The sequence below is a fragment of the Haemorhous mexicanus genome, chromosome 1 (genome assembly GCF_027477595.1).
Source record: "Haemorhous mexicanus isolate bHaeMex1 chromosome 1, bHaeMex1.pri, whole genome shotgun sequence".
In the NCBI taxonomy this organism is placed as follows: domain Eukaryota; kingdom Metazoa; phylum Chordata; class Aves; order Passeriformes; family Fringillidae; genus Haemorhous; species Haemorhous mexicanus.
In genome coordinates, this window is record NC_082341.1 from 109,282,384 (window position 1) to 109,353,784 (window position 71,401).

Sequence of the window (71,401 nt, forward strand, 5' to 3'; positions counted from 1 at the left end):
AGGGCCCGGCCAGCTCCAAGGCTCTCATGGCTGTGCCTCAGCAGCTCGCAGGGCCCGGCCACCTCCAAGGCTCTCATGGCTGTGCCTCAGCGGCTCGGAGGGCCCGGCCAGCTCCAAGGCTCTCATTGCCGTGCCTCAGCGGCTCGGAGGGCCCGGCCAGCTCCAAGGCTCTCATTGCCGTGCCTCAGCGGCTCGGAGGGCCCGGCCAGCTCCGGCGTTGGGAGCAGCTGCCTCCGACAGCGGCGGCGGCCCCGCATTGTTTTTGTGTCGTTTCTGCAGAGGAGCGGCAGCAGGAGCTTACATCATTTCCAGTAATGAAGTGCCTGGGGTTCTTTTATGACTTGCACACTCTGCTTCTCTGGAGCTGTACAGTATGTGCTGCGTGACTCCAGGAAACCGAGGATTTGTTTTGACTTGCTAAAAGAACGTTTTGCTATTTCTCTTTACAATTTCACCATGTGACTTGTCAGTTCTCTCCCCCTCTTAAGAATAACTTCAGATTTAATTAGCTGAGTGCAAACATCTTTCATGGCGGTGTGGATTATACTCCTCATTGAATACATTTACCAACGGAATGAAAGACAACTTAATCAGACAATTCTGTATTTGTACTGCTGTGTCCAGAGAACATGGTAGCTGTCAATAGAGAGTTGCTATTGACTTTCTTTCTAATGCGGGATGCCCAGTGATGTGGGGAACCGTCTTGTTAAGGCTTGCTTTTTGGTTTTGATGCTTTCTCTCCTACCTAAGACGCCTTTTCAAGTGTGTTTCATTATCATTTCCCTCTCTGCTATGTCAGAAGAATTATACTTATGTGCCATGCTGGGATGTACTGAAGGTGCTGGCATGTCCCCAGAAGCTCCCCAGTACCTTTCCTAGCATATTTTAAATGGTACAATTTATACTTTGCTGAATTGCAAAGTGGCATTGCTCATGAACCTTTATTAGACAAGTTTGGCTGCAGCTTCCCAAAGTGTTACCTGGATACCTGGATGTGTGTGTGTGTGTGTGTGTGTGTGTGTGTGTGTGTGTGTGTGTGTGTGTGTATGCACTTTGAATTCCTGTGTGCTGAATTTCAGATTGCATTTCCACAACTCGGAGAACATTCTCCTGACAATCACCCACAATATTTCTGGGGTATCCTGACTCAAGCAGCAACCTCCACAATTCTCCATGAGTCCTGGAGTACACGACTGTGCTGCAGCAAGAGCAGCTGGTTTACCTGCATGTGCTGCCACAACAAATGCTTTTTGACAGGACCAAAACCAGTGACAAACAACAAAACATTTATAATCCCCTTTGTAATACTGTCATCCTTTCTGTTAGTTCCAGGTATTGACCTTGTCATGACCACTTTATAAAACACATTTAACTCTATTAACTATTCACTTCTCCAGAGTAAAAATTTGACAAGTCCATTTTTAGCCATCTCTTCTCTCAGAGATTCTGTGGTTTCAGTTTGATTGTTCAGAAGTGAATCAGAGTTTCAAAACCCTCACTACCTGAAACACTTTTTTTTTTCCATTAGTATTCAACATGTTTACCATGGGTTCAGACATGTTACCAGAAACTTATACTAGAGTCCTTTAGAAAAATCCTGTGTGATTTCATGCCCTGGAAACACCTTTCACACTGTAACTATTCCTACAGCTATGGGGAGATACGCGGCATATGGATGTGAGCTAGTCAAATTAATACCATAATGGCTTCTGGCTCGACAAGCAGGTACAGTGCAAACAGAGAGCAGAACAGCTGTAGCAGAGTTGCCTTTTATGTGGGTGGCATAGACGTCTGCCAGTTAAAATGATCTGATGAATCATTTCTTGCCATATGATTACTGTTAATAAGAATTTATGTTAACAAGCTTGTGTCTGAACTTTGCACAGGTTCATGCCTGCATTTTATTTTGTAAAAAAATAGAGCATATCATGGTTGTTTTTTGTTCTTAATGGGCTTTCTTTCCTCCCTTGAAAGCATTCCAGGACTTCAGTAATGCAGAGCTGCCAACTAACCCTTAAAGGAAGATGTTTTAATCTCCATGTAGTGCTTTCTGTATGTAATTCTGTATATACAGAGCAATAGTTTAACCTGGGAACTTTGAGCTAAGCTTATAACTCCACATTGCAGCACTTGCAAAGAGAGCGTGGCCTTCAAAATATGAACTTTTATTAAAGTCTTTGTTATTGCAAACATTTATACCTACACTTTACCACTGACTGACAGGTTTTAGCCATTGACTACCTTACACTAACTCCCTGTGTGTAAAATCAAGCAATTTTTTTTTTTTCCAGAACTGATGTTATATTTATGGTGAGAAATTAGGCATGGCAAAATGTTCTTTTAAATATGTCCTCAGTAACTTGCAGAGCATTTTAAAGTATTTGAGAAGTCTGTGCAACAAGTGAGACATTTTATAGAAAGAAATACTCAAGTCCAAGCATGGTGAGTGTTAACAAACTTTGATAAAGGATAATTTGAGAATCTCTTTTTCATCAGAAAAATGTGGTTTGAAATTCTGCATATAGTAGGACAGGGTAGAGAGACAGAAAACAATTGCTTGAAATAATACTGCTTGAAATAAAGTTTAGCTGGGATAAGTGGTTGGAGACATCATCCTTGTGAATCTTGCTTGGGAGCCATAAGCAGAACAAACGTTTTGTTGGAAGGTCTTGTTCCCATGGAACTTAGAACAGTTAGTAGAAAATATATTGAGGAAAACTGTCCTAAAAAGACTAAGGAGGAACTTGGCAAATAGATACTCCCAATTTGCCCTACTAGCAATTCTGCCACTCACCTAGGAGGAATAGAAGACACTGATAAGCAAGGCATTACTATGGCACTTACATTGACTTTTGGGGGCACTTTGGCTAACAGCCTCCTCCTCACCTCTACTCTGTCCACGCTTATTGATGCTTTGAGATCACATTTGCACCCATTTTCCCGATTTTGTCAGCATCAATAAAACAAGAACTCTGCTATGTTTTTTCCAGTGTCATCCTGCATTACCACCTACAAGAAGACGCCGCCTCCAGTCCCACCGAGAACTACCACCAAACCCTTTATTTCCATCACAGCCCAGAGCAGCACAGAGTCTGCCCAAGATGCCTACATGGATGGGCATGGACAGAGGGGAGATATCATCAGCCAGTCTGGGCTTAGCAACTCCACGGAAAGCCTGGACAGTATGAAGGCACTGACAGCTGCTATTGAAGCTGCCAATGCGCAGATCCACGGCCCTGCAAGCCAACATGTAGGGAACAATACTGCCACTGTCACCACCACCACAACCATTGCCACTGTTGCAGTAGAAGATAGGAAGAAGGACCACTTCAAGAAAAACAGATGCTTATCTATTGGAATACAGGTACAGTACATGACATGCATTATATGCTTGCCATTGTTTTGGATTCCTACATCTGTTTTACTGCTCTTTATACAGTGTTTTGTGTATTTTTCTTCTTGTCCTGACAGGTAGCTATGTAGAACTTGCATCAGCATAATCATTCTGCATGGTACTAATGATGTTTTCCTAATTTATCATAAATACATCAGATGCAAGCATTTGTTTGAGTCTCTGTGCTGCTTGTTATTCAGCTCTGTTAAATTACACACATGAGCACTAATCTATGAATCATAACACAGCGGGGGTCAGAAAGGCATGAATTAAATCATTGAAAGGGAATGTGTAAAACAATGATTTACATTACACTACCACCAAAAATATATTTTCATCCAGCCTCACTGAATTAATTGTTGCTGCTTATTCATGCATTTCATAATGACTGGTAGCCACTTCAATGAGGCAGCGTTGTTCCTATCTCAGCCTCAAGAACAGAAGATAAGTTCCTTCTGATTTGCCCTTGTTAAAGAAAATTACATTTTGTTACCTCTAGTGGAATGAAAGAAGAAAACTAACCCTGCCAAAGTTCATTCATGTTTACAGAAAGGACAAGAGTAAATAAACTAGTCTCGTGTAATCTGCTTTCTTAATTTATCTTTTCCACCCCTTACTCCCCCACCAAAAAAAAAGATGTGCATAGGACTCCCAACTATCTGTTTGCAGAATTAGCTTTTGTAACAAAGTGCTTGAACTTAAAATCAACTGAGAATCAACACAAGTTTTGACAGGAGATGAATCTCAACCAAATACAATAGCAATCCACACCTTATCGGCCTTCACAGGAAGACACAGTTTTTATCTTGCAGAAGGTGCTTGTAAGTACATCACTATGTGCCTGGACAGGCTTATCTGATTAGTAAAGTCTAAGAATTTACCATGAAATCTCTTCATCACCCTGATGAGATAGATGAGAGGTGCTGTGCTACAGTAAGCCATCCCAGGGGTAGCTGCTGGAGAAGCTGTGAGTTTTCTCTCATTTCTTCCTGGAAGAGCAATAATAACTATTGCCTGTGGGTTCAGTTCACTGCCTTTGTTGTAGACTTTTACTGCTTCACAGCTGTTTGTTTTGGGTATATTCTGAAAGAAGGGCTGATGATCAGTGTTAAACACAGGAGAAAGATCCAGGTGGGACAGGGATAGAGAAAAACTCCTCTGTTAGGTATTCTCATTCCCAGCCAAGCCTAAGATGCCATTATATTGTTGTAATCCCTTATTTCACCAATCCAAGAAACCAAGACTTCTTAGCAAAGACCCTGCAAAACGATGGCTACAAGGAAATAATTTCCATGTTTGCAGAAGCCAAAATGAACCATGGTAACGTGAATCACAGTTCTTGAGAGACTATCTCCCTGCTATCTCTTCTTAAAGTGGTTACAAGTAACAAATACTGCTTTTGAAAGGTATAGATGCCTCAGTTTCCTGAGATCTGAAGAAAACAGAGCTCCATATGCTCCTCAAGCTTTTGACAATCTCCCTGTTAAACTTTGAAGTTTACAGATGACCAGTATAACCACATGAAATAATCATTCAATCTGGGGATGGTACGTGAGAGTCTGCCAAGGCAGGCTTTGTGTACAAACCAGTGAAGATGTGGTACAAACCACCTGAAGCTGGGATGACATGAAGCGAAACCCTCAGCAGTGATGCAGCCTTACAGGATTCCTGCCTGTGCGTGGTGCCACCCTCACAGCTGAGCACATCAATGAGCTTTTTAGAGTCAGACAGGCTTCACAGGTAAAAGAAACTGACTTCACTAGTCTGCTGTCTGATCCGTTTTGCAGCATCGTTGCACAAGCAGTCATGCTAGTACAGCTGAAGGGGTAGTGTGGGAGTAGAATTACCTTAAGATAAGTGTTGATGCCAGAAATTACTTCTCTTATAAACAACTGCCCTAAAGGAGGTAGGTACACTGTCAGCCCTCTGACTGGCAGTGGTCAGTCTCTCTTCACCGAGTAAAGGGAGCCTAGTTCAGGCTTAGTCTGAGCTCAGACTGAGTATACACCTTGATGATAGTTCAACCCATCTCTGTAGAGCAGGACAAGCTGCAATTACCACAGGTATATTCTTGGTTTTCTTCCTCCTCTGCCAAATAAATCTAGTGTGCACTTCTGGTGAACCTCCATGTGTGTCCTCTACACCCGTCAGTCACTCTTAGGACATTGCAAGCCTTTGCTGTAAATCTGCTGAGCAAACAAGCAAAGTCAAGCAAAGAAAAGCCCTTCCATCAAAAGGTTGCTTCACTCTGTCAGTTATGGGATTTAAGGTGTATTTATCTCCCCAGAACCCCAGTATCAAGGAAGTACTTCACCTCACAGAACAACTTCTGTAACTTCCATCCCTCACTGAGCACTTTTCCTGCACAGGTTGGTCAAGTGTCTCTCAGCAAGAAGTTGCTAGTGGAACAGCCACTACATCTGGATATTTTGCACACCCGTGGTCAGTTTGAGGCTACAGGTCACTTCACAACACTGCTATGGCCCAAAAATTCTTTCTGCTGTAAAATGTATTTCTTGTATGACTATCCATATTATGTATAGCATTGGGAATTAACAACTACACTGATTAGACCCAGAATATTGTGATTTTGTTCAAAGACACATCTGTGGTTAAATTTTAACTTTATACCATTGGCACAAATCTCCTCATGGAGCTGGAGCTGGAGATGTGGTATTAAGTTCCAGCCTGTGCTCCTGGGAACCACCTGTTTGCAAGATGAAGCAGTAAAGAAAATTAATCTGAGACTCATATCTTCTTTCTTAAAATCTTTTCTCTGCAGTACTCTGATTTGAGACACTAACATTTAAACAAAATAAACATCTGATTTTGATATGAGTTCACATATGCATGCACGTACAGATAGAAGGTAAAATCAAACTGTGAGGCACAATGCCTGGAGTTACAGCTGCTCAGAGATGTGCACTAACAAATGTGAACATCCAGCCTCCATAAAATACCAGATAAAATCCATCTGCATGTTGCAGGCTGAATATTGTCTTACCAGAAATGCTTTATAGATTAAGAATAATGAATACTCACTAATAACATCAGAAAAGAGCACATCACAGAGAAACTGACTAGATGAAGGACCTCATGGTACAAGCTCTGTGTGCAGACACTCAGTAGTTAAGGTGCATAGAAACTGCAAGTAGCCAGCTGATATCTCTGCTAAAATGCATTCTAATTACCTGTCATGTTTTGGGTTTTTGTAAGGTTGATGGTGCTGAAGAATCCACCATACCAGGTGATAATAAAGCAGCCAGTAAGTTCCAGTCCATAGGAGTTCAAGTAGAGGAGGAGAAGTGGTGAGTAAAAGTTAATACTGTTCTTCTAAAGTAAATAATTATGCCACAACTAATTTTTAAGAGCCCTAGTTCCTGCACACATGACCACATAAACCTGCTTCCTGGATGAATTGTTAGATCACCCAGCTGAAAAGCTGAGTCTTATAATTGTTGTAGCTCTTGTTTTTCAGAGAATATTTTTCAGGACCAGCGAGAAAAATGGAAGAGAAATGCCCCATATTTTGAGGTCTCATGTACTTTTAATAATCTCTTTTTCCCCAGAAAATCTACCTAAACAGTGAACAGTGTTGCAGCTGGAGTCTTAGTATTGGGATGGCTGCAGCAGCATAGAACTGATGAGGAAAAATTTACCTTGTTTTTCAGCCGAATAATTTCAGCTACCTGCAGCAGTGCAGTGGCAGAGCCAAACTGAATGGTTTTACTCAGGTATCTCACCTAGACATCTCTGCATTACAATTGCTCCCTTGCAAAAATGTTGAGATTACAAAGCAAGCCTGTAAAACTCTGTTCTCCCTACAATCTGGAGTATATCCTGAGTTAGTAAACAAATATCCTCCAAGAAAAAAAAAATTAAAATGAGAAAATAAACTAGAGCAGCTGTCTTAAAAGGTTTTGTTTCTTTTCTCATGACAAACTTGCAGGTACATTGCAGGGCAGCGTAACTGTGCATAACACTTGGGACACATAAACTTTTTGAGTGTGTGGCCACAACTGCAAATCTAATTTCCTTCCCAAAAATGGACTCAGTGGCTGAAGAAAAGCCAGACTCTCCCCTTGCCTTTGAGTGTGCAAGCCTGCCCAGTGTTGCTGTGACTCCAAGCACCCACACAAATCTTGTTTCTCTTTTCTCAGGCCACTTGGGCACAGTGTGACTTTTAAATGCTGGAGTCACATCCTTGATAACTCTCAGTACCTCCTGTGTTACAGACAAAGCCTCGTCGCAGTATGACTTGTCAGTGACGGAAGTTATCCTTGTAATTTCTCCAAAAAAAACTGGGTGCAGCAAATCTGAGCTGACAAAATTCAGGCTCTTTCCCCTTCTCTGGCCTGCTGACTGCAGGAGCCAGTGGAGACGTCCATTTTCACGCCATTTTTTTCCTGCATCTGCTAAAAATACTCAGAGATAGCAGGTGTCTCTACCATTTTCGATTCAACCAAATCTCCCTGTAAAGTAGCAGAGCATTTTCCTGTGGTTTTAAAAGACTAAAGTGATATCAGCAAAAAGAAATGTGATTTTGCAATGACCCTGCTAGGCTGTTACCAAGTTCCTCATTAACCTGCTGAAACATCTCTTGCTGGCAGACATTGCTTTATGTGTTAGACCTTAGCCCCATTTACCCTCAACTCTTCCCGCACTAGATAAATGAGCACATTAGAATGGATGCTGAAGGACCATTTCACTTCAGCCTGGGCACAAAGGAAATAACTACCCCAAAAGCCCAACCCTCCCCCTCCCCACAAAGAAAGAAAGAAAGAAAGAAAGAAAGAAATGGGTGTTTGTAAATACCTTACTTCCAAAGTCCTCTTTCTACGGCAGTTTTTATTGCTCCAGAGGAAAAGGTACTATTTGCCTGTGAGAGTCTGCCCTGAGAAAGCAGTATTTCTGCATTACTTACTGACAGCAGTGTTTGGGGGTTTCCTTGCTGATAAAGTTGAGGTTGCTGCTGTTTGGAGCAGACTGGAAAGCAGCAATCTATCATGGACTTTCAGAAGTGAACTGCCTGATAAAGGACAGCCCCTAATCCTTAGAAAATGACTGCACTCAAGACACAAAGGGCTTATCATCACAGTTGGGCACTCATGCTCCTTTTTTCTTTTTTTTCCCCATAACACAGCAGAGCACAATGTATTGATTATCTGTTAAAGGAATAGAATTGTAAATACAGTACATTCTTCACTGTCCCTGCACCATAACATCTGCAAAGCCTAAGAAAAGCCCTTTTTAGCTGGATCTTTGAGAAATTATTGTCTTTAAAAATATTCTAGAAATACTAAATAAAAGTAAAATGAGAAGAATGACACAGCAGGAAGGATAAATACAGTAAATTGATCATGTTTCCTTGACAGTCTAAGCTATTAATTACACTGTTACAAAACAATAAAGCTCTTTGCTTAATGCACCAAAAGCCTACCACAACTTTCAGTCTTCTTCTTGGCTTCCTGCTCTTTCCTTTCCCTTTCCGTCACCTCATACAATTGTGATTCTCACACCAGGGAGTCTTACCTCCTCATGTCCTTTTAAATATTCCTTCTTCTGTGTTTGGACCAGGTACGCAAAATGCTTTGCCTCCATTTCTTGGTCTAAGTAATTCAAAAACAGAGCATCTTCACAGGACAGCTCTCTCTCTTCAGTCTTCCATCTCGCCTCAGACCTTTCATTGGCCCTTCACTTTCTCATGGGCCTTCTGCCAAGACAAATGCCTCAGCCCTTCTCCTCCTCTTGTACTGCTCAAAGGATAAATGTGCTTCCTGCTACCTGACCACATTACGACTGGATCCGTTGCTGCTGTTTATCTTATCCTCAGTTTTTATGCTGCTGGTTCGCAATAATATTTTTCAGACCCATTCCCTAACTGCAGCTCTGTGATTTCTAGCATTTATAGAGTAACTCTGTCCAGTCATTCTCTTGGAGAGAAATTGGTACGCATTTCTTTCAACCTCATGATCTTACTGCTGTTAATCTTTTATATCTCACCTGACCTTCCCCATGATGCTGACAGAACCTGAACCAAAATGTTCTTCCCTTTTTCCTTCCAGGGCAGTTTTGAAAAGTGTACCTAATGAAACTCATCCATGCAATCTCAGGGCACTTCAATTTCTGTCCATTTCTGTTTGTCCTTTCTTTCTACACGTAACTTCTTCTTGACCTCAAGAGACCACCCTCCTCACTTAGAGAAGATAACTGAGTTGTTAAAAGTCAACCAGTTCTACTGAAGCAGAAAACAAAGAAATAATTTATTCTGCCAAAAACAATGAGCATGCATTCTTCTTGAACAAGGAGTTTTCAGACCCATGGCTCTGTAATCAGTTTTAGTCTCTCTTGCAATTTATCTTGCCTGCCCCAAGATCTCCTCCTATTACATTCTCACCTCCAAAATGGTCTCACTCATCCTTCTAGGTGTACCATCAGCTGGTAATTGTACCTGATTTGCCATCACAAGCATTTTTGAATACTGAAACAATGGTAGTTTCTAGAGGAAGAACACTGCCATAGGAGACGGCAGTAGACAGATGGTCATTCTCCCTCTTCTCTGGTTTCTGGGGCTCCAAGGAAGGTGCCCCCATATCTTGATGCACAAAAGTGTGTCTTACCACAAGATACACGAAGTACATCCTACCACAGCACACCTCTTGATATGGTATAAAGTGGAATAATTTGAAATAGCAATATGGTAACATAAAGCAAACAATCAAACAAAAACCCTGTCTCTTCCAGGAAAAAAAAAAACACTCAAATTTTTGGATTTTGTTACTATATAAACTCATATTTTTCTGGTTTTTTCCTGTAGGTTTTTGGGTTTGGTTACTTACTGTCCAACAAAAAATACTCAGCTTTTGGTGTTCTTCCCTAACTCTAACTCAAACTTCTCAACACTGTACTCTTTAGAACTTTCAAGTCTGTATTTTGGGTAAGCTAAGCAGGAAGTACATGATATGACATTTGGGGGATGTCCTGTGCAGGGTTAAGAGTTGAACTTGATGATCCTTTTGGGTATCTTGCAACTAAGAATATTCTGTGATTCTGTGAACTACTTGCATGGCTTTTCTCAGCAGCATTTTCTGGCTTCTGTGGTGGAAGCCATTCCAGTGACAAATTCTGAGGGTTGTAGATGTCCCATCCCTGGAAACATTCAAGGACAGGCTGAACAGGGCTTGGAGTAACCTGATCTAGTTGAAAATGTCCCTGCCCATTGCAGGGAGGTTGGGCTAGATGACCTTTAAATGTCCCTTGCAACCCACACTCTTTCCTCTGGCCAGTCCCATCCTGATCGGACTCATTCCCCACATCACCTCCCAACCTGTGCATGCTTGGAGGAGGAACTCCTGCTCTGCTCCACAAAAGGCAAAGCAGGCCCTGGCTCTGACAGGGCCAATCTCCTTATCGGGCCACAGCTGCCTGTGAGCTGAGGGAATGCTCACAGCCCTGGTGGCTCCCAGCCAGCTGGTGGGCTGCTGCAAGCCTGGCCTTGGCAGAAGTGGCCATGAATTTCTGATCACACCCTGCTGGTTGGCAATAGCCCCCCTGCACCAGACCAAGCCCTGGAGGGAGGCTGAGTGCTCCAGCCAGCATCTCTGCTCTGCAATGAGAAGGCCAAGAGTTGGGAAAAAACACCAAATAAACCAGCCAGCTTAAAACAATGTGATGAACAGATGAGCAGCTGCAAGGAATGGGGTTGGAGCAGGAATATTGTTCCTGCCATTAGAAACACGGTACCCTATCTGCTAACTCCTTCTGCAGTTTGTTTTGTTCTGCTGACAGCAGCTGCAACCTTAGTAGAGAAGCCCACCACCAAGGAGGAGGACAGTCAGTGGGTAAAGTAAGGCTGAGTTTAACCAAAATACCTGTGAGATTGACCATGCATCAGTTGGTTTGAAATTCCGATCTTTTCTGGAATTTTGGGTTTGAAGCTTTTTTAAGGAAGGAATTATCTAAATTGAATTGCACATATGTTTTGGAAAAGAAAGCCGAAGACTTAGAAGCTGAGAGTTGAATGCCAACAAGTGACCAGGTTGTTGTTCAAAATACATCATTCTGTTGTTCTCCATACTGGTTAATCCAGTCTGAGGTTTCATTGCTCTCTGCACCCTAGGCCAGATATCTGCTGCAGTTCTCTGAAGATGTAATTATTACACCTTGTGCCTGCAGGGCACAATTGAGTGCAAAAGGGCCAAGCCTGAAAGCAGAAGAAGCAAACCTCTGTTTTGAACCTTTTCCATTTGTTTTTTAGGTAAACTTGTGAATGTTTTATATGGTAGAAGTAGGAAAAACTTTATCATTAGCTTCAACAGCTCTCCTCTAGTATGGAGTTTTAACTGAGAGCAAAGCAAAAAGGCTCATTTGGGACACAAATGATACTTTGTAAGAGTAAAACATCCTGAAAGTGAGTGAGGAAGCTGTGTCAGAGACTAAAATTACCATCTATTAGGCATTTTATATAGATGAGTTGGAGGCAGGCAGATAGTAAGTGCCTTCCTACATTTCCATTTTATTCAAAATACATTTCTTTGGAAGTATTTTTTTAATTTTGAACTGATTCTATTGCCAAGTTGTTTTTCTTTTGAAGACAGATAAGTTACATAATCCAGCGCCAAGAAACTGTCATGCAAACCTGTAGCATACTATTATATAGATAAAGGCAAAAAAAGTAGGTCATTCTATTTCATTTGTTCAGCAGAGTCTGGGTTTGCTGGTACTAGCTCATATTGAACCCAGTAAGAGCACACTCCAGAAAGCCTTGAAATGTAGAACCTCCAACAATACATCCTCCTGTCAAGCCGACTTTGATGCTTTCACATTTGGGTTTTGGCCCTACACTGAAAAGCCAGGGTTTAACTGAAAACACAAGTGGTCATCTGAAACAGAAGAGTGTCAGTCTAGGGCACCAGAGAAAGCAGAAGGTGGCTGTGACATGGAGGCAGGGACATGGAGAAGAGCAAGCCTGGACTAAGGCATTTGCTTTTCTCACCAGAGCTATGGAAGGTGTGGAAAAGTACACTGTGTACTAATGCCTTGGCTCTCAGTGAACCCTGACTAAATTACTAAAAAGAAATCCTCAGTCAGCGTGTGCCTGTGTGCCCACACATGTTTTTGTGTGTGTGGTGCGTGTGTGTGTTATGTGTGTTTGTATATCTCAGTGCAGATAAGGGATTTGTCAGGTTGGTGGTCAAATTAAAGCAATTTCTAAAAAAAAAACCAACATGGATTGGATTCACAATAGATTTTCACTGTAATGTAAGCCTAATGCTAGTGTCTCTCTAATCACTAATACTAGTATGACAGCTTTTCTCTGCCAGGGGCCCATAGCAGATACTTAGGAAATGTATAACGGAGAGTGTATAAAGTCTGTGAACTAAGCAGTAATTCTCCCAGTAGACAGTCCCAATTTAGTATTCTGTTGTTCAGGAGCTTCCTAAGCCAAATACAAGATGTATAATGGCTCTTCCTGTAAATTTGATCAAGTTCTCTTGAATCTGTATTTACCTTTGCTTCTTCCAGGATTCCATGGCAATTTAATCACACATTGTGTGATTCTTCATTAGATGTAGACCTTTAAACCTCTAACCCTTGCAACTGGCTGCCTTCCTCCCACAGTTATTGCACTCAGAAAAATGGTGAAACATCCCCTAGTCAAAATTTCATAGATATCCCATAGTCTTCTGCTCAGCCATGTTTTCTAAACCTTTTCTCCTATGGAAGGGATTCCACCTCCCCAGTGACCCTTGTCCTCCCTTTCTAACTTTTTCTGCTGTATCAGTCCATAACAAAATGCTTTTCTCTGCTTTTCAAAAGATAAATACTACCAAGCTGAAGATTCTGCACACTCTTTATTTTTCAGTTTGCTGGTGCATATCATGCACAACTACAGTGGCACAACCATGACTTTTGTATCATTTAACATCTGTTATGAAAGAACTGCAGGCAGCAGGCACTATGTTGAAATGCTTGTGATTATTTAAAAAATATGTACGCAAACTCTTATTAAAAGTTTTCCTGGGACTGGTGTGGCTGAGATGTTAATTTGAGCCTTCTTGTGCAGAGGAAGAAGGCTCAAATTAACATAATGGGCTTTTTTTTTTTATTGGAAGACCTTTCTCAACTCCTGTTTTGCTTTGCTCTACTCCACTCAAAGCCCCAGATCAACAGCCATTAATTTCCTCTATCAGCAGGACCAATTACAATCCCCCTTGAAGTCTACTACAGTCCTCCTGAGCTATCTGGATGCACCAGGTATATAGGACATTAAATTCTCCCTCAGCATCCTTCCATCTGCTCCCTCACCAGCTGCAGACTAAACACACTTGATGAAATTTTGCTGTCAGTTGTACTTGTCTAATTGACTATTGCTCTTCAGTGGAAGGTGGAATATGAATGAAGGGAAGTGAAATGGTGCCCAGCATCCAGTTCCTCCATCTCTTCAGCATTTTCACTGCTGCTTGAGTGCAAACTAAAAACAGAATTGGCAATGGCAAAACAGCCAAAATACCACAGGGTAATTGGTCCTAACACTAGTTTCAAGTGTAATTGTGAAATTGAGAACAAACTGGAGACTAGCTACTGGTTGCATGAGTTCACAGGCATCCTGGATTTGTAAAAAGAAGAGATGGGAATCTCTCCCTATTCAGTTCACAACTGTTAATCTTGAACCCCAAATATTACTGATTTGAGGAACATCCATGGTTACTTTATGGTTCTACCTTCTTTTTCATCATGGGGCAAGACAGCAATCTGCCTCACTTGTCTTCCACTCATACCTCCACAATTCACTGCTGATCAAATGGGCTCTCATTACCATCTCCTGCCACAACATTCCTCATTCCTTGTCTTTCACTCTTTATACTTCTCTGTGCTCCTCCTCTGTCAGCCTTTTTAGTCAGATGCCTCAGACTGCAGAATCTGAAGTGCTGTTCACATAAAGAAAACCCACCCAACCCAAACTCCCAAATCCCCTCTCTCCCCTGCTCGTGCCTTTGCCCTCATGCCCCAACATAGGGGAACTCTGCAAGGTGAGAGGAAGCTGCCTAGAGGAGAGCAGCATCACAAGGAGGGTAACAGACAGGAGAGTGCTAGCTTTGGTGGAAAAGAGATCATTTTGAAACTGAAGTTTGAATGTGAAAAATAGAATGTCTGGACACTGGTAATGGGCATTAAAATTGTGAGAGATGGCAGATATATAATTATGAAGAGTAATTATGAAGAAGCAATAAAAATATTTATCTGAGTTAAAAGTACTCTTTTGTATAAATGGAATGTATATTATTACAAATGTAGTAGACTCATTGGTATTTTACTGATTTCACATGTATGATTTTTAAATGTGGCTTGTGAGTTTGGATGTGTAACTTTAAAGGGGTGTGAGTTAAAAAATTTGAAAGATAAACCACTTCTGAAAATTGGGCCCCTTTAACTTTTCATTAACCAGTAATCTAAAATCCTGAGCTACTGGCACTGTTAGCTCTCTCTTGGGCTGGCCTCTGGCTTTGTTAAATCACATAACAATTAGAGGTCCTTGTCTCAATAAACAGTGAGTTTGCATGGAAAAAGAGAGATGCTTGTTTGTTTGCTTATGCTGATCATTTCAAGAAAAAAAAAACACCTGAGTGTAGCACTGAGAGGTGTGACTGCCGGTCTTAGGAAGAGTGGCAGAATCTCAGGAAGTTCTTCCATGCCAAATTACCTAGAAAAAACTTTCTAAACATTTTCTGTTTATGCTCTCCAAAGCTTTCGCAGGTTTACGCGATCTAATAGTGTAACAACAGCTGTGCAAGCAGACCTGGATTTCCATGAGAACTTTGAAATAATCGACCCTCAAGAGGACAATACATGTTCTGGACAAATATCAAGACAGTTTTCCCGAGATGCAAGCACCTCTACCGTTAGCATACAAGGGTCAGGAAACCATTACCATGCATGTGCAGTGGATGATGACTTTGAGACAGATTTTGATCCATCAATTTTACCTCCTCCTGACCCATGGATTGACTCTATTACTGAAGATCCTCTGGAAGCTGTTCAAAGGTCAGTGTGCCCACGAGATGGCCACTGGTTTCTGAAGCTACTTCAGGCAGAGAGAGATCGTATGGAGGGTTGGTGCCAACAGATGGAGAGAGAAGAACGGGAAAACAACTTACCTGAGGACAGTAAGTATCCACACACAATAATATTGCAACTGCAAAGAAGTATTTAATATAGGTCAAATTCACTCCAGTGAATTCTGTATTGTGCCCTTTCTTACTCAGCTAATGAAGCTCTGGTTGTGATTCTCAAAAGGACTGTATGTGTGTATATCATAACCCTTATTAAAGCTGACAGGGAATGCAAATGCTTGGCGCTTCTGAAACTCCAGTGGTATTCGTTTCTGGGATTGCATAGTTCAATGGATAACTAGGAGAGTGTGGTTAGGGATCTTGTAGTATTAATGTTTCTTAACTCTTCTGTTTGAAATAGTACTATTGCTAGCTGTCAACTTTAGACAGACGTAAATCTGTGTACATGCTCCTTGCAAAAAAAGTTGTTTCAAGTTTTAGAAGTGAGCTTCTGGGAAGCACTAAGAAGCAGCTGTTTATAAATTCAGTTTTTTATAATTTAGACATGCCTAAGCATATTTTCCTGGATATAAAAGTAATATTTTTCCAAGTCCCAAATTAGCTTCTACCAAAGCAAGGACTATTACTTCAGCTTCAGCATTGCTTCTTAAAAATTTTTAACCTTTTCTCTCAAGAGAGAGATGTTTGAATTCTTCTGAAATGTAAAGATTTTGATTTATGAAAATAATTAACGCTGGAAAAAAAATTCTTAGAAATGCACAGGCTGTTTCTGCTGGACCTTTCCATTCAATCCAGTGAATGAAAAGATAGTCAAAGTTAGACAAAATTGTAAGCAACTGGAAATTTATTTTAATGGCAAGTATAAGATAACCAGAATTTTAAGATATGTAAAGGTTTTATATTCATATAAAATTTATGTTATACAATAGGCTAACAATTTCTTCTGAAGAAAATATATGGAAGGTTTGATGTTAAAAGCAGATCGAGATTTGCCAAGTTCTAGAATTTTTGTATCTTATTTTTAACTCACATCATCAATGCATTCAAAAATCTCTTTGCACATGTATCAGAGTAAAAGAGTTTCTGTAGTATGAAGAAATAAACCTTGTGAACGATGAGATTTTAGATTGAAAAGGAAGTGTGGACACATAACAAACAGGAAACACACAACTTTTATAAGTCATAACAACTTAGACAGGACATAAGGAAAACATACTCTATGATGAGGGTGGTGAGGCACTGTAACGGGGTTGCCCAGGGAAGCTGTGGATGCCCCATCCCTGGAAGGGTTCAAGGACAGATGGATGGGCTTTGGACAACCTGGTCTAGTGGAAGGTGTCCTTGCCTAAGGCAATGGGACTGAAACTGGATGATTTTAAAGGTCCTCTCTAACCCCAACTATGCTGTCATTCTATGAACTGATAATACTGGAAATACCTATCAATATTTTATTTGTGCACCAAGGTAGTTGGTGCACCAATAAAGTCATAGGAAAAGAACATGAAGTGAATTTTAAAAGGCTGATAGATGCAGAAAATGCATATCTGTACGGAATTGTCTCTCAATGTCTTGGTGTCTTTGATATAAGACGATTTTAAAGGGCTCTTTGAGCAATCAGTGGGAGGAGTCAGGTATGGGGAAGATAAAGGAACGGCTGGGTTGGAATATTGGCTATTCCCAATGCCACCGCACCGGACACCCAGCATATATCCTGGCGCTTCTTGTGGTCACTGGAAATGGCAGGAGGAGAAGGGTCACCTGGGTTTGGTAGCCACTGTTGCAGCACTTACTTTGGTGTGACGCTGTCAGCTGCTGTGGCACGTGGCAGCTGCCTCCCACAGAGGCTGTGAAGGGCTTTCTGCTGCGCCTCAGCACGTCCCGCTCTACCTGGTGCCAAGGAAAAGCATATGGCCAGAGCCACTCTGCCCACTCAGCAGTGCCAAGAACAAAAGCCTGGTTGTTACAAACCCTGCCCCAAAAAAACGTCTTTTTCATACATCCATACACTTTAAAGAGAGAGAGGAAAGGAGCAGAAGAGGTGCGTTTGCTTTGCTTTCCCTAATGAAACATAACCAGAGTGGGGAATGCATCCTTTGTTTCCAACCTGACATCCCCAGCATGTGTTTGGCCAGATAACAAAATAACAAGAACGTGTGATGAGCGAGGTTTTCTCGATGCCATGGCAGCTGACAGAGGGCTCATCCCCCCGGCGCTCCACGTAAAACGATCCGCGCTTCCTCCAGACAATGCGGCCCTTGTGCGGAACAGCTGTCTCGGGGAGACGGCTCGCTGCTGTTTGACAGTAGCTTGTATGTTACATAGATACGTAGGGTATTATCTAGCTGGGAATGGATCTACCAGATGGGATTGAATGTTTCTAGCTGCGAAATGGAGTCTGCTGCTCTGTATAAAAACAAGCTGTGGTTCAGCGGCTGCACGATGAAATGCCAATATAGAGAGAAATGTGGCTTCCCTTCCACCATGAATTATTTATTGGATAGTATATTCTGGTTGTATCTGAAATCATTTTCTGATAAAGCTGCAGCATGTGTGACAGGCAGATAAACACCAATCACACTTTAAGCTAACATACTTGATGTGATTTCAGTGTATTTTGCAGTTACCAGGAAGTTGGCTACAAACTCTAGGTCTTTCATACAAAAAAAGAAACGATGTTACACATCTGAGGCTAAACACCTTGTGAGACTTGATTGACGCTTTGGATCAGGCCTCAAGTGAAATCAACTGTTGATTTTTTTGTTTTTTCCTCAGCCATCTGCTTGCTCCTCCTACCTCTTCTCTGTAAAATTTCAAATAGTCGGAGCCTCACCACAGTTGTTGGTGACTTTTGGCTCAGACTTCTATTGTCACCATTAACATACAAAATCAGCACCATCAGACCTGGCTCCCTGCACAGCTCTGACCATATTTTTTCCCAGCAGGGGTGGGCACAGGAACATATTCCTAGGGCCTTGGCCTGTCTTTGGAGGGGTTTTTTGCTGTTGTTCGTATTGACCTTCTTGGAAGTCCCAGAAAGCTTCCCCTGCCCCCCCTCCAGAAGTTTCTCTTTCACATGAGGTTGTACTGTGGCTTTGGTGTGAAGATAACCATCAGAAGCAAACAGCAGGCCTGATTCACCACAAGTCAGGTGTAATGTGGGTTTAGTGGCAAGAAAAGCCAGGCCAATCATGTAAAAACTAAAACAGAAAACCAAGGCTCTCACAAGACCTGTCATTATAACTCTCTTGTGTGTATACAGTAGCCCTCTGGGCTAGTGTGTGAATAAAGGTTGACCTCAAATCTGCAGGAGCCTCACTGCTCAGGACCAGAGCCGCTACAAATTCATCCAGTTCTGGCAAATTATGCAATGCTTACACACTGTCTGCTGTTTTGGTTTGTTCCAATTGTTCCAAAAGAAAACACAAAAAGTAAAGGTTAGATGTGAGAGAATAAAGTTTAGGAAAAGGTACATTTTTCATAATAGTTGTGCATGGCAAAATAAAAAGAGACCCATGAGCTCACTCTCAGCCATAAGCACAGAAAACCATTTGCCATTCCTCTGCTTCTCCAAGCTTCCTGGCCTCTCCTGTTCCGGGGAGTGAGACAGCCTCATCCTGCAGTGGGCTGGGACAGCCGTGCAGAGGGATGGTCACCAGCCTGACATGTGGCCGAGTCCTGATGGAATCCCCCTGGCTACGTGCCTCTGGCCATATGCCCAACTCATCCTTTTCTTGTTCTGGTTTTCTTTTGTCCCCAGAAGGGACTTCTCCATACACGAGAGTTTCTCAAAGGAAAGCCAGCAAGGAAAGCCCTACCAGTGCCCAGAGGCTAGCAAGGCAAAAAGTGAAATCCACAAGCAAGGAAACGAGCTAGTTAGGGGAAAAACATTAAATGTGCTAATAAAAGCCAAGTAAGTCAGAGAACACATGGAAACTACTTTAATCCAAATGAAAAGCATTTGCTCATGCAGACAGCCCTATTAATTTCAATGAGATCACTCCTGTAAGTATATATGACTCAAAGAAAGGACTGCTCCTTCCCTAGTTTGTTCCATTTGGCTGTTTTCTCCTTAACAGCTGAGCTTAAGACCTGAGCAGTAGCTTTAAGTTTGAATTTCCTGGCTTTTGTCATACTTGGCCTTATTTAAATGTAGCTCTGTCAACATGAATAGGCTAAAATGCTGGTCCATCCTGGCTTGGAAATGGATTGTGACAGCTCTGTGGCAGGATTGCTTCATATGCATAGTGCCCAGCCAACATCTGCAACGCAAATGTCAGGCTGTGTCCCTGCAATTTCAGCTATTGTTCCTGCCACTTGCTCCTGGGGCAATGAGCAAGTCCCGGTATTCTGTTCCCTGGCTTGGGCCCTGCCTATCAACCAGGTGTTTTCACATTAAGGGCATTTGATAGTCAGGAGTCGTAAAGTGCCTCCTTTGTCACTTTTTAGACCCTGGGGCCTGTCAAAGTTCAAATGCAAATACATCAGTTGGGGTTTTAAGGCCAAATAGTGCTGTCCCTTCTCAAAACTCCTCTGGTTTCTCTACGCGATTACTTTTCACATCACTTCAGGTGGGTTTTGTTATTTTCTTATACTTTGTTATCCTTGTTAAACACACAGTCACCTTCCTCGTTAGAGCAGATGACAATAACTTTTTTTTTTTGCTTGTGTTCACAATTCTTTTATTTTGTTGTTTTCCTGTATCTTTTCCAATGAAGACATGGAGGAGGGAAACACATAGAGCTGAACAATTTCAAAACAGGTCCTATGCAATTCTTAGAACCAAGAGAAGCAAGAACTTACTACTTGAACAGCACAGAGTCCCAGTCTATTTTCAAGAATGTTTTAAAAGAAGAACATGTTGGGGGATTAAAGACACGAGGATATTCACTGTCATGTGTCTGTCCTAGAATAATATTCTGTGATTCCTAGATAAGATCAGTAATAGTGAGGAGGCATTCCACAGTAGCTGAATCCCATCAAAATAGCTATAAGTTCTTCAAGAATTGACATAATTGTCCATGTCTTAAGAAATGTCACAGGAGAGAACCAGATTTACAAGGAAGATAGGTTAAAGCAAGATGGGAGACAAAAAAAAAAAAAAAAAAAGGGAAAAAATCCAAACTATTAAAACAAAACACTGCAGTACACACACTTCTCCCTCTGGGGAAGAGGTGACAGCAAAGCATATGATGGATGTTAATAATGTTGCTTAATGCATTACTGGAAGGCATTCAGATCCAACAGTGCTGAGTGTGCTGTATAGTCCTGTATGGAACAGAAAGCAGATATGAATAACATTATATAGGTGTTTAAATCCATTATGATTGCATCTTGATGGGTTGGGATTTTTTGTTGCTTGGTTTTATATGTTTTCTTTGTATCCTATTAGCTGAACACATCCATTTGAATGTTTATGTGTTTTTCCTCCTGTACCCCATCTCCCTTGCTGTTAAAGATTTCTGATTCTTTTCTGATTTGTTTTGAGTATTCTCTTTGTAATTCCATTTATTTTCTTGGTATTTGGCCTCAAACCTTGCAGGCTTTTCTTCTAAGAAAATCTATTGGTCTATTTTTGCTTTTGATTTTTCACTACACCTTGGCTTTTCTGTTGGGCACCAGAGATTTTGACTGAGTAAGCAAAATGAGCACTGTGCCTTGAAACACTAAAAGCAACATGGGCTTGGAAACAAAACTTAGGCTATTGATAAGGCTTTGTGTCTTCTAGAGACATTCCTTTCAGCTTTTTGTATGCTTTGTGTTTTGTCTTTTTTCCCCCCTAACTTCCGTGACAGAGTTGGTTGTTGACCAGTTGCACATTAACAGACCCCTTGCTTTTGAGGGGAGAGGAATCAGTGACACTTGACTAGATATAGCCACAGCTACAGCAGAAGTGGCAACAATAGAGAACAGCATCAGCATGCATCCCACAGTCAGCTGGGATGATGGTTTTTAGGCAAATAGCCAGTCACTAGGCAGCCAAGGACAAGGACTTCCTTTTCCCTCTGCTGAGATCTCTGAATATTAAGCTCTTCTTCCCCAAAAGAAAGAGGCACATTACCATTCATCATCAACAAGTTGTATATACATTTCTTCATGCTTGGGATGTGATTTCCAAATCATTTGGTGCAGGTTTCCAGGAAAAGCTCACCTTTTGTTTATCTTTTTTTTTTTTAATCCCAAGAAGTTGAGAGACTTTTTTCTCCCCTTCTCAAGTCTTGGGAAGCATCAGAGTGGCCTAACTCCAGATGAGGCAGCTGTTCCCAAATATACTCAGTGGGAAGAGTTTTCATAACAATGGGAACCACATGAAAGCTCTCGGAGTAGCTCCTCCTACTATTGAAAAGTCCTTTCAGTTGAGTGGTTTGCATATTGGGTTGCATAAATGACTAGACACACCAAGGGGTCCATTTTCAGCACTGTGCGCATAGAATTAGACACGCAAGCCTTGCTAACAATAATTAGAGTTGTGTGCAAAACTCCCTGCGCAATATGCTGAAAATATTCTGCTTAGTGAATCTTCCAGCTCACGGCTATTTCCTGGCAGTGCTGAGCTGAGTTCTGGGAACAAAATGAAAGTCTGGGCTCTGTGTGTGTTCACAGAGCTCTCTCCTATAGGTTCGGAAAAAAAAGTGAAAAGACTATCTTCCCTCCCCCTTTTTTTCCCCCCTTTTGTATGTCTGAAGTATAAATTAACTCCACATCCCACTTTTCCTTCAACAGCCTTGAGGAGTGAGCTTTGAGGCTGATGAAGGAAAAACCATTTGCCTTGAAGGAGGAGAACACAGATTTCATATAAATGTGTATCGAGTTTCAGTTATCATGAGTATTTGTGCCAGTCTGCTTAGCATGTGGCTACTCAAACCCTTGGAGAGGCCTTTCTCTTACCAAACACTGCATGGTGGCATTCTGGTAGCTAGCACTGCAGCTAGTCACAGGACCAATGAAATGCTAAAAATCTTGTTAGAAAGGGTTATAGCAAAGTTGCATGTATCTATGTATGTATGTGTTTGTTTATTTATTTTGCATTGTAGTTAATCAAAATACTTAGCAGTATTTTCCCAGGGGAGCTCTGTTAATGCTGTATTAACTTTCATGCAAAAAGTGACTGTGCCCAAGGGATGGTGCAGAAGATGGCAGCTTAGGACTAGTATTTCTTCTAGGCTCTACCAGCTATTCACTCACCTTGAGCTGGCCACTTCATCTTTCTGTTTTTCCTGTTCCTCCTTCACCTGTCTCCTATAACCAGGCTGTAAATTTGTCACAGAAAAGTTGCTGTGTCTATTTAAGGGCTGGGACAATACGAATATCTCTGAGTAGAAATTATAGCAAGAACTGTGACACAGTGGCTGCCATTCATGGTTTTCATTAAGGAAGGGATAATATTTTTAAAAAAATAATTTAAATTAGTTGTTTAATTGCTTGTTCACCAGAGAATTGGGCATAATAAGTTGTTTCAGTTAAGAGAGAGCACTAATGAAGGAGTCAGACAAATCTGTGATGCCAACCTGTTTTTTTTAAAGACTTTTTTTCTGAGCATTGGAAATCTCAAGCAAATCGGTAGCTGCTTTCTTTCTCACAGCGTCATTTCTTTCACTTAGCAATCCCTAAATTCACACTCTGTTTCTGGATTCACTGTGTTACTGCCAGCTGAGGCCATGTCTGCCTTTTTGCTGTGTCTCTGCATTCTTGCTTCTTTTTTCACACACACAAAGGTACACATTTACACGTGTGTTCACACATATGTACAAGTACACACACGGAGTCTCCCCCAGACCAGAACTCCCCAGGGAGCCCCTGAATGCACCAGTCTATGGCTCAGTTTTGGGCAGTGTATTCCCAACTACCCCTGTAAAATCCCAGTGTCTGAATGCAACCAAAACAGTGTGAGCTCCTGCTTTATTCAGAGGCATTTACTATGGGCTGTCTTCTGGTTCACTGCAGCCCTTCACAGCACTCGGTCAGCCCAAAGGGGCAAGAAGTACCCAGCTGTCTGTACAAAGGAGTCCTCAGCCGCTGCGCTAGGACTCTGACACCTCCCTCCAAATCAGCAGCAAGGAGGAGAGGCCAGGGTGCCATTGCTCCCTGAAATACTCCTGGGCGTTTGAATTCAAAGGCAGAGGCAGCCTTGGGTTGTGCTCATGGGAAGTACTCAGAAGGTCCTGATGTGATTCATTGGCGTGCACTAAAACAATTTCTGGGGCTCTGATCAAGCAGCACTCAGCTACACCTGACAATGAGGCCTGAGTTGCTAAGTCAGGTGGAGAAGCAAACAGGGTTTGAGAGCTGCATGTCTTTGTGCAGGGAGTGGGGTTTGTATTCAAAGCCTGAGCCTGGGTCATAGTGATAGGAGTGGTGACATTTCTGGTGAGCTTTCTATACAGCCTGCAGAGGCTTCTGATTAGCCACGTTTACACTGTCATTACAACTGGTCACAACTGGTCTCACTGGAGGAATGAAAGTAAAATGCAGCAACCTTTTACATATTTTTTGCCTCGTGGAGATCTGACCTTAGACTTATCAACTTTTCTCTTTTTGTGACTGAAAGATAACATACCTTTTGAAAGCCAGAGCTGGCTGCTGCACAGCTTTCTCCTCTCTTTTTATAGGCTTTTAGTTTCCTGCAGCAAAGAAAGCATTGTGACTTACTCTTCTTTTCCTCTCAGTTCTAGGGAAAATTCGAACTGCAGTGGGCAGTGCCCAGCTTCTCATGGCTCAGAAATTTTACCAGTTCAGAGAACTTTGTGAAGAAAACCTGGTATGTAATTTTTCTGCTAGATACTAATGTGTGCCTTTTACTAGCCCTGTGAATAATCCTACATAAAGTAAACTGATTTTCTGACTAACGTGGCAATTTTTCCAGTAAAGGCCCTGATATGAATTTGGGATTAACTCAGACTTGTCAGAGTCAGCATGAGTTTCACAATAGCTTAAGACCCTTAAAATAAAGGCAAAAAGCTTTGGGTGAACAATCACTGAGGCTCTGCTACTGACTTTAGAGGAGCAAGGATCGGTCCCTTGACTGTTGAGTTCATGGGCACACAGATGGGTAAAACACCTTAAGGACTTTGAGGGTGGATCAAAAATCTCCTGAGTTGGGCTTTCCCAGGTGCTCCTGGGAAACAAGCTCCAGAATAAAATTTTTCCTTGGTGGAAAAATGCAACAGAAATTGGCTCTGTCTTAATTCTTAATATAAAAACTGAAAAAGCCTTCCGCTTGCACATCTTTGTGCAAATAACAGCCTACAACTGGGCACCCTGCTGGAGTCAAGCACTGCAAAACTAGGAATCAAAGTGTAATCTCTGGTCTCCTTATGATTCTAAAAATATATACTTTATTGTTTTCAATAATTGCACCTTTCATGGTATAATCATCCTACCAAAATCCTTTATCAGTTTGACTGTGAAAAGCACAAATAGAAATTTTATAAGGCAACCAGCTGACTCTTTTGGGTTTATTGCTTCTGAAGAGGAAGAAAACTAAAGGCAGAGTAAAACTTGAGCCATGTAAAACATCATGCAAGGTGCTACTAATAATTTATTTATTAACAACAAAATTAATAACAATATATCAGTATAGTCTGACAAGGCCACAGCACCCACAAAGCCTTGCTGACTGGTTTAGGAACTCCTCAGCATTTATGAAAATCCATACTTGTAGTGAGTGCATGCAACATTTCATTTTAATTAAACAGTTTCAGCTGGGAGCCAGCTTATAGGGACACATCCTGGAGAAAGCCTTCCCTCATACAAGCCTTGCCAGTGGAGCAGAGATTAGGTTTTGGGTGCGCCCACTGCATGCAAAAAGTGTTCAGAGCTGGGGTGCACTGAAGGGACAGGATTTATTGGATCTGGCCCAAGCTATGTTGAAGATGCTGACTGTCCAGGTATGCTCTTCTTAGCAATGCTCTTGGGCTGATGAGTTTGCACACACAAAGCAATGCTCCCCATCCGTGTCTCAGTTTCATTCTTCCCAAAAATCTGCCTGTAAAATGGGTTTACTGTGCTTCTGCATGCAGTCTTCTGAGCTTTTCACCCAGCACAAGTTATTCTTGACAAACAAACAAACAAACAAAAAACAAACAAAAAAATTGGCCTTCGGTCTATAAGAGAAAATGTTACTTAGTGTATTTTTGTAAACCTTACATTCTCAGAGTGCAGAAAAAGTGTTCAAACATTGGTATGTCAGTTTTTGTACATGCAGGAAATGTACATTTGCACAAGTATCACTCTGTTTTGCAAGTGTGAGCATGGTGGGGAATCCTTCCTCATGAAAGTGAAGAGGAGGATGGCAGTTCATTTCAGTGCAGATAGGATTGCCACCATTTGTGCCCAGGAACATCCCTAGGCAGATCCTGCCACAGGGGCCCTTTACCCTTAGTCTGTGGGGGGAACCTGTTGCCTTTGGTGAGTGGGTGTTTGCAGGGCACAGCAGCTCAACGCCGAGCCAGATTCCTCAAAATAAAACCTGCCAGTAGGTAATGCTTTCCTTTGCTCCTCTCTCTGGTTCTCACCCATCACTTGGATCTGCTCAAATTGCTTTGCTAGCCAGATTTGTAACCATTTGCATGAATTCTTTACATTAAGAAGTACTAAAGCAAACGTGTTTTTTTCTTCTGTTACACAGAATCCTAATGCACATCCACGGCCGACCTCCCAGGATTTAGCAGGGTTTTGGGATATGCTGCAGTTGTCCATAGAAAATATTAGTATGAAATTTGATGAACTTCATCAGTTAAAGGCCAATAATTGGAAACAGATGGATCCTCATGACAAGAAGGTAGAACACTGTAGATTTTGTATGCTTCATTTAAAACCCTGCACAAATACTGGACAGATTAAATAGGCCTCTGTGTTACAGCGTTGACGTTAAAAATGTGAAATGAAGCTCATATCAAATTAATTTCATTGTAATAACAATGTTTACATAATAATCATCTGGGATATTATCTGTAATATGTTTCAGGCATATTTTTAAACCAAATCTGTCTTTGTGAATCGGATGATGGGAATGTGGTACTTTGTTAAGCTTTACATTTAATCATATTAGACGATCAATCGTTGGAAGGAACTGCCTTATATATTGATTCTTAAAATTAAATAAATCACATTTACGGTTCATATTATTGCATACAGCAAGAGTTCTAGGTTGTGTTACTGAAAAAACCAGGGAAGCACTGTAAGCATCGCTGACTTTGGTAGCCAGGTTACAAACAGCAATATCAAAAATATGCCTTCCAAAATGTTACATGAAAAAAAATTAGATTTTTTTTGTCCATTTGTTTGTTTTTTATTTATTTTGGGCTTTTTTTAAATGGGTGATTTCACAAACACATTCACTTTCCTGGTGTTGTTTAACTGAGGTAGCAAAAAAATCATCTGGAGCTTTGGTGGGGATTTTTTCCTTTTTTTTTTTTGTTTGGTTTTTTTTTGGTTTTTTTTTTTGTAAATGTAGTCTTCTTCTGTCACCATGAAAAACTGCCACATCCAAGTGTAAGTCACATTTCACGTTACATTCTCATTTGGCACCATCGCCTTTTTTTTTTCTCCTCACTATCCACCTCAAGACAAACAGCACTTGGGTGAGCCAAAATACACAAATGTTTCAGAAAATCCTTAGAGCACAGACCCATTCCTAGAGGAGCCAACAGTCTAATGTCGCACTGCCGTAGGTATGTAATTTGGTGACTGAATTTGCGCTGTGAGTGGTCTGATAGCAATGAACACCGCCAGCAGGTAGGGTCACCAGAAGGAGGGGGAGCACAATTTACAGGTACAGTGGCTCAGACAGGAGTCCTGGCTACCTCAACTTATGGTCAGCTGGCTGCCGATGACCAAAGTGGTGTTTTCTTTTGGACAAATAATCATAATAATATCAAACCCCATTAATCTTGCAGCAGGAAGCTTGTACAGGCAGTGCTGGTAGCACTATTCCTCCTCCTCCTCCTCCTCCTCCAATCAAGACTAAATATTCATTCCTGATTTAGGAGTGCCATGTTCACACCATTTGTGCACACCTAGTGTGTTTTGTAGGGGAATGAATGGGAATGTGTTTTCCTAGCCCAAGGTACTGAAGGCAAGTCATTTTCTTATCTTCTTTTTTTTTCCAGTATCTGTCAGAAAAGGAAGTTAAAACTACCAAACATGCATGCACAGAAATGCTGGTATATGGTCTTTCATTAGCTTTTACAGTAAAGTGGGTAGGCTGAGTGTTTGCAATTGCAGCAGTAAGAAATGAGAGCTTTCCTCGAAAAAAAATGTGCCTTTTCTTTGCTTCTGAAAAACATTTCAAAGACTTTCCAACAAAAAGAAGACTCTAACAGTTTAAAGGAAGTTAAGTAGTGCTGAAGAAAGGGACCTACAGTAGGAAGGTAAAGATTTTAAAGAATTACACTGTGTTCCTGTTTCAACAGCATTTGTCTATGATTTTAGATGAAACAGATCATCTCCTTTCTTAAAAAAGGATTAAAAAAAAAAAAGGAAGAGAAAACTTTCTGTGGAATTGATATTTGCCTTTGGCCTTTGCCACTGGGCCCTTTTTAAGCAGCATAGATTAATTCTTGGACGGAGAGAAAAAGCAAAGTATGAATAAGTGTAACTAAGCACCTTTATATTTTGAGCTATGGAAGCTGTTGTGAGCAGCATGAGAGAAAATGAAAGGGCAGAATGGGACCTTTGTAGTGTGATAAAATCCCTTCGCTCAGAGACCGTGTTCACAGTTGGAAGGGGATGTAACTTAAAAGACAATCTAATTAACTTGACAAAGTCTTTGTGGGTGCCTGAAATTCAGTTCTGAATACACTTTTCTTTTGCGGGAGAGATCCTTCTCTGAGGGGTTTGGGGTTTTTTTGGGTTTTTTTGGTTTTTTTATGTGTATGTGTGTGTACATGCACCAAATACATAAAAGCCCTCCTTGTTGGTCACATATCTGGAGCTAGCTGCCACTATGATGATTAATGCATGTTGTCTTAATGGTTTTTAAGTTTTTCCTACCAGATTTTCTATTTCTAGCCTATTTAGCGCAAGGCCAGAGTTTATGAGCTTGCACAGCGAGACCTAGACCATGGGATTTTTGAGCAGTCACTAAACTGCTACGAAATAGATACATAAATATGTGGTGTTTTTTAAAAAAAAACCTACTTATTCTGATGCACCAGCTGCAGACAGCTAGCTCCCATCTGCATTTGGGAACGCCAAAGCCATGGCACCTCGGTGTTGCAGGAGCACCTAGCGCTATGCACGGATAGAAGAGGGTGGCCCGGGAGCTGGGGCTCTCCAGAGTTCCTCTGCTGAGAGCAGCATTCCCTCCCGGCTGCCCCAGTGGCAGGAGGTCGGTCTCTTTCCTAGTCCCTGGCACTAAGCAGGTAACGGTGGGGGCCCCGGCCCTGGCAGCACCGTCCCCGAGGAGAAGTAGCACGGCGGCCGGCCCTCCCCTCCCCTTTGCCCTTGCCCCATGTTTATGAACCCTTGAGCACAAAAGCCAGTTGACTGAAGACAGAAAGGCAGATAAGAGCTAACAAACCTTAGGTAAAATGTGTGTTCTAACTACTGATATATCCTAGTTTTTCCCGCCTTTCCCTGAGAAGCTGTATAATGCCATTAACCTTCTGCTTTGATCAGGAGAGAAGGGTCCCTCCTCCAGTGCCAAAGAAGCCATCGAAAGGTCAGGTGCCACTCATACGAGAACGCTCTCTGGAAAGCTCGCAGCGTCAAGAGGCCCGGAAACGGCTGATGGCTGCCAAGCGCGCTGCGTCGGTTCGCCAGAACTCAGCTACCGAGAGCGCCGAAAGCATTGAGATATACATCCCCGAAGCCCAGACCAGGCTATGAAGGGATCCAACCGGGAGGACTCTCTCTGGCAAGACAAGCCTCATGTATAATCTGCCCCTCTAGGCTCCTGCTCAAGGTCACCACAAAGTATTTGTACCTCCTCATCTCTCTCTCGCTCTCTCTCCCTACTTTCCCCCCTCCTCTGTACGCAGCTGCCCCGATGCTCCCAGTGAACTCCACTGCCGTGGCGTAGTTGTCGGTCCTCCGAGAGATGTCCTCTAATCACCCTTGCTTTCTGAAGGTTCACCCATGTCATCACGATGCTTTGTCACATGTACTGATGCTGCCACTTTGCCTCATGTAAACGAGCACGATCCTTTTTTCTTTTCTGTTTGGAACAAATAAACGCAGCACTCAAACTTCCACACACCCGCGCACCTGTACAGTAGATGCTCCATTTAACTTACTCATGATCTTTAGTTGATCTAAAGCTAGTCTGTTACCTGGTGTACAGCAATATCAAACTGTAGGGGACTTTGGTATTTTCAGTCATGCAGGGTGATCCTTTCGGACTCTGCCGTCTTCCTCACAAAAGATGAAAGGAGCTATGACTCGGATTCCCTTCTTTTTATTACTGTTTTTTTTTTTAAAGCAGATGGCGCACTTTATTCTAAACCTCCAAATCACATCTTCACCTGAATGAAGGAGTCACACAAGGGGAGGGAGCTGGGGTGGGAGCAGGGAGGGGGGGACAAAAAGAAACCCCACAGCTCCAGCAGATGAAAAGGTGGAAGTATATCCCACAGGTGAGATGGAGAGGGATATAAAAGATCCTGTGGAAAGATACCTGCACACTCACAGCTGCACAAACTGCCTCATTTTTATTTCATCAATCTCTACTTAAACATTTCAATCAGCAGAAGATTGTAAATTCGATCTTCCAGGGAAATAATCTATTTTGAAAGGCAATAAAAGAGTAAAAAGGAAGGAGGTAAGAAGCAATGACAGTTGAAGAGATATTATAAAACAAGGATTTTCTTGTCCAAGTATTAAGAATTTTTAAAATTGTACTGTATTGTCAATTCCTCTTGTATTGTATTGTATGGATTATATTGGTTAAAAAAAAAAGAAAAAAAAGAAAAAAAAGCTTGGTTTTGTTGATGTCTTAATCTCGGTGGGACCATCCAATCTCATACGTTCATGCAGCCACACACGGACACCTGTAGGTGAATTACTGTACATGGAGCCTCTGATGCTTTTCCAGGCCAGGCTTGCTTTGCTCTATCCACAGCTGGTTGTATGCTACAGTTCAGACTGCTTATCACCAAACCGTCCATATTTAGGAGTAAATTTCTAATTCAGCCTCCTCTTAATAGTATAACGTACTCACTTGAACAAGAACAATAGACTATTTTTCACAAGTTATGGGATCAATATGAACTTAATATTTTTCACGACAAGCCTTCCTACCCTGGTTTCTGCCATTGTTTTGCAATCACGAAAAATATGCATCCTAAGTAGCTCATTAATAGTGGGCAGAAATGGCAGATAATAGGGCTGGAGAGGAGCCTGCGAGGTCAGCTCCTGTGTGTCTGTCCCCTCCAGCCACCTCTGGCTGGGACAGGGGCTTGTCCTCCAGCTCCTCTGATGAGGAATGATGCCGACCACGCTGCTACTGGAATCTCTTGTGCCAACATTAGGAAAGCTATGTCAGGCATGTTGCTGAAAGCGAGTTGTGTGCGTGCGAGCGAGCGTGTGTGCGTGCGCACACGTGTGCCTAGCTGGCATGTGCTGCTGCCAGCAGAATTAGCGTGAGCTGCTTTGGGTGACAGGACTGCTCTGGGTGACAGGGCTGGTGTGAGCAGAGGAGCGCTGTGCAGCCCTCAGCGCGTGTGCAGTCCTGCAGCAATGTTTTCCAGACACCTCTGCTGCTCCCTACGTGCTCTTCACCCTGTCTGCCAGGGCAGGGGTACACGGATCCCAGTGGGCACAGGCACAGGGACAGGGACAGCCTCACTGTGGAGGAGCACAGGTGGCAGTCCTTGCTGCACGCCAGTGCTGGCTGGCTGTGCCCATGGCAGCTCAATCTGTATGGACAGTCCAACCAGTGAAAAAACCCCACTGCACATGTGGCGTAATTCTGCAGCTTGCACTTAAAAAGCATTGAAAATCGTCATCGAAAAGTTAAGCTCTTGCTAAAAGTATTCATCGAGACCATGCCAGACAGCTTCTTTTCCTATGACATCATAGCCAGGTGCTAATTTAATTTTATTCGAGAAAATAGGAGAGGTAATAGGTTCTGGCACCAAGTATTTTCATGAGAGCATACTAAAACCACTAGAGAATTTGCTACCTCTCAAAGCCATCGATATCTGAGCTATGTCTTTATAAACAGGGCACAAATATTTACTGCTGTGGTTTACAAGATAAGGGCTAATAATTTAATATATAAAAGACTTTTAACTAGAGTAATCAGAAATCCAGTGTAACTCAAAAGTGCTTGGTGTTACAGGAGCTTCAAAAGGTTTGACCCTCTAAGCGTTTGAATACCAGTGTATTTGCTAGTTTTGAAACACTGCGTTTAACTTTTAGCAGCAACAAAACATCACCGTGTTTGCAGTATGTAATAGTGCCAACTGCCACTTTTGAGCATATATAGTCATAGGAAGTATTAATTATTTGGAACTCATTTGTACTGAAGTATTCAAAGCAGTACCTAGGTGAGAGTCCACATTCACAACTGTGTCGCAGACTTACTTAGTTTTGTGAACGTTTTACGAAAGATGAGTTAAGACTTTGGTTGACAAGTGGCTACAGAAATTTATATCCCGCAAGTTCTCCCCTAAAAAAGCAGAAAAGTGAAGACTATCTAGTCTTGTACATTACAAATTATTGTATTTGTATATCATAGAATATTTTTTGTATCTATTTTAAATGAATTTATTCTTAGCTGAATGCTTGTTAGTTCATTTGGCACTGGAGAGGTTATTATAATGTTTGCCTAGTTTTTTAGCAAAATATTAAAATACAGCCAATACCAGAAAATGCAAAATAAAATAATTCTGCCCACAGAATGCCACTAGTTAACCACTTGACTCATTTACAAACACTAATGCTAGTATATTTGCTCCATCATCTGTTTTAGTATAATTTGTAACTATTTGTTTTTAGTCTAAACTGCCCAGTGTATTTTAAAAATGCCTATATTCTGTTTCACCTTGGGACTAAACTATTGCTTTTTTTTCTTGGGGGAAATTTTAGAAAAGGTTGGTTTTGTCTCCTGCTTCAAAAGTTAAAAAAAAAAAAAAAGAGGTATTTATTATATTTTTTGCAGATGTTTCCATAAAATTCTCATAATCTTTTTGTAAAGAAAGATGAAGAAATGGATTAAAGATTTTTAATATTTGAAAAGGTAAATAGAAATAATTTATTTGTAATATATTTCATTTTATTTATTGGTGTTCCCTTAATGCTTTGATGTGCACTATCACTTTAATTTAAACTGTATCATTGTGAATTTATTGGGGGTTTTGGTTTTTTGGTTTTTGTTTGTTTTTTTTTTTAAGGAAAACGGTCAAATGCATATTTTAAGTAGAATGTAAATCACTGGCCTACCTGCATTCCCAAATGTGATTTTAAAAACGTTTTTGATTTGAAACAAAAGACACAAATTTGAAAGCCTTTAGACAGAAAAGAGTGTTTTTATGGCTTAATGATTTGGGTTTCCATAGGATTATCTATCTGGTTTGTGTGTGGACAGGAAAATGTAAATAGATGAATGTTTCCCATAATGTAAAAAGAGCAAATTAATAAAATAATTAATGCACTGCTTGTAAGAGCCGTGGGTTTTCAATGCAAATTCATTCTTCCAGAACTGCCAAGGCATTTCATTTGATGTGGTCAAGGATAAAAGCACGACAACCAGAATATTTCTCTTAAGCTCTCATTGCTTAAGACTAGCCCTGCAAAGTCTCATCCAAAGCATCCTGCTGAGCACCCTGGAAGTGTTCATCTGCACAGAGTTGCTCACAGGCATAAAAGTTGCCATGATCAAGGCCCTGAGCCTTAGCAAAATCTTCAAAGGCGCTTCTGCACAGAGCCCAGCCAAACCCCACTGAAGATGCCAGGAGTTACACTGGGGACTTCAAAAGAAGTGGCAAGAAGACCCCAGCCTGTTTGGTTTACCCTCACTGGTTCTCTTTCATTTTCTGCGTATGTCCCGTGATGTCTGAATTTTTGGGGGCAAAAGAGATTCCTGGCAGGCATAGCTAACTTTCCCTTCAATGGAATCCTGCTTCCATATGGGGTTTTTCCCACTGGGTGAAATAAAGACAGTCACCAAATCCCACAGAAGCATGTCCTGGATAATGTTCATGGTTATACCAGCATTTAAACAGGTCCTGATTCAATTTGTAGTACCTAGTAGTTACATTATTCGTATGCCAGTGCTGCACCGTGTACTGTCTGCCCATGTTTAGACCCTCAGCACAGAAAGACCAGAAAGATTTGTGCTGCGGATCCATGGGCAGGGAAAATTCTGCTAACACCAAGATGAAGGGATTTTTCTTCACATGCTGGAATTTATGTGCTCATTAGTCACTGATAAATGGATGCACCAGGGATGGGGGAAAAAAATGCTTTATTACTTCAAAAACTTTCTGAGGTGTCTGGTACCTTTTTGTAATGAGAACAGCTCAAAGAGAGTAAAATAGCACGTTCAATTCACACTGTTCTCCAGCAGAGTAAGGAAGTCCAAGCCATGGCTCAACCCTGCCTTTCATGCAGGTAAACTTTCTCTGTATTTATACTCAGTGTTTCCTTCCAGATCAAATCAGAAGCCTTCCCCAGAAGTATATCTTGCTGTCAGTTTGTTTGCCAATGTCTGTTCTCTCCTGCAAGACATTGCTTTTGCATCACGCAATAGGCAAATAATTCACTTCAGCCGTCAGTTTGGAGCATGCTCGCCTATCAAATCTGATGACTTTAAGCTGACATTTTTGATAGCAATTAATGATAAAAATATTGGCTGCTCTGCTGCTACTGGTATTTGTCGTTGAGGTCATAGGTTTATACATGATTTGGAGTGCAGAGAGCAAATGAATTTCTCTTTTCCCACCACACATCACATAAGGGGGTCGGGTCAGGCCCACTAGCCATGGTCCTGCACTGTACAAACCTGAGACCAGCACTCAGAGCTGAAAGATACTCTTCCCCTCTCCCCTTAGTCTGATGCTATGCCATTGACCTATAAAACATTTCTGTGCTGTCACAGTAAGCTCATTCACAACATCATCCCTTCCCTGTGCTTTTGCATGCAGGGAGGTTTTTACAGCCCCTCTTCTACGTGGCAGCTTGGCCACGGTTGTGGCAGGAGAAGGTAGCTGCTCTCACTTGATTCATCAGGATGCATTTGGATGCCAGCTGCAAAACATGACGTGACTGGCCCTTCCAGCCGGCAGTCAGGCTTTCCCACGCTTGGGTCCCATCGGAGGACAGCACCCTTCTCGGTAGTGCGTGAGATTACAGCCGGTCCTCTATTGCTCCGTGAGTCACATGCCCCATTCCCAGTGAGACAAAGAGGTGAGCTAAGGAACAGGGCTTCCTGGTAATTGTGTTTTTCAAGGTTCTCTTCACTGATCCAGTAACAACATAATCACTGAAATTAGAGACAGAAAAGCTCTGCTGGGGCATTGTGTTAACACTCTGCCAGTTCCAGATTGCGATCTGCCGAGCTGTAGCAGGTAAGTCATCACCTTCCCAGCTCTGCTCCACCCAGATGGGAAAAAAACCACACACGAAACAAGAAAAAAAAAAAAAAGCTATATTTTAAAACAAGCTGAGTTGTGACATTGCCACCACCTATTAGGGCTGCTCCTGGCTTTCATTGTATTGACTCTTCACTTAACTATCTCCATGACAGGGTGCCAAACTTTTCCTCGTTTCCAGCCAAGCATAATGGAAACAAATTATGGATTTTGCCACCTCTGTTCAAAGAGGGGGAAGTACTGATGTGTTGCAGAGCCTCTGGAGAAAGCAACCACTGCACAGCCCCTGAGCTACACCGATGGCAACACTGCCATATTTCAAAGCTGTCAAAGGTTTTGGAAGAGGGATGGGCCTTGCCCGGAGTTAAAGAAAAGCAGTAGGACACAGTGTGATGGATGTTTTATGGGTATCAAATATCTCACCAAGGTAAGATAAGCCACTGTGTAAACAACCATGTGCTGAGGCAAACACCTTAGTTTGGAGCTGGTAACTAGGGAGCTGAGATGTTGAATAGCAAAGGGTAACCCATTCCAATGTAACTAGCCTATTTCCCCGGTGGGAATGTCCAGCCTATCACTTATCCCAGGCTTCAAACTAGAGAATTATCAAAGTCATGTCCTTAAAAGGCTATATCTTACTTTTTCCTGTTGAACTGACTACGGGTGCTCACAGTTGCAGTGTGGAATGGTTTTGTGGGTGTGCGTTCAGGACTGTGATCATCCCTGATTTTTTTTTGTAGCATTGAGAAGTTACTGCATTGCACAAGTTGGGCTATATTATTTGTTATCTTGCAGCACATTCTTTTGTCTTTTTTTTTAATAAGTGCTTGTAATAATTCACTGTGCTCCAGTCCTTTTGTCAGTCTTCAGAAGAAAACTCCTATCACCTGAAAAACAAAAAAAAAAAAACACTGAAACTTCTTCATTTGGTAGACTGTTCTGGTAAATCTTGGCTAAGCTAGGCCTAAGGGGAAGGAAATCGAGATAATTGATGCACTTAAGCACGTGTCATTCTTCATCTCTCCAGTCAATAACTGACAACAAAAGGGGAAAAAATCATATGGGCCAGGCAGCTCACAGATGTTGCACTAAAGCTGAGACGGCATCTTGCTGTGCTGTGGGACAATCACACCTGTAGCAACAGCCGAAGGGAAAAATCCCTTCCCACCCTTGGTGCAACATTTCCGTAAATAATTTTTAAATATGTGACATCCCTTCCCAGTGCATCAGTGCCACAGTGACCACAATTCTACAATTTCCACAAACCATCGGATGCAGGGCAGTATCGTGGTGCCAGCTGAGGGCAGGGAGATACAAGCCCCTGGGCAACAGCAGGCCTTGCACAGGGCAGGGCATTGCCATGGGAGCAGTGGCAACTCTAGGGGAATGTGGTGTGCATTAAACACCAACTAAAAGTAATCCAGGTCAGATGGCTGCTGCTTCCAAGAAGTAAGCTGTCATAGTGGGAAAGAAGAGTTTGAAAGAGTGACTTCTCTTTTCATCTTGCTATCTACTGTTTTAATCCAGCATAAGAACCAGGCTTGGAATTTTAGTGAAGTTACACAATTGCATTTGTAGTGTTGGGAGAGAAACCAGACTTCATCCCAGACTAATTGCCAGCTATAAAATTTAGTGGAGGCATACATAAAGACAAACCTGTAGCAACTTCAATGGAAACATGTCCATGTGTCAGTCTTCAAGTGAATCCAGAAAGGCTTTGCCTAAAACACACAAATTTTAAGTCATGATCCTCTGCAAGAGGATCCTCTGGTCTTGCTCATTACCCTGATTCACCACATAGTAAATACTGCTGTTATTTAAAAAATGTAAAAAATGGTGACTTACGTCAAAGAGGCTGTATGACTACACATGAGAGAAAAACAGCTCTGACAAATAGGTGGTGTGTATCGATCTGAAAGACTCCATGAAGTACTCCTTTGTATTACTAACCTAATGCTTCAACTGACAAGAGTTTCCTTTTGTTTACATCTTTCCTGGCAATAGCATCATGACAACTGCAGCCTGTCTGCAAGAACGTACACGGACCTGGGAACCCAGCCATACACTGGCAAACTGCAGTGTGCTCCACGTGTTTCTCATCCTTTGCTTAACAACCTTGTGCCTGTAAAAAAAGCTACTTGTGTGCAGTATTACATTCATTGTGATGATTCATGTCTGTCAGGTTCTGCCAGGCAATGCTGTGATTTCAGGTAGGATGCAGCCCACCTCCTGTATTTTCTCTGATATAAAAATTTCCTTTAGTGGAAGGTGGGAAATAAAACCAAGAAACCAAGCCAAAAGAAAGAAAACCTGCTGAAGCACACAGAGTTTGTCATTAAAGTATAACCCAAGCAGGTTTTGTTTGTCAACAGCTGCATAAGTGAAAATAACAATTCTGAAATGACGTCTAACTGGAACTGTTTCCATATCAAGTAGCACACGTGAGCTTAACGCTAATGGTTCAAGGCCTTCCCAAGTGTCAAGTGGTGTGATTGCAGGTGCTGTCACAGCATCCCTGCCACATGCATCAGCAGCAGTTGCCCCTGCCAGGGGCTGTCAGCTGCAGTGCTGGTGCCCAAGAGTCCTCCCCTGTGGCACATCCCTCACTCACACGTATGAGGGCACTGTGCTCTAGGAGCCACGTGTTTTCTGCTTTACCTCACGCTGACATCACGGCAGAAATTCCTCCAGAGCAGGCTGAATGGATCTCCTTAAACACCAAAATTACACTCAAACACCAATAATTACACCTGCCTGGGATGGAGATTTATCTTCGAACTCATGCAGCTTTTGTTAAATTGTCTTTGCACCTAAGATCTCTCTCTGCTTTTCAATAGACAACATGAAATGCTGCTCTCGCACCTCAGGAGCCAATGTATTACATTTGCTCTGGACTTTCAGCATTGTAACTGGGAGCAGAAGCTGGATCTGGTTTTTTCTTCTCCTCTTAAAAGGTCAGGGAAACATGAAACCACAAAAGGCTAATTCTTCTCTGTGTCTCATTTCTGTGAGCCCACAGGGCAACATAGCAGTGGTATTTTTAATGCTTTTTTCTCCCCCTGACTTTTCAATCCACAGTCCTTGGAACAACTGGTGACAGCTCATACAGTAACACACTTACTCTTGCATCATTCCTTCTAAGTTGCTTCTGATGAATATTGGGAGCACCAGAAAGGGTCCTGGCCACCACAGCACACGTGTGATGAGCAGAGGGAAGATGTCACAAAGCTTGGCCTCCTTACAGGTTTTCTGGTTCTGGTGCTGCATGCTCACAATCCACAGTATTTGGCACACACACGCTTGGTTATCATTAAACTGTAAATATGGCAAGAAGGTATTCAGCATGATATAATATTCCTATTAGTGCCTCCAAAGGCCCAGCCAGAGAAGCTGCACTGTGCTGGGCTGAACACCGTGTAAATATTGATGGTTTCTGTCTTGCAGTGTTTACAATCCGAGAAGGAGTCCTGCACCAGAGCTCTCTGCTACGGTTTTGTTATTTGTCTTTGGAAATGATTTGTCTGATTTAAAGCATCATAAATGAGCATGTCCTTTCTTCTGCCACTACTACAGGAGCAATTACTTTACAAAGAGCTGTGAAGGCAAAGTTCTAGACCTAAATATTTGATCATCCTGATCAAGTATGAGTCTTTTGATATAAACCCAGAATCCAATACCTTTTCTGCAGCTGTAATATGCTACAATAAAATATGACCTCACAGTTCCCAAACCCTTGCCAGGTAACAGTGATTCAGCACAAGCACAGCAAAGCATCACTTTGCTCCCCTCAACAGGGACACGCTCTCAGGTAAACTCACTTTAAGGCTTGATAATGCAAGAGGCTGCACCCAAAGCCACCACTCTGACAAGATACAAATACGTGGCAGTGGCTGTGGAGAAACCCACATTAGTAATCAGGTAAGTTAGCATTACACAAGTATATAGCAGGAACAGACACTACAGGAATGGCTTTTGGCCCAAGGCCAACAGCCTTGCAGAGGGTGCTGGTGTTTGGAAAGGAAATGACAAGTTTCTACAGCTGCAAGAGTCGGCACTGACGCACAGCTTGCTGAACCCTCCCTCTGGCTGAGGATAAAACCTCTGCAAGGGAGTTGGGAGCTGTGCTATGCCTCAGAATACGGCTGGGCGCCGCTGCCATCCATCATGCAAGCTTAAGTCCTTCAGAAGGCAAAGTTGCAAAAGACTTGTTATTCCTCAGGGTGTTCTCAAGATTTATATACTGTCACCTACCTGGGCAGTGGGAGATGTTTACCTGTCTCCTGTGTCAGCTGAGCTCAGGGAGCAGTGACATGATTACAACACCTGAATGCTCAGAAATGCTTCCTGGCTCCTCATATCTCCTCATCTGATCTCCAGGACACCTCACCACTGTTAAAAAGGAAACACCACCAAAGCACCACCCAGCTCCAAACCATCTGAGGTGTGGGCCCAGAAGCAGCTCTAGCATTCTCCTTTACCCCTGCTCTTGCAGCCTGCAATTTCACAAATGATATTTGTTCTTCCCACAAGCCTTACCTCATCTGGGGTCAGGGGGAGGCTTAGAGTCAGGGGTTTCACCTGAGGCAGGTTATACCTGCAAACAAAAGAGTGGGAGTGGAAGGACAGCCTCACGCTGCCACCACCATCACTGCAGTGTTCATCAGAGCCCTTCAACAAGAGCTGGAGGCTGAGATTGAAGCGCTTGGCTCTCCCTGCCCCCGCACGGGGAAGCTCGTACCTTGTCATTGCTGTCCTGCTGCCGCACACCCTGCGCCTCGGGGCTGCCACCAGCGCTTCCGTCCGCGCTGTGCAAACATCGCTGTGCCCTTTCTCCGCACGGATAACAACAGTGCCACCCTCTCTTCCCGCGCCCGGGAGCCACGGTGTGGGCACCCAGCGGCAACTACAGATGGTGACCCAAGGTCTGGTTAATGTTTCAGAGCTTTGAACCCACCACAGGTTGCCCTTTGAGCCGTACACAGCACGTTATTGGCGGTCCTGGTGTTTAAAGGTTTTTTTCCACTAACTGGTTGGGTGCCTGCTCCTTTTTTAAGGAGTGTGACACCAGAAATCTCATGTCCGTGTCAAAGTACCTGATGTCCACCCACACTGGTGAAAAAACAGTAAGCATTCTGTCATCAGCATAACCCTGATTTCCACAGTCTTTGGGGGTTTTTGCAAGTGAGAAGAGGCTGTGGCATCACTGAGTGCTGTTAACAGCCAACAGGGCAAAGTTCTTGTTTCCTTTGTAGTGAAAAAGTTCAGGGCCGGATTTTGATTATCACAAGGAGTAGTAAAGTACATAGAGCAGAGATCACACATTGGGTAAGAATTATCACCGAGGTGAAAAAACCAAACAGAAACAGCAAAACAAACTCCTGCCCAGCTGATGCAGCACTGCCCCACATTCTGGTGTGTGCAACTCCCGTACCTGTGCAGTATATGAAGCTTATGGAAAAGGCTGGGCAGTGCTCTGGATGCAGCACAGCCTTCCCTGGCACAGCACACCACCACAGCATGGTACCAGAGGAGCCCAACAGGGCAGCTGGGCAGTGGTAGGCTCAGCCTGCCTTTGGATATCTTTCTTCAACATGCAAATTAAAGTAAATTGGGTGAAGTACCAAAGTCCAGTGTCATGCCTCTTAGCTTACATACCAAAAGGAAAAAAAAGAGAAAAACAAAAAGTACGAATAGAGAAGGTATCAAAGGACCTCTATTTTTATTTTTTATCAGGATCTGTTACCCTGAGCCATGGTTACAATATCAAGCACTCTTGTTTTGAATGTGGTGTTGCTGATGGATGAACTCCCACACTACAACCAACCTACGTCTTTACAAGGGTTTTGACTATTCTTTTGCAAGTCTGGGAAAGAGGAAAATTCACATTTTACACAGAATAAAAGTCCTGCCTGACAGCTCCCATCTGCCGGCCATATCCCTGTTGTGTTGTTGCTGTTGTCCTGCCTTGGTTTGGTTCTGGTGCAGGCTTATCTCCCCTCAAGTTCCCAAATAAATTGTTTTGTGTCTTACCATCAGACTGACCCACCCCATGCAAACATCCCCAGCCGGCAAAAGTCGTGGGGATTTAGAGGCGAAACATGAACACAGCACTCACAGTGGTGGCTCGGAGAAGAATGCAGACGAAGGACCGAGCTTGCAGACTCTGCCTGTAAATGCCACCAGCACACGCAGGGGGAGAGCTGAAAAAAGCTCGCCGCTGCAGACTTGCACAACTGGACGGTGAGCAGAGAGGGGTCGGAGCCGTGGGAACTGGCAGCGGGGTGACACAGGAGAGCGCGGGGACTGCCAAACTATTCAGCTGCAATCCAGAGACTGACAGCTGCGGCAAGAACCATCTTCCCCCGCTCCCTGCAAAACATTCCCTCTCCTAGGGATTTGCATAACCCCGCGTACATTTCCTGCAGTCCTTGGGCAACGAATAGAGTTGTGGTTCAACAATTTACAGGATCAAAGGCAGATTATGATCCTATCGCTGGAACAGTTAAGTTTTTACATGTGGGCTTTTTAGATATCATTTCTCAAAGATCAAACTCCAGCTTATTCCAGGGAAGTAAATGTAGGCAAACCACAGAGCCGGGGAGCAGGCAGGATCTTTTTTTTTTTTTTTCCTTATGTATAATCAAAGGTTTTATTAGAGTTTTCTAAAAGCCCACCGCTTCCATTCTCCACCCAGCCAGTGCAGACTGGCCACAGTTTGAGATCCCCAAGATGAATCTGCTGGGCTGCCTTACAGCAGGGGATTTCCTAGGGCAGGAAGCCCGTCCTGCAGGGAGGGAGGCTCAACCTGCTCTTACTCCAATGGCAGACCGGGCTGAGGGTTTTACAAGTGCCTTGCGTGCGATTTCCCTGCTCTCTGTCCAGGGCCCTGGCAGCTGGAGAGGAAGCAGCACGTAACGAGCCCCAGGTGGAGGCAGCAGCTTAAGCTCTGCAATGGCAGCACTCCACATCCCAAAACAAGGGAGCCCACATCCCAAAACAACTGGCACTGGGAAGGCATCTGGGGCAGACCACTTCAGCCCAGGCTGGCTAGCAAATGCAGATGAGGGCTGGGGTAAGGCAAGGACTAAAGACAAATCTTCAAGGAAATAGAGGATGTGAAGTCAAACTCCCCCTGAGCTCAACAAGCCTCACAGCGCCTGGGTCATGCCACCAATGAGTCATTTCTGCCAGATGGGGAGAGTCTGGCCAGCACAGGCATCAGCTGGTCCATGCAGCCCTCCTTGCTCTTCTGACCCCGTGGAAGGAAACCTGGGCTTCTGCATCACTGCATTTCAAAAGGAAAGGAAATTAAATTTTTCACAGCGGAAATACCTGTTGCTTATCAGTGTAAATATGAGAGAAATGACACAGTCCCCCACACCTCCCTTCATGCCTCCTGCTTATTTAAACTCACACTGCCACATCAGAGGAAGCTCAGAGAGTGGTGCTGGCTGTGGGCACAATACCCAGCTGGGCTTCACACGCTGCCCTCCCCAAGACCACCAGCACCCCGTGATCACATGCAGCTGAAGGAGTAAGGCGTTGCAGGACCGAGTGCGAACTCTCCCATGGGGAGACCTGTATGTCTGCATTCCCACCACCTCCTCCTAGGGTTCAAAGAGATGGCAAGGGATGTCACTCTCCCTTCAGAGGCTGAATGGGACATTCCTCTCTGCCCCAGGTGTCATGGACACAGTAGCAGGGGTCAAGGTAGGTTTGGTAGAGGAAGGGAGGTGGAGGGACTGACTGTTTTAGGACAGACAGTATGTGCTTTGCAGATGCAAATCTATACATTAAACCAAGATAGTTACAGAAGGTTTTTTCCACATATCACCAGCTAAGGAAGAAAAACTTTTGAGGAGGCCTTTGGAGAAAGCTGGCAGCACATCACTGGAAATACCTTGGCTGAATGCAAGCCAGCTGAATTTAGCATGAAGAATGAGTTACAGGAGCAACTGCCTAAGCGGTGTTTAATACAATAACCTGAACTAACCTTTTCCTTCAGGTTGGCAGAGGAATGTCTGCTTCACACCTCACCAGGTTCATGGCAGCAGAGCCAGGACTCAAAGCACACTGAAACCAGCAATGCCACTGACTCCAAACTAAAAAGAACCCCTCCATTTTTGAAAATGCCCAATGGATTTTATTGTTAATTGCTTCTTTCCTTGCCTTACCCCTGTCACAACACAGAAAGCAGAAGTCAGAAAAAAGCTGAGGTATCTACACAGGGAAAATGTGCTTTCTCTCATGAACAGAAGTTGATCTGTTTGCATCAGAGCAAGATTTGCTGTTGTGGTTAGTGTAGTGGAGTAACAGAAATCAGATGCCTTTCAAACCAGTACAAAACTAATCAAAATATCTCTAACCTAGTTAAATGGACTGTGCATGATATTATGTAAGCACTCTCAAGTCAAACAGAGAAAGAAATGACAGAGGGAGAGTTCAAACAAGGAATGAGACTAGAAGTGCAAAAGAAAACAAAATAAAACACTGGACACAAGGTCAAGCAATCAGAACTTTGCAGGCTAGAAAAGGAAGTGAAATTACAAGCTCTGGCAAAACAGCTGAATGCTTACTCAGGAAAATTACAAAACTGTTGAGATCCTTACGTGTCTTCTATCCAGAAAAATTTCCAAGACAAGCTATATGAATTCATAAAAGCAAGCTTGGGAACATCAAATTCTTCTCACATCCGTCAAATTACTTTGTTTATTTTTTTATATAAATTCCAGGGCCAATACATGTATGGTATTCTTACTAGGATAAATATGGGATATTGATATACACACACACACACACACACGCACACAACATTGCATCTTGGTAAAATCTATAAGCTGATGGCAAATTATGATCAAGACTATCTTCTCCATCAACAGCTTCCACAGGAGAAGCTCCTAAAGGCCAAAAGCCCCCAGCTAAGCACTAAAATTTATTTGCCAATCAACAAAAATACCAATTTTGCTCCTGCAAAAGAGCTAGAACACAGAGGAAAAGTTGAGCTAGGGAAGAACACTTGGTTTATGCTGAAACTAGATAGGACACATCACTTAAAGAAACCAAATGGTTTATCCCTTATGGAAGCCACTCGGGCCCTAACTCTTTGGTTTTGGGGAGGAAGCAGAAGCAAGTATGGAGTATGTGACACATGATTTCCCACTGAGCTACCAGGCTGTAGGGACTTCAGAGGCAGGATCAAACATTCTCTGTACACTTACAGAATGCCATACTAGTAAAACTACAGGCTTCACAGTTGGGAATTATTTCTGTACTACTACATATAAAAATGAATATTCCCAAAAAGAAGGCGAGTCCTGCCAACTTGTGAAATGTCACTGATGGCGGAGCTCCAGGTCACTATTTCCCCAGCAGTGTGGCAACTCTACAAAGATGGAAAGACTCAGAGAAGCCAGGCAAACACAGATATATCTACTGCAAAACCCACAGCTCGGTGACCTACTCTCACCGTAGTCAGGTCAATTCTCTTCATTGTCAGCTAAATGATGTGCTGAAAGGCTCATAACAAAAACCATGTGCAGGGTTTATATATGCCTAGACAAGGGTTCTTCACTCCAAGAGGGTCATGTTGTTACACACCTAGAGATAGGGCTTGGTGCCCAGGGCAGGCACTGCCTAGGCTGCAATTAGAGAAAGCAGCCACAGCCCTGGTCTGTGGTCCCAGGGAAGCTATCCAAGAATAAACAGGGTTAGATGGTTGTCAGCTGCACTCATTCAACTCACAATCTGCCACCTGTGCCCCCCCTCCTCCCCCCAGCTAAGTCACTAATTCAAAGTACTCCTATCTCTGTGCCGTCTTACAGGTTTATTACACATTGTGTAAGCAGCTGAAAGATCAACACCTTGTTTGTCAGTAGAAGCACATGGAATTTGGCAGAAACCCTGCTATCCAGTGGAACACAGATTAGCTGGGAGGCAGATGTGACTTTTTCATGGCTGCATCAGCTTCAGGGACTGTGATTCATGTTGCACAATGAAGCAGCTCTGCAGAGCTACAAAGGGCTGTGAAGTCGACCTGTTGGTGAAAGCTACCCTGCTCTGCAAATGTGTGTAGCAGGACTTGAGATTCCTGCCAGCTGTAGTCCCAGACCTGACACCTCAGCTTCAGAAAGAAAAAGGAGTTTGAAGGCAAATAAAGCCAGTTTCAAAGGGAAAGGTGAGCAAAATGGCTTTGAGCTGTCAGCAGGAGTGCATGCAAAATATAGATGGAGAAAGCAGACTGAGTTTTTACTTTGTAGCATAGCTAGCACCAGTTTACGTGATTTTCTGTGTGTGCAGAACTCCAGGCACTCATTGTCGTGACAGGGACTGGAATAGACACTGAACTGCATACAGCACACATGGGTACAATTATCACGTCTGGAACAGCAACAGCTCCAAGTGACATTTTGCTAGAGTGAGTGGCTAATCTAATCTCTTCTCCTTCAGTCTGAAGGCTGGAACTCATGGGAGAAGAGCCTGCTGAACCAGCGAAACAGGACAGAGATGTAACAACTCCGGCAGTTGGTGAACAGGAGACTTTAAACAAGTAATGTCCTGAAAAGTGAACATGAGCTGTATTTGTGCCAGTAATCCCTACTGGGAAAAAGCCAGGCGGGAAGTTGACAATTGCAAGATGCCAAGTAGAGAAAGAAAAAAAAAAAAAACAAACCAAAACTAAGTTAGTTTTAAAAAGAGAATATAAAGTACTCCAAGGGTTACCAAAAAACCCTGCATAAGTGACTGAAGAAAATGGCAAATGAAAACAGACTTTGGCAGGCAGGACACAGTTAAGCGCAAGTGGCCTAAATACCATAGGTGTAAAATTGACACTGAGCAGGGTCACGGTGCACCTGGACTCCCAGCTGCACTGCACCTTCTGCGGGCTGGGCTTCCCACTGCAGCCTTACCTCATCTCCAAGGGGAAAACTGATTCTCCACCACACGCCCTCTCTCCCTGGTTGCTGCTTACTTTCTCCTGCTTCCCCTTTTCCAGTGAAGCTATCGCACACCCCCCGCTCTGCCGGGGCCAGGCCGCAGGATCCTGCTGTTACCCGAGCCAGCATGGCCCGGGAGGTGCAAGTTAGCCCAGCTTCCAGCCCTGCTCGCCCCATTCCTGCTCTGCTGGGGCCAGGCCGCAGGATCCTCCTGCTGTCCGAGCCAGCAGGGCCCGGGAGGTGCAAGTTAGCCCAGCTTCCAGCCCTGCTCGCCCCTTTCCTGCTCTGCTGGGCCCAGGCCGCAGGATCCTCCTGCTATCCGAGCCAGCATGGCCCGGGAGGTGCAAGTTAGCCCAGCTTCCAGCCCTGCTCGCCCCATTCCCGCTCTGCCCGGGCCGGGCCGCAGGATCCTGCTGCTATCCGAGCCAGCATGGCCCGGCAGGGCACAGCCGTGCAAGCTGGCCCAGCTTCCAGCCCCGCTCGCCCCATTCCACTCCATTCCCTCCCCCACAGCACGAGGCCAGCTGCAGCAGCTCCAACGGTTTTACAGCCCTGCCGGCTGACCTCATGGCACAGGCTGGGAGGGAGACATGTGGGACACCACAAGCCACCCCCCGCGACAGGCAGCGAGACACCACCCCCTCCCTCCCTCCCTGCGCGCAGGCAGCGACGCCAGGGTCAAGATTCCCTATTGTAATTATTTTTGCTTTGCGCAGAGATTTATCACAGGCAGCTGCCACAACTTGTTTACAAGACACAAAAGCCATGAAAACAAGGTTGACGAAGTCGGCGTGTGAGCTGTTTTCCCTGGCAGGAGTTTGTCATACCTCTTCGCTCGCTGACGCCCTGGCTGGCCACACAGCCTCCAGTAACACAGGGCAGTGCCTTCCCTTCAGCTTCAGAGTAGCCAAAGTGTGTGTTTTCAGCCAGAGGCTGGGTTTTGACAAAACTGCTTTGCATTTAGGTTTATCTCTGCTGCAAGAACAGCAAAACCACTCATGTTGTCTCCTTGCTTCTTTATATTATTTTTTTCCTTTCCATGGTAAATAAGTTTCACAAAGAACTTTTTGTTTGCTCTACCAGGGATCTGTGGCCAGCACTGGAAGCCTTTGGTTTGTTACTTGGACTCCTGCTCAGCTCAGGATTGTAGCTCCACCCCATGCCCTACATATACCTACCTACCTGTGATAACTTTAGTTACTTCAGGTTTATGCTCAGAAAGAATAGGTTTAGGTAAACTTCAATAGCCAGCACCAAAACTATCAGCGCTAGATTACAGGAGAGCAGAAACTCCCTTTTGATACATTTTAGTGGGCGCTCAATGTGAGTAATTTTCTTCTTCTAAGTTAAATAACACCTCAGGCTAGGGAAAAGCTTTTACGTGGTGTGGTGTCAGGTGCTACTCAGCCACAGCCATCTGACTTATGACTACAGCCAAACTTCTAGGTGTAACCTTAACACGAGTCATAATTTAAGTATATTACTAGACTCAATCAAAATTGGTCACCAGTGAAGTTCCCAGGGTAAGTCAGTCAGTAAAATGGAAATACAGTGCTCATGACACAAGCAGGACTTGGGTGGTCATTTACATGTATATCACTTTGTATAATAGTAAATGAAAACAGCAGAGAGACCACAGGCTTTTACTTTCAATGAAAACTGTTAACCTGAATGGCAACAGCTTTCTTAGCTTTCTTCCTCATTCTATTTTCATTTTCAGTACTGCAGCTGCTATAGTGAAATTACAGAACTGGTCAGCTCAGCCAGCAAAGTTTTCTTCTTTTTAAACTTGTTGACATTTTTTATTTTAAAGGGCAAAGTAATGAAGAGTAAAGATCTCTGAAAATCCCCTGTAATGATCTGAGTGCCCCACAGCACACCAACATACTGCTTTGGAAAAAAAAAAAACCAAAAGAGGAAAATGTCGAGCAATTCAAATAAACAATGCAAACATATCTGTGAGGCTGTTTTTCTTTCATTTGTGAAGCATGGGTGTAAGGAGTGAATAAAGATCCTTCCTGCAAGAACAGGAAAGGACAAGGCATCTTCCACACCTTTATCAAAGATGATGCTCCACTTTGGGCGTGTAGCACTCCTTAAGATAAATCACCTATTCCACAAAACCATGTCTATTAACCAACTTCCCCCTCAACATGAACCTCACAGTGACAAAAAAGTACACTTCCATTTTACAATTAGTCATTTAAAAAACCCAACAAAACAATACACACATAGGTACCCCAGGAAAAACAGCTCAGAAGTATCAAGTACAGGGTGTCCAGAGATACTAGACTAGGCTCTTCTGTACCCACCTGCAATGCCTTGCAGACAGAGTATACAGCCATCTGTATGTTCAAAATTATTTTCCAGCTTTATTTCCAATTTTTTAAAAAAATAATTCTATATTCATACAGTATATTAGGATGACTGTGTTACCAAAGCAGTCATAAGTAAACCAGTGTTTACTGTTTGCCATTTTGATTTTAAGCATTAAGGTTCAAGAAAGGCACAAGTTCAGAAGAATTCCAAAGAACACTCCAGAGAACAAAGAATATATCTGACACTAGAAAATGATAAAGGCCACAGCAAAACAGTATAGCAGTCAGAATATTGTAGTCTTTTTTCTACTCATAATGATACCCTTAAATTCACCAACTCTCCTACTCCTCAAAGCCCTCCCCCAACCTCCCAAAGAGACAACTGGTTTGTTTTTAAAGATTAGCCAGAACCAATTTTTTACCCTGGAGGTCTCTTATTTCATTGTTGCTGGAAGGATAAGGGTGGGCAACTGACATTCAAGTAAGTTGAAATGTGAGCTGCAAGTCTTCACCATTTTCAGTAATAAGTCATTTTGATAGCAAAGTCCTTTTCTGAAAGGTAACTTAGATTCTGTTGGCAAAAATACACCCCAATACAACAGGGATCTCTTCTAAATCTTAGCCAACCACCTGTTAAAGTATCTCACAAAGACCTGGCTCCCAGAACTCAGATTTCAATGCAATACAGCCTACTTTATTTCAGTCTACTAGAATTACTGAGTAAAAACCTTGTCATTGCTAGTCCAAGTAAGGCTAGAAGCCCTTGCCCTCCCCTATCAGAATTTGTCACCAGTCATGTCTAGGAGCTGCATGACAAAGATCTGCAAAGAACACTTGTCCCAACCCCTCTTCTGGCCTCTTCCTTTTATCTTCAGATCTTCCCCATGGGCCATCACATATCCCAGCCCTAAAATATTTCAAGGAGCCAAGAGCTGGAACTCTTAGAGAGGCCCAAGGTTTCCCTCTGAAATTTAGTCAGAATTGCCCACATAGCTCCCTTTGGCCCCTTAAAACATTTCAACACAGCAGAACACAATCAGGTACTTCTGGCCCACTTTTCAGCATTCTTTTAAACATCTGATTAACAACAACTGCTAGTTTGGTTCGTGGCTCTCTGAACCAAAGAAAGTCAGTACGAGGTCAAAAATTTCTCACTTCCATTTGTTTCAAGTGTAATTCATGTTTTCTGCAAAGTTTGTATTCAACAAAATACTCTGTATGCATCACTTTTAAAGAAAATATTTTATTATATTATGGGAAAAAAGCATGATCATCCAAAGTTTGTATTGTTAAAAAAATTGAAAATTTAGACAGCGTGTCGGTATATTCCGTTCCACATGGGAATGATAAGAAGACTCTATATCATTACTAGATATTGCACAGTCTGAAAGAAACAAAACAAATCACATGATCTTGGGAAACATCTCACATTATGAAAAATCTACAAAGAAAACATTAAAAAAAATCCCAACAAAACACACAATCCTTTCTTTCTACAGTAGCTTTAAGTTCATAATTCTTGGAATGACCGTATTCCACTGAAGACCATCTCAGTGACAGGAAGCTTCATTTCAGCAATCCCCTTGTGCAAATAAGATTAATAAAAAAAAATAATAACAACGCAGTGAAGTCTTTTGATATCGTGTGGGTGGCAATAACCACACAGCTGTTAGATCCCTGCCTGGTAAAACAAAACGGGGAAGGAGAAGGAAGGGGATTTAGGCCATAAGTTTTGCCTGCAACTCCATCTCTGCCGCCCTTTTCAGTGCAACATCCACCAGAAGCTGAAATCCACTAAAATCCTGGTTAAGGTCTGGTGGTGTTGGAGGAGGAGTGTTAAAGAGCCCACTCTGTGTGTTTGCACCAGGTCCCAGTTTGGATGCGTCCTCGTGGCAGGACAGGGGGCTATCTGTGAAGCCGCCAGCCGGGGGCTGCTGCAGGTCCGTGGTCTGGCCTACATCAGCTGGCTGGCAAAAGTGGAAAGGGGCATCTTTCAACGCAGTCACTGTCGTGTGGCAAATCACCGACGGCCGAGCCAGGACCGATCCCGGGGAAGCCGGCTTGGGAGAGGACACAGTTTTGCCAAGCGGAGCGGCAGCGGGAAGGAAGGCAGTCTCATCCAGCAGGGGAATGTAGTTCTTTGTGCTGATGGCAGACTCCACCAGGCCGCCCTCGGGAAGCTTGGTCCCTCGCCGCGAGATAGTGAACTGATTTGGGTCTTTGCCATCCTTCCTCAGCATGTCAGGTAACAGCCTGCGGCGTGCATTGATAAACCAGTTGCAGACCTGGGAATATAATGACATCTTAATTTCTACCTTCATTCATTCCCAACTATGTGCCACTAGAGCGGACAGTTAGATTAATGAACCCCTCCAAGCAGTTTCCTTCACTGCACAACAAAATAGAGACCTACTGGCAAGTTCTGACATGCCTGGCAAGGGCCCTTCCCTTGTCCCGGTGCTACCAACTCCCTGCTCCTGTTACAGAAAGCCCCGGGACATATGAAGTCCAAACTAGGGGTTTAGCTTTTAACTCTGTGCACACACATTAACCTATTGGCTATTGTTCCCTAGCTTAGGTTAATTAACAACAGGAAAACCTTTTCTCTCTGAAGAGAGCCACTCCTCCCACAAATAGTTACTGATTTTCCTTGTTCAACTGACTGTGTCGACAGACATAACATGAATTACCTCACTTAAGTTTGTCCTTGTTTAAATATCAACCAGTTTCCTGGGCAATACAGGATAGTTTATAGTTTAACGGCTTTTTTCTCTTTACTACATAATGGAAGTCTTCTTTATAATTTTGCATTAAGAAAATTTTATTCTGTAGCCAATTATGAACTTTGCACTGATGAATTAATATGGAAAAATAAAGCCCAGGACTTAACTGGAGTGCTCTCTATTTAGCAGCTCCCAAAACCAAACCCTGGTTTACCCAAGTTCTCATGCAGCCACCTTCCCACAGCAATGGGCAAGAGCTGTTCGACCCAAGATGATCACAGAAGATGAGAATGATGCGCCTAAGGGACCTCACAGATGCCAGTGGCATCCCAGGATGAGAATCCAAAATAAACATACAAACACCTCATCCATACCTGCACTAAACACCCTTGAGTAGCTCCATCCCATATAGGTTGTTCCACTGATTTTAATGGCAGTGATCATACACATAATTATGTATGTCCATGTTCTACTGGAACGAGCCTCAAGTTGCCATTTTAGAAGTGAAAAGTTACATGTTAAGCTGCACATCTATCACCATAAAACCTCTGTTGACAAATAAATACCTTCTTCTCACAATTAATTACCTTGTACAGACACTTTATGTCTTTTGGGGCACGATTCTGCAAAAAATTAGCATGCATGCTCCAATTCATGACTGTCTGTTCTCCCACAAAAATATTTTTATTCCCAATAAACAAAGATCATCATAACACATAATCTGTCCCTATCTCTCCTTATGAGTGCCATCAGCAGGAGAGCAGCAATAAAAAAGGAAATCTCAAATGCAGTGTAAACATTTGTATCCACGGCTAGACCATAGGTGAATTAAAACAGAAAACAGCTCCTTTAGAAGGGAGAGCAACTTTTTTAAATACCTGTAGTGTGGAAAGGTGTGTTTGTCGGGATAACAGCGCTTTTTCTTGCTCTGAAGGATAAGCATTGTATCGGTGTTCATAGAGCCAGTCCCGAAGAATCTGCACGGATTCCTTGGGCAGGTTGCCACGTCTCCGCCGTTTGCCTGAGCCAGCAGATGAGGAAAGATCCAGTGGGACATCCATAGTGTCATCATCCTCCGTTTCACTGCCTGATATTGCAACTACACCTACAATTGTAAAGACAAGAACAATCAGTGTCCTAAATCCGTTAACTGTTTGGCTCCAGCACTGTATGGCACAGACATTTCATATCACGTGAATTGCCTTTGCTGTTACAGCCCCTCGGACGGGAGATTCGTCCTGCAGCGTTAACTTGTCATGCTGTGGCTCTTCTGTCAGCTGAACAAAAAAGTAGCACCAATGATCCGTTCCTAAAGGAATTCTTCTCTGCAAACCTTCATTTTCTTGTTCCCCTGGCAACCTTTTATCTGCTGAACGTTATCAGATAGCTTCTATCTAATGAGAATATTGTCCAAGTTTGCTGGCTGTGGTATGCATCCAGCACTTTTTTTCAAGGATAACTAACCAGTGGCTGAGCAAAAGGTCAACAAGGAAGAACTTAAAACACCCCAACTCAAGCAACAGGTTATTTAATTATTTCTTAACATCCTGGTGCTTGTCTCTTGGGAGGGATAGGTTGTACATTTTATAAAGGAATAATTACACCTATTCAGAAAAATTAATGGAAGAAGAAAAAAAGGGGAAAATTGTGTTTCTCATCACCCGTAAGGAGGTTTCCACTTATTAAGGAAAAAAAGTGCAGAAGAAGGGAAGAACCAGGTGCCTAAGAGTTCACCAGTTTATCAGGAAATAGACTCTCACTGTATTGTATTCTGTATCAAAGAACCACGATCATTTAGAGGTACCAGTTTTTATCCTGACTAATTTTTCAACATTGTGGTTTTCATCTCATTTTTTTACCCCTGGAAACGTGTGTTCTGTGCTATGCTTACTATAAGGGCTCCAAACTTGCCAATTACCTGCATACCTTCCCCCTCCAACACAAAGGAAGGAACAGATTTCACAATCTGACTATTCCTTTATATATGAACATCACACTACTAGTAACATGAAGCTATGTAATGTAAATCAAACAAACGAGCAGGTATTCAATCGTTAGGAAGGCTACAATTCTACTCCTTTGGTAGGAGATGCACGAGTCACTAGTTCCATAAAAGACGAAGAAAACCATGTTTCAAACTCACCAGAACTTTTAGGAATCTCACAAACTATATACAAGTGCAAGTAAGATACTTGTTTCAAGTGAACTCACACTAGCTTTCAGAAGCAGTTTCAGAACCGATAGAAGGAAGACAAGCCCTTAATGTTTTTTGTCTTTTGAACTTAGACTGGGGGGTTGATGGGAGGAAAGGAAGAAATTTGCTCACTTGTAACACCAAAACTAAAAACCTTAATCATAAAGCCAACTAAAGGTCAAAAGTAAGATTTTCTGTGGGAAATCATCCATAATTAAAAAATTCTATTCAAGGAAATAAAGTAAGCCCTAAAAAACAAGAAGTGAACCAGTGAAAATATTAAACTATCTAAAACTATGTTATATCCAGAAGTAAAGGCACTTACTCCAGAAGTGAGAAGCAAGAAGGAAGTAATGCCCTTTAAAAAAACCCACCAGGCAGCCACCAAAGCCTTTACCACCACACAAAGACAGAAGGTATGCACGTGCAAGTTTTCCTTAATACTTGGCAGGGGAGTAGGGAGAGACACAGAGAAGGACCTTTCCTCACACTTCCAAACTTCAGCCAAAGCTGACACGGTAAATTATCTTTCCTTCCCCTATTTATGAATAGCTCCAACATCCTTAAATTTACTTTAAGTTGTCCAATTTGAAATGCACAGTTTTGATATGCAAGCATTCCCACCAGGATGATCAATCCACAATCTGTCTGGCATAGTTACTTCAGTAACTTACTTGGTATTGTTTCCATTCTCCCAACTGCTGATTTATGTAACTGACAAACACCAAACTGACACACCAAATTTTTCATCTGATGATTAGCTACATAAATTATCCAGTCATGGAATAGGAACAATAGGACAATATTTAAATAACCAACACAAGATAAAACTCCAAATTATGTAAACAGTTTCTTAATTCGTGTAGAAAGTATGTCAAAAGTTTGCCTTACAATGATTCCAAGCAAACCTCTTTGTCATAGCTTCATGGAAAGTGCTGTCATGCTTGCAACCTGACCTGAGAACATGCCTTGCACCATGGGCTCCTGGAGCCATGAGGAACGCTTCTGGGAACAAAGATCCTGCAACAGCTCTGCAAAGCAGCTCAGCCCTTTTAAATTGAATTTAAAAACTAGCTAAAACTAGCCCATGCTATTCAGACAATGTTTTGAAGTGCGCTGTTCTTGTTTGTCAGGAACCAGAACTGTTGCAGCACTTCACAGGGTTGGGTTTTTTGTTTGTTTTTAAATATAATGGGCAGTAAGACAAGACCTTGGAAAAGAGGGAGAGGCAAACAGCAAGGGCTGGGAACAAGAGGGAAGGAGAAACTACTATGAAAAAGTTACATGTCTAATGGTCTGCAAGCAGTACTTACATGGCCTAACAAAAAGTATTCAAGGTACACACCACACAATCTGAAGTGACCTTTCCAGGATCTACCACACAACTGAAAGACTACATGGTCATCTCCCTGAATTTCAGAAAACTGAATTAACAGCAAAACCTCTCCTAGAACTGTTGCTTTTCCTTTAGCAGAAAAAAAAAAAAAAAAAAGAAGTGATAAGATACTGTGTGCAAGCCAGCAGTATAAAAACGTTTCTCCCTTTCCAAATAAGATCTTTTGCTAAAGTAAAAGTTGTCATCTGACTAACCGTAACCTACCTAGCAAGAAATGAGTCATCAGCAGAGCCAGCCCTTTGACCTGCCGGCTTAGTGTGTCATATTAATTGACACAGTAAGTTAGTGACACAAAGCAGGTTTTGGTTAAGCAGGAAACCCAGTGTAGTACAGACTTCTGCTCATTTAAATGAGCTCATTTAAATAGCTGATCAGCCCTCTGAACTCGTGGCGGATCTCTCAGGCGCAGGACAGAGCTAGCAGCAACAGGAAGTCATGGCTAGAAATCTCGCACTACCCCAGCTGATATTTTTTACTAGAGCAGGATCCACATTGTTGCTGTCAAGGCTCTGTTTTCATTAAAGCATTCCTGCTGATTACAACCCAGCTTTGTTTTTCCGTCTTGTTAGTAATCAGCCCATTCGCTGCTGGTTTCCTGTTTTAACAGGGCCCAGCTGAAAAGGGTCCTCGCCACACTCCGTGACTGGACCATTGGCTTACTGTTATTTACACCCAGAATAAAGGCCTGTGGACACGATGAGTAGCCCCAGCTGACCTACTACTTTGTATTAAAAACAGGCTAGAGCCAGGCTATTTTATGTCTCCTCCTAAACACATTTAATCCAAACAAAAAAAAAAAATCTGCTTTTATAGAACTAAAAGTAAAGCACCACAAGTTCATTTGCGGAGAGATCTGAGAAACAACACAAAATCCCATTCCTTCACTTCCTCATTGCCACTTAAAAGAGTAGTCTATGCTCTTAATGATCTAAGGACTACATGATCAGCATCCGTTCCTTATAAATTAGTTTATCCTCCTGGCTTCCCAGCTGAAGTCATATAAGTGATTGAATGCACTGTTGCATTGTATCACAGCCCAAAGACTTCACAGGTCCTCCCCGTAATCAGCTCAGGGAAGATTACACCTAGGATCTGGAGTCTGGGCTCAACACCCAAACGTTAACAGCTTGAAACAACTTGAGTAAAAGTACAGTGATGACTAAAGCTGATTTCAAAACAAACCACTGCCACTTAAAAAGGTATGCTGAAATACTCTGAGGGGGAGGACAAAGTATGTAGAGAGGCTGAGACAAACGAAATGGAAGTTAAGCAAACGAAAAATTTAGGCTATGAGGGGAAAAAAAAAGGCATCAAAAAAAAACAACTATCCCATTGTGTCGAGGAAGAGCTTCACGGAGGAAGTGGCAGAAGCCAATTGTTATTCAAAAGAGGACAAAGTATACCACAAGGAACAATCTCTGCCCTCTGAGAGGGGATGGACAAAAATCACCTTAAAGAAAACCTCCCACCCCTTAGGGTTCTCTGAATTTCTTCAGTGAGATTTTTTTTTTAAAGAGCGCTGATAAACAGAACCAGTTCCTATCCAAGCCCCCGATCCTGTTGTAACCAAGTTCAGTAAGATTCTTCACATGTATAAACTTGAGCACATGCCTGTGCCTTTTGGAGACTGTGTTCTAAATCAGCTAATTAACAAGCCAAGTAGGTTCCGTGTGACTGCTATCACGTTACTATTTGTAAATTAAACTATCCATAGAAGAGTCCTGAGGTTTAAATCCAGTCTGCTAGCTTAAAAAAAAAACAAAACCAGAAAAACAATTAAAAAAACCCTCAACAAAACTAATCATCAAAATAAAAAACAGCATCACACACTGAAAAATGTTAAACCCAACACGCATACCAAAAAACCTAACTAAAATGCAATGCGAATTTAAAAATCAACAACAAAAATACATTCGTTTAAAATTATTCATAAGCAGCAAAAAACTACAAGGATACAGAAGGGAATTTCCACAGTAAAAAAAACCAAAAAAACAAAAAAACAACTCTTTCCTCTGAATGAGTTTCATAATTGAGGAACCAGCCCATTTGTTTCCCTCTGTACTTTACAGCTTGCACTCTATTAGTTGTAAAGCAACTAGACTTGGTTGTACTATCCTTTTTTTTCCTCTAAACGGGATTTTTCTAGGAGTGCAAGCAAGAAATCTGTAACAAAGTCACTCTTTGAAACTTCTTGAATGATCTTCAAATGCCAGGAGGTCACAAATAAGTACAAGCCCAACCTTTATTAAAACAAAGGCACCCTAGCCCTAACATCTTTTTAAAAGATTCCGCCTTTGTCTCCTCACCTTTTAATTTGTGCCACGCAAACCCCAGGCCCATGGCCCCTCTGAAAAGTTCTCCCTCCCGCCTGTCACCTTTCATTGTTTCCATTGTTTCAGCCCAGGATTTGCAATCCTCAAAGCAGAGAGCTTACACACACACATACACACACTCTCTTACACACAAAGCCCTACACATGCATACCTAGAAACTACGTCAGCGTTTTCCACACGCATTTATTTCGGGGATGGCAAGAACAACAGTTGAAAGTGCAGGGAGTTTGGTATTTCACCAACCAGCAGCTGCCCTCGGGGAGAGAAGTCTGAACAATGGAAGCAACAGCAGACAGGAAACCAGCTCACCACTGCTGTGCAAATAGGCAGCATAGGAATGTCCTAAAAATAACTGGGCTAAATTAATTCAGCGAAACTATAAAAGAGGGGGGGGAACAAACCACGAACTGCTTCCAACAGGGTGAAGAATCTCGACCTACCTAAGAAACATTTAAAAGCCAGCGCTGCCTCTGTCTCTGGGCACAGGGGGCTGAGCTGGGCGCGCAGCCCCGGCTGTGCCTGGGATCAAACCCCACTCTGCTCCCGCGGGACGCTGCGCTCCTCAGCACCACCCTGCCCGCTCTTTAAACTTCGCTTTGTGGCTCAGTTCCCTTTGTGTGCGCTCCTCTTAGCCGAGCGGCATGTCCAAAAAAACTTCTGGCGAGGGCTACAAACCATATTAGTACACACCATGTCTGTAGCAGCCCAATGATTTCACGAACTACATATGCATTAATTGCTCCAAGGGTACTAACAATGAGAGCCTGCTTTACTACGGAGCCGCAGGAATGCATAGTAGGGGGAAAACAGCACAACTCTGGAGTACTGAACATGCGCACTGCTCCCCTCTAACCCTCCACTTCGGAGCATTTAATGGTCTTTGAATGCAAAACACCCTTCAGCCACGCCGCCGACTGGCAAATCGCAACTGAACAGACACTGCTTTGCTAGGAACTTCTTCCCAGCCAGCGCAGGAGCGCTGGATCCGAAAGCACGTTCCGCGTCTTTGTGGCCAAGCGCTAATTTAAGGGCACTTAAAGCACCACGAGTGCGATGAGTAACGATCCTCTAACTGTAAAGTTTGTCTCTCTGGAAGTGGACACAAAGAAAACTCAAACAGCCTTATGGTTGGGGGGGGGGGGGGAGTCTTCCTCCTTTTAACCCTGCGTCAAAACTTTTGTACTTTGCGTTTCGTCCCCCTGTTTTAAAGGATAAAAGAGGCTTCAACTTTCAGCAAAACAAGGCGGTCGAGGGTGCGAAGGGGATTGAAGCCCTGCCGCCGATGCCCCCCCACGCCTCAAGCCCCACGCTGCCGTCCCCGCGAACAAAGAGTTGCCGGACGGTCCCGCTCTCCTCGCCCCAAGTTGGGAAAACCACCCGCACCCTCGTCCCCCTCGCGGGGACGGTGGGGCTCGGTGCGGAAAAGCGTTCAGAAGTGTTTTACGGGAGGGCACGGGGAAGAGGCTCCACGGAGGGGGCGAGAACAAAAGTTGGCGGAGGACACGAGGCGAACGGCTGGACATGTTTTTGACAGGGAGCCAGCGGCGCAGAGGCGGCCGCCTCCAAACAACAGCCCCGCATGTTTTGTCTGGGAGCGGAGCATCCACTGCAATCTTCCACGGGATACAGGCCAGGGGGCGTGGGGGGGGGGGGGGGGCACGGGGGACAAAAGGCCGAGAAGGCAAAGGGACTCCGGCTGGCTTAGCGACAGCTCCCCATACCCCTTTCCATCTCGGCTAGGGGCGCGGGGCACCCCGCTTTGTCCCGGCACCCCGTCACAACTACCTTTTTTACTTTTCATCTTGATCGCGAGGACCGAGCCGATCGCCGGACACCCCAAGCACCGACCCAAGTTTCTCTCCCTTCGCCGGACGCTGCTTTCCCCCTTTAAGCTCAGCGAGGAGGAGAAGGTCGATGAAGAAAGAAGAAACACCGCCGCGGAGCCAGGCGCCCGGTCACCGGTCGCGCTGCTGTCAGCGAGAGCCGCAGGGCTCTGCCTCCCCCGGGGGCTTTCTAGTGCGGCCGGGGTGGGCTTCCCTCCCCCCTTCCCTTTGTTCCCTTCTGCTGGCGATTGGCCCCGGCCTGTTAAAGTGAGGAAAGGCACGGGAGAGAAAGGTACACAGCGCACGCCCTCCCCCACCTCCCCGCAGTGAGTACGGGAGAGTAACCGTGCGCTGCACTGGCACTCGCGGCGGCGGCTGCCTCCTCCTCCTCCTCTCTCCTCCCTCCCCTCCTGGGTGTCGAGGCTCTGTCAGACAGGAGGGGAGGGACCGGCCGGAACGGGGGGGGGTGTCCGCCTGTACCCGCTCGCTCATGCACACAAAACAGCAGCGGCGGGGGGAGCTCTCCGTGCCTCCCGCTCCCTCGCCTTTCTTCCAAGCAGACGTTTGATCATTAAACTGGAAGGAGGAGAAGGAAGAGGCGGGGGTGGGGGGGAGATTTTGACAGCTGCCCTTGACTAGCCTCCTCCTGTTGCTGCCGGACGAACCACCCACTCCTTCGCGTGAATAGAGGAGAAGAAAGGAGAGTGCGTACGGCAGGGGAAGGAAAGGAGCCCTCCAAAGACCGGCGACCCCCTCCCGACTGCCGAACGGCCCGGTCGGCGGGGGCTGCTCCCCCCGATCCCCTACGGTGCCGAAGGAGCCCCGCCTGGCCGGCGCTGGCCACACACACCCCCACCCACCCCCGCGGGGAAGGCGAGCCCCGTTTCTGCGGTTATTTTTACATCAGTTCGTAAAAGGTTGTTTTTCTCCCCCTCGACTCCCCCCCTCCCCAGCCCGGTAGGTTTTGCTGCGGCACATGATCGCAGCTGTAAAAGAGAGAAGTCTCACAGCTTGACTCATCGCTGTCGGGCGAGCACGCTCTGCAGCAGCAACAGTTTCTTTTCCTCCGGGATGAGAAACGTGACACCCGCCAGCAGCTCACTCCAGCTTCCCTGGCTAGGTGGAGAGCTCTTCCCGGGCACAGGCGGCCCTGGCGGCGGGTCCCGGCTCTCCCCCCGCCGTCCCCCCCGACAAAACCAGGTGAAAGAAAAAAAAAAAAAAAAAAAAAAAAAAAAAAAAAAAAAAAAAAAAAAAAAATCAAAACTGCTGAACGCCCAGCCGCGGTCTGAAGTGTCACGGGCGAAGGTTTCGGTGTGGAAAGGAAAAGAAGCCGCCTGGCCGCGGAGCAGGCGTGCGGGCGCGGCGTGCACTTATTCCACGGGAGCGTGTCCGTGTCATTCCCGCACCGGCACGTGCGGGGCTGTTCCCGGCCGGGCAGGCGCGGGGGGTGAGCAGCAGGCGCTTGGAACGGCTGATGAAATAATGGATTCCTACGGCAGAGCGGGGATCATTCCCTTACCACCACCCTGCACCCCCCCCCCCCAACCCCCGGCAGCGCGGGAGTCCGCGCATTCGCTGCACAAGGGAAGCAACAGCGTTTTAGAAGCAAGCCCTCCCCAAGTACCTTGTAACTATTTTTATGTGGCGTAATTACAGCGGGAGATAAAACAGCTGTTGTATGGCGAACGGGGGATGTGTGAGGTGGGAGGGCAGCTGGTGAGTCACGTCACTTAGCCAAGGACTCGGTGTCGGCGGCTCTGCGGGGCCGGAGGTTCGCTCCGGCATGGGGTAACCCTTGTGCTTGGCGGCTGCTGGGCGGCGTGTCCGGCTGTAGGTCAGCGAGGCACGGCACACTGACTGACTGACTGACTGACTGACGGCGCCGCGCCAAGCGGGAGCTTGAGCGGCGCGGTCCGAGGTCCCGCCGGCGGCAGCGCGATCCGGGCCATGGCCCGCCGAGCGAGCGCCCTCCGCCCGCCCTTCCCGCCGCCTTCCCGCCGTGCCGCCGCCGGCAGAGTCCAGGGGGTGCCAGTGCTCGGTGCTGCCGCCCCGCGCGGTGTCAGCCCGGCAGGACGAGGCTCGCTCGGGGCCGGTGTTTTCATCCGAGCCGTGCCCCCGAGGGACTGGTGGCTCAGGGGCGGGGGTTGTGCGCGCACGCCGCCGTATGGCTTTATTTTGGCTTTTGCTGTTTTGTTTTTGTTGTGGAAAAGCCCTGCTTCCCAGCTGTGAGGGCTGGCTCTTCGAACTGCTTGTTCCGAGCGTCCGAGCAGTGGTCATGCCAAAAAAGCAATTATGGGAAGTCAACAAAAGACACGTCAAGGATTCGAAGAGATTTCCCTTTCTCCGTGCCGCCGGAGCCGCCTTATGCCTGTTCATTGTCCTTGGGACCGCAGGCAAATCTGTGGAATCTGTGAAACTAGCTCTTTCCTTATTTTTTCTTTTTTTCTTTCTTAGAGGTTTGTTTAAATGGGTTTGGTTTGTTTTCTCTTCTTTCACAAGGTCATTTCTATAAGGAGTAAAAATAAAAGTTTTATTTTCACACTGAGCTCAAGTTACTTTTCCTTTTCAAAAGGTTTAGAAGCAGCCTTTCTAGGAAAAGATAAATTTCGACTTTGTGTGGCAGCTTCCTAGCTAGTAGGAGAAGGCCATGGACCAGTGGGTGTTCATTCCTAGCTCCTGAGGTATAAAATGCATGTGAAGGCATTGTTTTGAAACAAGTTCCTCCATGGATGTGAGCATGGAGGGCTATACCCATAGCTGGGATCCATGGGAAAGACTGAAAGTGGGTTTGTGTGAAAGTTCACATTGCAGTTGGTGCCTGGCGCAGTATCTCAGGTTTGTCCACAAATTTTGCCTGCCTTTCCCACTTAAAGACTCTTGATACGTGTTCCAGGTGGTAGTGGGTTAAAATTTGCAAAAAAGTAGTGCAGTGGAAGAAAATCCCCACAGCTCTCTCTGCCGATAAAACTTCAACCCCCCTGAAACAAGGCTGTATCTAAAAGGAGGGCAGGTGATTTGCCTGAGCTCAAATCTAATGGATTAATCAACTTAGTTTTGTAGCAAATAACCTGGTGGTCTATAAAATGATCACATGTATTAGTGTTGGCTGCTGCTTGCAAGCAGAAGTAGACGGTATGGAAGGCAATGTGTAATTTTCTGCAGTTTTTATTTTTCCTTCAGGTGTTCGTGAGGCTGTGTTTTTAGTTACTTAATCTGCTAGAGCTGCATCAGCACTGTGAGTTGTGTCTCACAAGCAGTTCAAACTGCTTCGCACTGAGCAACTTTGGCATCTGTGCAGCTCCTTGGGTAGGTAGTGGTGTACACGTGCATCAAGATACGTATGTGCCAACAGGTTGGAACAGCTTGGTTTAGTCAGAGCAAGTTCAGCTCTGTCTCGACCCATCTCCACAGACATGCTGTGTTTGTAAAACTGGATTCTAAAAAGGGAGAGAAATTAAACTGGAGGGGCTGGATTTTTGATTACTCCATGATTGTCCAGTGTCATAGATTTATCACTTTTCAGTGGTGGTGTGCACATGTTTCTGTCCTGTCACATTGCTGCATGCAAAATACCTCACACAACTCATTGAATGTTTCTTACTTTGCAAGTGCTTTGCTTGGAGGTGCTGGGACTATGTTTGCCTAACTGCTGAAGTCTCCAAGGTGATGTTTCGGGCATAGAAACTATTAAAGGAAATACTCTGGGAAATCAGGCTTGTGGACATTTGTTATCATGGTCTTTTTATTCCAGTTTCCCATTTATTAACCGGATAGCATTTTACCCCCTCCCCCCCAGAAGGTTCTTATGAAAATAAATCCATTGACACTTAGATGCCATTGAAATATTTGTGATAAAATTTATGAAGTTGTAGTCAGAACAGAATTAAGTAGCACAAATTTAAGCTGGTCATGCCTATGGCAGTAAGAGTAAAGCAATGCAACAGGTGAACAAATCTGTCCATAGAAAAACAGGAATCACTGCTGTAGGTCACAGCTAACTGTCACTTTTTCTAACCCATGACATTGAGTAGTTTCAGTGTATCAGAGGAGAGGAGAGGCTACACAAAGCAGATGTGAGATAATATCTCCCCAAAAATGTCCCATCCAAATATTTAATAGTTCAATACAAGCACTATTGGAGGAATAGTTTAACAGAACTTCAGGGTGTATTACTGACCTAGCTGTATAGTTTTTACACTGGTATAAAAGTTTAATATCTTCATAGCACTAAAATTATGTAATGGCATTTGAGTGGCAGAGAAGTGTGTTGAGTTGTGAATTACATAAAAATGCATTTATTTTCTTTTTTTTTTTCTTACTTATTTCATTTAATAACCTCTTGTGCTTTGAGAAAAAACCCCACAAAAATTCCTGTTTTGGTACCATTCCTTATTTTATATCTTTACACATGACTGTCTTTGGCAGAAAATTTCTCACTCTTTTCATATGAGAATTACTCCCAACTTTTGCTCATTGCCTGTTTTTCTCCCAAGTGTATTTAATCCTACAGTGTTTGGTTTTTTCAGTAAAGGTGACTTATGCTGCTTGCAGTATTTCAAACAAGGTTATGCCTCCAATTAGAATATATATGTATTTGATATTACTCACTTTCTGTTCTATTCTTGTATGGAATCCAGCATATTAGGCTTTATCTTTGGCTGCTGCTACATCCTGAGCATGGGGCTTTGGAGGTTGTATAGCTTGTATGAAGTTTCTCTTCCGCATGATTTCATATTCATATCAGTGCTGAATCTTTTGTCATTGCATTGTTCACTCATGTGACAGAAGTCACATTGAACATATTCACAAGTCTCCCTTTCCCCAAATATATTTTTGATATCTGCAGACTCCATCACTGTTCTTTACCTGCCCCTGTCTCTCTCTCTCTCACTGGTCAGAGTTATTATATTAAAAAACGCTGAGCTGAGTAGAGGATGCAGAAGTACCTTGCTGTCAACATTTTGTCACAATAAAAAAAAAAATAGAAGTTAATCATAGTTTTGATTCACTTTAACCAGATAATCATACATGATACTTGTTTGCCTTTTTTCCCTAGCAGTATCTTGGTTTCTCCAGTTGCATAGAACCCTGTCAAAAACCTTTCTGAAATCTGAATAAATTATGTCAACCAGCTGTGCTCTCACAATTAGAGCTCACTTTGCTACCTTTGTGCAAGGGCAGAAAGGGTAAATCTAAGTCATGAAGACCATTCTAAGATTTCAGAACTTCTGCATAATAGGCTCAGCAACCTGAACACACTTTTCACTTGTTTTCTGTGTGCATTCTTGTGGTTATCAAAGATCAAACAAGTGCAAAAACCTCAGGAATTCTTTACGTAAAATCATACTGATTCCTGACTTCTACAGCATCATGTTTGCGAGCTTTTGGTTCTCAGCAAGGACTCTAGGCTGGACTCAAGGTAAGGGGTAGTACTTAGGATTCCTGACAAGGATCAGCTGCTGGAGTGATCTGTGCTTGCCGCTGGGGTTTTCAGACATTTACTGGCAAAGAGGAGCAAGGGCTGCTCTGGCAGGATGTAGTGCCGTGTCTCTCTGGGGCCTCCTTCAGCGATTCCCTGTGCCAGCCCTTTGCTCCCTCATCTGCACATGGTCCTCCCTTATGTCTGTGTTTAGTGCCTAAGCATATGGAAATAGAATATTATTCTTACTGTAGAGACAACTGAAGTATATTCAGTGATGTTAGTTATGATTATAAGACAGTGCAGAAACTTCTTAAGTGCTGTAATCACTTCCATTCTGAGGCTAAAATCTGTGTAGCTTCCTCTGGGGAGTGGTTTGTGAAACTCGCATTAATGTAAACGCAGTTTTGTTTCCACAGTTTGAAGACAAACCCCTGCGTAAAATTAAAGATTTTAAAAAAATAGTGAATTGTAGGTTTCATCTTGCTTGGAGTTAGAGTCTTCCCTTTCAGGTTTTAACTGAAAAGCACAGGAACAGACCTCATGTGTTCCTTTCAGTGATGCAGAAATTACAATTTCTGTCTACCACAGGCATCTCATAATTGCTTTGTCCTCTCGTCTAAGAGGGGGGGCTCTGGCTCTGTTTTCTTTTGTAGTACGAGTGAGTATAACAAGATCAGCATGACAAATGGCACGATTGTTGACAGTCTCAGCTTAGCTCAAGAACTTGGGGCATGAGAGGAAACAGATCGCTCTTTCCTGAAATTCGACACTCTGGATGCAATTTATGCAATCGGGTTTTGCTTATCTGTAAGAAGTCAAGCCGGTAAATCAGGTATGGCTGACCGAAAAAAAAGCGTTTTTAAGGTTTTTTGTTTTGTTTTGATTGTGGGATTCCTAACTTGCTTTTACCACAGACTGGTAGTGCATACTGAAGGAGGGAGGACAAGGCAGGAGGTTTACTGCAAGACACCCAAAACAAGAGTGACCTTGCTTAGCTGACTTAGACAGTCTAGTATTTAGCTGGACAATCTACACTTAGGGCTGTGTGTTAGCAAAGTATGTCTAACTGTATAAAAATCACAGTATAAAGTAATAAAAACAAAGCCTAAGTTATCTGCACTTGGCAGCTGTTTTTATTTTTCAGGGAAGAATATTAATTTTGAATTAAATAATTCTTTTAAAAGAATAATAACTATATCTGGGCACTTAAATTCTGTTTAGTGTAGTCTACTCTAAAGGAAATAACATTATGGCTAGCCAAATATTTGCATGGTTGAGTCTACATTTGAAGTTTGTTTGGTTTTTTAAGAACTGTATTTATGGAACATTGTCTCTGAAGTTATTTCTGTCCTTACAAGACAAGGTTAAATTTGACTTCCAGAAGGACAAAGAAATGTAATGGTAGTGAATGAAATATGCACAAAATATTACCTGGTAGAAAAATAAATTACATCACTAGTTTAGAGGAAAAACCTAACTTGGAATATTTGTTATGCCTGTGAACTAAGGAAGAAATGGTACCACATCTTAATACTTAGGGAAATAGCAAGTTTTTGCTGAAGAGTCGCAGTCACCTTTTCCTGTCACTAGGGTGAAAGGTTTATGTAGGAAATAAGAGTGCCTTCTGGCACTGCAGAATTTCTGTACCTTTTTAGCAGAATATAAATGTGAGTGTTATTTATGAGGTATAATACTACAGAAAAAACTGTTCAGATGTATAGCTTCATGTTCAACAAAGATTGAAAAGGATACAGACTCATTAGAAACCAGTAGAATTTTATGACAGGCCACTGTTAAACACTGTGTACTGAATTTAGAAAAGCTGTCTCTGCTGTCTATGCTGTACCTGCTCTGAATATATTCGGAGAGCTTTGTTTTCAAAGCTGTCTGATTGGTACATCTACAGGTTTTGCATCCGCTTGATTGGTTTTGCTGCTGTTACTGTTCCATTAATCTTCAGGGTTACACAATTTAAAATTAATCTGACTGCAGAGTTGGAGATTGACTTTTTACAAGGGCTTGTAGTGATAGGACAAGGGGGGGTGGCTTTCAACTGAAAAAAAGAGCAATTATAGATTAGGTATTAGGAAGAAGCCCTTCAGTGTGCCTGTGGTGAGACATGGAACAGGTTGTCCAGAGAAGCTGTGGATGCCCCATCCCTGGAAGTGTTCAAAGCCAGGCTAAACGGGACATTGAGCAATCTGGCTTAGTGAAAGTTGTGCCTGTGCTTGGCAGGGGGGTTGGAACTAGATGATATCCGAAGTGCCTTTCAACCCAAACCATCCTGTGATTTTATGTGCAAACAGAATATTCTTGCAGTATTATGGATGTGTCAAAGAAGTTCTGAGTGACCTGTCAAATTTACAACCTTATGGGACAGCTTTTTCAACTGAACATATAAGTAAACTGTTAACGTTATAATTAATTAATTATGATATAAATTATAATATAAATAAATTATATATAATTTACTGAGCATTTCTGTGCATTGAAAAGATGTAGTGCCTGCTTGAGAGGCTCAGCCTAAAGGAGCAAATGTGTAGAGTAAGGGGTTACTGTGTCTGTCTTGCAAGTGATAGTAGTGAGCTGATCTTTTCAGCTGTGTGAAAAGTCATCAAATGATGACTAAAGACAACTTTCACTGCCGAGTTGTGTAAGGTTGTTCAGGTGACAGGTACTAGGTGTTGGCTACCTTTCTATAAAATCCTAGCCGTAGCCTAAGGCTTTAGTCTCCTTCAGGGAAATGCATGCTGAGATGATTTAGGACTGAGTGCCTGCTTGCAGTTATGATTTAGGGCAGCAAGGAGGATCACTAAACCTGCATGTGGCCCATCCAAGAGTGAGTATCATGAGGCAGTGAGAGAGAGACAGTCTAACAAGTAATTTCATCAAGGTTTTGTTGGTTTTTTTTAGAGTGGATCACATCAGTTGGATGGGGGCTTCTGCTCTTTCACCCTCAGTACTTTTTGTACTATGGAAAACAAATGAGATGTCAGTGCTTAATTTTAAAACCCCAGTCCTGAAGGTTTGCAGGCAAAGGAGGTTTGGGCAGCACAGAGAAATGGGAATACATGCTGTTTTTTGGTGCTGCTGACATTTTGAGTCTGCATGGAGCTTTCTTCTCTGTGTAGGGTCACTATTAAGACACTAAAATCTATGGTTTCCTCCTTCCATTGCAGTTGAGAGATGTAGTAAGAGCTACCATCCTACTGCCAGCAAATATTAGAATCTCTTATACCTACTCCACCTCTGTGCTCCTCATGAAGTGTAACAAAATGTGATCAGTCTAGGTAGGGTTATTTGCCTCCCGAGGAGCCGGAATTGAATCACCTGATGCTTACAGTCTTATGATTTACGTGACTTGAGCTGTTCAGAGATAAACCTCAAGTGTGGAGCTGTTTGATTAAGTGGTAAATCCCGAGAAGTGTAAGGCCACTGCCGGTTTGAATGCCTTTCAGTCTTTCCGTTGTTTGCAACTTTGCAAGGTGCTAATTGTCTTACCTGTGGCATCTATTCCAGTCTTTTGTAAGTGTGCCTGCAGCCACAAAATCTAGGAAAGCTGCATGCAGCTAGGTTCTGGCTAACATTTGTATTCTTATATCGTGCTAGTTTAAGACTGACTAACTTCCCCTTCGAAGACAGAACTTTTTAGCCTTAAATGTGAAACGAAAATGTTTAAAGTTTCAAAACCACCGTACGTATTTTTGGCTTGTTGGCTGAAAGCTAAGCTGTATCATACCAGTGAGTGTGTTCACTCCCATTTTACTAGAAAAAACCTGCTGCCTGGTTATGATAAATCATGTATGCCTACAGTAAACTATAGTGGACACAAAGCACTATATAGCTGTGTACTGTCAAATTGTCAACCTGTACCTACCTAGTCAGTGTAGTCATAACGTGCCTAAGTCATGCTAAAATGGAGAAATGCCCATCTGTGAGTGATTGTCTTGTGGATAACAGGAGCCATGTGCCATGGACAGAGCATTTTTTTAAATTCCCCTGCTTTAAACTGTTTTTTTATCTGATCTTAAACACAAACCACATATTTGAGAGAGACAGAGATAAGATTATCTCTGTCACATTATGTAAGTGATAGTACTCTTTGCTTGGTAATTAATCTGGTAGTGGTGTCATCTGCCAAAATGTGATTTCTCAAATTGTTTGGTGTTTAGAAGTGGAATAGCTTTCGTTTAATAAAGATTAAAACTGTAACTAACAGCTATTATGCATTCTGAATAAGAGTGTTCAATGACTTTCTTACACAGTATTTTTTTTAAATGCCAAACTCTAAAGCTTGTTGTGTGTCATAGAGATTAAATACTGAGAAAAAACTGCTGTTAAGCTGAAAACTTTCTTATACTGCTGTTTCTTGCTTTATTTCATAGTAACACTGTTCATTTATATATAGTCTTAGTATGAAAAAATTATAACTGATTCTACCAAGCTAAAAGAATAATGACATGGGATGCATTATTCTAATATTCTTTGCTGCCTTTATATACACAGCACTTCAGGCTGATATTCTATATATATGGGCATGTTCTGGGCTAACAAGTATGTATGTGCCTCTGAATATATATAAACACAATATAGTAACCTCTAGCAGGCTTCACTCTTGGTGTAAATCTTTGAAGAAAATACAAAGCAGAGGACATTAAGCACTGTTTGCATACACCTGTGAATGAGTAAATATGCACATAATGCTGTTAGTTATTTTATGTTCTTTGTTGTCTTACTATGCTAATAATGATAATAATGCATGTCCAGATGGAAGATACTAGTCTGCAGATTTGGTGACAATAGTATTATTTTTGGAAGGCTTAATGAATGGAATGCCTAGCAGAAATGATCACTCTGGTGTGCCACGTCTGCTGGGAAATGATAAGCCTCTGTAAAAGTTCTCTGTAGACTGGCCAAAATTTAAGTCCTGTCCAAGTGACACATGCCGTGCTAAATTAACTCTGAGCACTGGTAACAGTATGATCTTGTCATTGTGGCATTCCTGCTTCCCTAACTGGCAAGATGTAAGGCTTGGTGTTGGTGAAACACCACACTAATATAGCCATACTACTTTTCACTCTCAAAGCAAATTTGGACTTTCCTTGTCCATGTACCCCCGTGTTACACATGACCACTGCTAAGAAAGTCATGATGATGATTATTTTCAGTGATAACACCTTCTGTTAAGTGGCTAAACAGTTTATTAACTGCTAGTTCAGAAATACAACGTCCCTGTCAGAAATGTCCATTATCCTTCAAAAGTGTAAAATTCAGTACAAGTAAGGTAAGACTTGTTGGTGGCCCAGTGTCAGGGGTAGTATAAGGCAGCAGCAGTGAGGCAAGCAGGTGTTGGTGAAGATAGACAAACGAAAGACCACCTGGGACTGTGAACAAATGGAGGACTCAGTACAATTCAAGTAGCCACAGTTAGGGTTCAGATGGTCTTTGGTGTTTTGAAGCTTAGCTCAGATTTATGGAAAAACTTCTGTGGACTTCTGTGAGGAAAGGCGCTATAGCTTGTAGTTCTGCTAGCATTCAAAGATGCTACACTTTTCATTAATTTCTGCAATGTGAAAGGACCTGACCAGCAAATTAATAAAGTGTAACTTGCTTTGACAGAGCCAGAGGGAGATATAAAAGAGATATACTGGAGACAGAAGAATGAGATGAGCAGCAGAAGAAACAGTGAGGCTGCCATGAATGCCTGGTGATGGCATATTGTGCTTTGCTGTCAGTCTGTTGACTCATGCACACTTCAAAAGAGCTCTCAGGGGAGCCAGTTACACGAGTCGCTGCCTGATGCAGTGTAAATCACGGCAGTACTTTTTTTTTAATTTTTTTTTGTTTGGATGGGCCTTGAGTGTGCCTAATGCTGTTTTGAAACAGCACATAATGGCACTGGAACTTGGGAATTTCACTGAAAATGGGGCGGAGGGATAAGGAAAACCTGCCCCTACAGATGGGATCAGTCCGAGCTGCTTCATTGTTGGCTGGACGTGTGTTCTTGGACAGTGCTCTTTAACAGCTGCTCTTGTTCAGAGCTGAGAAAGCAGCAGCAGTCCTGAGCTTCGTGGAAGTTGAATAGAAATGAAACCAAAAAGCTCAGTGGGGTCTATCTCCATGGCCTGTCTCAGGGGTGTTGGACCCCTAAGACTTGGTCAGAAAACAGGGCAAATGTTTCAGAAGGTCAGGTCTGCATGGTGCTGCTTAAGCATGGAGTTTCTTTCTAGGATCAAAGAAGTGTTTCTCCTCTGAGGAGCAGGCAGCAAGGGGTAGCCATTGGCACTGAGTGAACCTTGAAATGTTGCAGCCATAACATTATAGGAGAACAAGGTCTGGAATTTTAGGATTCCAGGGGAAAAGGAGTTTTACATAAGCATGTTGCCCTTGTCTCTTGGTCTGCCTAGTTCCTCAGTAACTTTAGAAGTTGTAGGACAGTTCCAGATAAATTTTACAGAATTGAGAAGAATCTCTCCATGGAAGGAAAGTCAGCAACAGGAGTTCAGTTATGTTTTTAGTGGCAAACCAACAAGGGGGGAATTTTGAGTGCCCCAAGCACAAGACAAAAAGTGGTGAGAATTTGTATCTTAGTTGAAAGGGGGTAATAAAAACATGAGACACAAAGCTGCAGGTAAACATGAAGAACATCTCACTCCCTGTGGAACTGTTCAGGGCTTTTAAATGATGCTTGATGAATCATTTGTGTTTTTAAAGCCAGAGTAGGGATGCTTGCAGTTAAAAATCCACGTACATAACTACAGTGATTGCACAGATGATGAGTGACTTAGTAACACCAAATCTGATGTCTCCTTGATTTCTCTCTGAAAACAATCAATCAAACAACCTAAACCAACCAACAACAAAAAAAATCCACCGCACCAAAACAAATATTTGTCTGAGTGAAGTTAGTTTTGAGCAAAAATGCTAAACCAATAGCTTTGTTTTTCTGTCCCTAATTAGAGTTCAATTTCTAGAGTCCAGCACAAAAAAGAGTTGTTGTTGTTGTTGTTGAGAGAGTTCAGTTGTCTTCCTCTTATTTTTACAAGAGATCACCATTGGAGTTTAAACAACGGGTAAACGATGACAAAATTTTATTTCAATGACTGATAATATAACAATGCCTTCAACCATATTGCTGGAAGTATTTAATTTTTATTTTGAATAAGTAATGGAAATCAGTTCTCTCTTAAACTAGTGGAAGCAGTGGGTGTTCCTATACTCAAGCACAGAACTGCCTCTGGAAGACTTGCAGATCAAA

General features: G+C 43.2%; 2 protein-coding genes across 6 annotated transcripts; one reads left to right on the forward strand and one right to left on the reverse strand.

The window, feature by feature from the left end:
* The first annotated feature begins 1,354 nt into the window (after positions 1-1,354).
* On the forward strand, positions 1,355-26,708 carry LOC132333479 (disks large-associated protein 1-like). The gene is made up of 5 exons (XM_059858641.1): positions 1,355-3,364; positions 6,611-6,702; positions 15,143-15,561; positions 24,132-24,223; positions 26,093-26,708. The coding sequence occupies exons 1-5, from the start codon at positions 2,978-2,980 to the stop codon at positions 26,309-26,311; spliced, it is 1,209 nt and encodes a 402-aa protein (XP_059714624.1). The 5' UTR covers positions 1,355-2,977; the 3' UTR covers positions 26,312-26,708.
* Positions 26,709-49,479: 22,771 nt separating this feature from the next.
* Positions 49,480-60,483, reverse strand: TGIF1 (TGFB induced factor homeobox 1). 5 transcript variants are annotated; one of them, XM_059858691.1, is made up of 3 exons: positions 60,346-60,483; positions 51,854-52,080; positions 49,480-50,537 (listed from the first exon to the last, which is right to left on the reverse strand). In XM_059858691.1, the coding sequence occupies exons 2-3, from the start codon at positions 52,034-52,036 to the stop codon at positions 49,971-49,973; spliced, it is 750 nt and encodes a 249-aa protein (XP_059714674.1). In that variant the 5' UTR covers positions 52,037-52,080; positions 60,346-60,483; the 3' UTR covers positions 49,480-49,970. The 5 variants fall into 5 exon arrangements, with proteins under 5 accessions (XP_059714674.1, XP_059714683.1, XP_059714656.1 ...); XM_059858700.1 differs by lacking the exon at positions 60,346-60,483 and adding an exon at positions 59,730-59,869; XM_059858673.1 differs by lacking the exon at positions 60,346-60,483 and adding an exon at positions 58,684-59,061.
* Between the last annotated feature and the right edge of the window lie 10,918 nt (positions 60,484-71,401).

What these genes read in the sequence shown, in the direction of transcription:
- LOC132333479 (XM_059858641.1), top strand. Translation starts at nt 2,978, where the DNA reads ATGTTTTTTCCAGTGTCATCCTGCATTACCACCTACAAGAAGACGCCG. An exon ending in CAAGTAGAGGAGGAGAAGTG is followed by an intron (nt 6,703 to 15,142) that starts GTGAGTAAAAGT and finishes TGCTCTCCAAAG; the next exon opens with CTTTCGCAGGTTTACGCGAT. An exon ending in AAACAACTTACCTGAGGACA is followed by an intron (nt 15,562 to 24,131) that starts GTAAGTATCCAC and finishes TTTTCCTCTCAG; the next exon opens with TTCTAGGGAAAATTCGAACT.
- TGIF1 (XM_059858709.1), bottom strand. Translation starts at nt 56,956, where the DNA reads ATGGAAACAATGAAAGGTGACAGGCGGGAGGGAGAACTTTTCAGAGGG. An exon ending in TGCGTGGCACAAATTAAAAG is followed by an intron (nt 52,081 to 56,871) that starts GTGAGGAGACAA and finishes TTACAATTGTAG; the next exon opens with GTGTAGTTGCAATATCAGGC. An exon ending in CACACCTTTCCACACTACAG is followed by an intron (nt 50,538 to 51,853) that starts GTATTTAAAAAA and finishes TTATATTCCCAG; the next exon opens with GTCTGCAACTGGTTTATCAA.